Below are 72,089 nucleotides of genomic sequence, written 5' to 3' on the forward strand. Positions count from 1 at the left end.
TTTATAGATTTGATGAACAGAGTATTCAAAGCATATTTGGACAAGTTTGTAATCGTCTTCATAGATGATATCCTTATATACTCCAGAACTCAGGAAGAACATGCTGAACATCTGAGGACAGTATTACAGGTTCTTCAGCAGAGCCAGTTGTATGCAAAGTTCTCCAAGTACGAGTTCTGGCTCGATCAAGTGTCCTTCCTAGGTCACATTATTTCCAAGGATGGGGTTATGGTAGACCCGACAAAAATAGAAGCTGTGAGTAACTAGAATAAACCCAAGAATGACAGTGAAATCAGGAGCCTGCTTTCTTATATAATCCTATTTTTATATATAATCTATATATATATATATATATTATAATTTCCTGTAGTAGCCTGCTTTATATTATATATATATATATATATATATATATATATAATATATATTATTTATATTGATCAAATTTATATATGTATACCATATATATAATATCTAATTCACATACAAAATGTTATCTACATTTTCTTATATAATATGTATTATATATTTTATAATATAATATATGTTGGGATTTTCGAGCCGCAAAAAACCGCTTTTGCGTTGCGGAAACCCCGAAATCCCATGCCACCGGATCTGTGCGAATATTAAAATTTTACATGTACAAGTTTTCTAATCCTAGATCTACTTTAGATCTACATGTTTAGGAGTTTATACCTTTGATGCGAAGCCCTTCGCTTATCCCGCTCGTCCAAGTGTTGCAGGATCTCGAGTGTGTTCAAATGTACACACCTCTAGTAGTATCCACACGAACAAGAAGTGATTCTCAAACCACTCTAGATGAAGAAGAGAGCACCACAAGTGTGCTAGCACTCCCAAGGGCTCTCGGTTGGGATTGGAAGAAGAAAGGAGAGAAAAAGAAGAAGAGGATTCTCATACACTTCTCTAAACTCTCTACTTACCCTTTCTTCTTGGATTAAACTCACTCACCTTCACCCTTCTTGCTTGGAACTCTCGACCAAGAGGAGAATGAGAACAAGAAGATACTAAGGAGGAAGAAGACAACAACCAATAATCACAATTCAATGCCAATGAATCCCATATTCATTTGGCCGGCCACTCATGGAATGCCAAGGGTCTATGGCTCTTGGCATTCCATGCCTCTAGCTCTCCCTTAATGATGTGGAGATGATGTGGAAAGGATGTATTGGTTAGCCATTCCATGTAGGATGAGTCAACCTTCACCAAGTGGAATTTCATCAAGTCAAACTTGATGTTTCAACTTCCAGTTTGGTCAAGTCAAAATTGACCACTTCTCTTCCTTGTTGAGTTAAATCCAACCTTTGATTCAAGTCAATTTCAATTTAATGAATCTCAATTCATTAATATAAATTGACTCAATGAATCAACTCTAAATTAGACTCATTTAACAATTGAATCCAATTGAGTCTAACTCAATAAGTCTAATTTGGATTACTCTTAATCCAATTTTGGTTCATCATATGAGCCTCATCCAGTTGGTTCACCATATGAACCTAATCTCCATCCACTTGTTCTTTGTATGTGACCCAATAGGTTCTTGTAACGTTGGCAATGCTCCTAAACCCATTTAGAAGCATAAGTAATGAGCGGTATCTAGCAACACATCATTACTACCCAAGTTACAAGAATGTTGAGATCCAACATCACCTTGTGACTACTAATTGTGACTCTTCACAATATATGACAAGTGTCCTTCTATCCTTGACATCTAGATTGATCAATTTGAGGCATAGACGGTGTCATCCTCTGATCAATCTAAATCTTAAACTCCAAGTAGACTCACTATAATCAAATGAGCTCAATATCTCATATTGACTCACTTGGGCATGACCATGCACTTAGTGGTCTTACTCTATCAAGAATAATGATGTCACTCCCGTTATATAGGAGGGATAGATCCCATCTACATCACTCACATCCCTCCACATAATTTGTTACATACCCAGTAATCGCCTTAATAGTCCACCCAGTTATGAGTGACGTTTGACGAAGCCAAAGTATGCAACTCCTTATGTAGGGAACCACGGTGACTTCAGGTCCAAGGACTAATAATCATACTAATAGCCACATGAGAAAGTATATGACACTCATATAACGATCCATGATACTTTCTCATGGCGGGTCATTCAGTACACATTCTCCAATGCATACCCATGTGTCAACTTGATATCTCTATATCCATGACTTGTGAGATCAAGTCATCGAGTTGACCTACATGCTAGTCTCGTCGCATTAACATTGTCCCTGAATGTTAATACTTGACTAGGAATGATTAAGAGTAGTGTTCTCTATATCATCTCACTATCGATTCAACCAATCGATTGATATAGATAAGAACCTTCTACTCAAGGACGCTATTATACTTAGTTATTTGGTACCAATACAAGTATAATAACCAAAACAAATGTCTTTATATATACATAGAAATATGATACAATTAGTCCATACAACAATCATCATATGATTGGCTCTAGGGCTCTAACTAACAATATATAATATGTTAATTATATTTTAGATGAATAATCTATATGAAAATTTTATATATTTATATCCTATTATTTTTCTAATATAATTGATTAATCTAAATTCCCTAATTATAGGTTAACTTAATTAATTAAATCTATTTACATAAATAAATTCTTAATTAAATCAAGAGAATCCCCTTTAATTAAACCATTGAGTTTTCGGATACTATACAAGAAGTCAAGCGGAAGATGCAGCTAGCTAGAAGGATGAAATGGGAAGGGAGTTGATGAGCTTGGTGCCTCCAAAGGACGAAATGCTGCAAAAGAGTATACTGGCGGACAATAAGGACATGCGTGGCGGTCCGAGGGATGAGAAGTCAGGGAGGAAGGCTTCTCAAGGAGAAGGTCAGAGTTAGGTTTGGTTGAGCTCAACTCCAGTTAGCCAGAGATTTACCCACGTGAAGAGATCAGCCACTAAGGAGCTGATCTGCCACTTGGAAGGCACCTCCCATGGCTGAAAGGAACCTTTAATGAATAGTGCAAAGGCGCCTTCCAGCTCTTGAAGGCACCTTCTAGTAGCTGCTAGCCACAGATAGAGTTTTTGTTGGTTGCTACTCGGAATACCGTTCTAGTTCCTTTGTACAAAAATTTATACAAGCATAGAACTATCCTAGCTACCCATGTTCTCTACTGAAGTTAAATTTGGACTGCAAATGATGCTTAACATTATTAATCCAAATTACCCTTCAGAAGTTAAACTTGGATTGGAAATGATACTTAACATTTTTACTCCAAATTTAATCGATGTGTTCTTCATAAGTTAAACCATATTACAGAAGCTAATTAAATATCTATTTCAAAGATTGGCTTCCAGGTTAAACATGGAGAGGCACTAGGCCTTCTTGGGTATGGGATCATCCACCACTTCGTAGACAAAGCCTTTCAAAGAAATCAGATATTTAACTTCTTACAGTAAACTAGGTTTAACTATAGAGACCTCAATAGAAGCACAATATCAAAAACATGAAATCGAAAAATAAAATCGATAACAAAACGATAACCTAAAACTGATAACCTCTTGTATTTGGTTTTTCAAGATCTATACAAAAGGATGAGCTAGTCATGATGCGGAAACAAATAACTAGTTATACCTTTTGTAGCTTATAGACCTCTTGATCTTCTGTTGTATTTGTTAGAGTGTATATATACTAAAAGCCTAGCTTTTTGTATAAACATTTATTTAGAAATAAGAATCATATTGGTCAAATGTCTACATTTATATGTTAAGTGTAGTTGTTCAATTAATTTATATTATAGATAACATGGTGTGTGGTGTCACACATAGAAGATCATGTTATCGATTCCTTATAAATTATAAATAGTAGCTCACAACTAAGATGGAAAGGAACAAACCATTGGAATAGACATAGTGTAATTAGGTATTAGTTTATCTTGACTAATAAATTACACTAGTACACTCTGAGTGTATTGATCAGGACCATTTAAGGTAAGTTCTTTTTATACTGACTTAATAAAAGAACAAAACCTTAGTTATTATGGAAGTGTGTGCTCTTAATCCTAATATAATAATAAGCACATATATTTAGTATTTATTTCTTTGACTTATCAAAGGGTGAGATTTAGCTCGATAAATCAAAATACCTGATAAGTTGGGAAGTGATATTATTTATAGTGTGTGTTGTTGATTATAGAAGGAAACTGTGTCCTAGTAATCTAGGTTGATAATGTCCCCAAGAGGAGCTCATAAAGATTTCCATATTAAACCCTGTAGGTGGATTTAGTCTGACATGACGATAAGGTTAAGTGTTAATACTCTTGGACTAAGATATTAATTAAAGAGAGTTGTCAGTAACTCATTTAATTAGTGGGCATTCGACATCTTAAACACAGGGAGACTAACACACTCATAATAAGAAGGAGCCCAAAATGTTATTTGGGATTGGTGCGGTAGTTCAATAATAATTCTTTAGTGGTATGAATTATTATTGATGAAATTAAGTTGGGTGTTTGGGCGCGAACATGGGAAGCTTAATTTCATCGGGAGACCAAAACCAATTCCTCCTCTCGGTCCCTATCGTATCCTCTTGTATATAGAGAATTATACCCACCACATACCCACTTCCTACCCACCCTTAGGTGGCCAGCCAAGCAACCTTGGAGCCCAAGCTTGGGCCGGTCAAAACCAAGGGATTGAGCCAAGATTAGTGGCCGGCCATAGCTTGGAGCCCAAGCTAGGTGTGGCCAGCCACATATAAATAAAAGGAATTTTATATAAAATCTTTCCTTATGTGGAAGTCATGGTTTTAAAAGAGAGTTTAAATTTAAATCTTTCTTTTTATAGTTTTCTACAAAAGATTAAGTGAAAGGTTTGATATCTTTCCTTATTTGTAGTTAAAAGGAAGATTTTAATTTTTGATAAAACTTTCCTTTTATGAAACCATGTTCATCATTTAAAAGAGAGTTTTAAAATTAAATCTTTCTTATTATAGTTTCTACAAAAGATTAAGAAAAGATTTGATATCTTTCCTTATTTGTAGATTGAGAGGAAGATTTTAATTTTAAAGATAACTTTCCTTTTTGAAAATCATCCACATGTTTTAATAGAGAGATTTTAATTTATAAAATTTCCTTTTATAACCAACCATGAAGGGAAAAATTATTAGAGAAATTTTTATTTTAAAATTTCCTGAAACAAATAAGGAAGTTTTAATTTTGTGTTTAAAACTTGCCTTATTTGGAGCTTGTGATGTGGCCGGCCATGATAAGGGTTAAAAGGAAAGTTTAATTAAATTTTCCTTATTAACCAAAGGCAAGGAATATAAGAGAATTTTAATTATAATTAAATTTCCTTATTTGCCAAGACCAAGGAATATAAAAGAGGGGGTAGAGGTGTCTCACCTAAGAACAACTCTCTTCTATTTTTCCTCTCTCTTTTCTTCCTTAGTGGTGGCTGGCCATATCATCTCCTCCTCTTCCTCCTTAGTGGCTGAACCTCATCAATCTCTAGGAGCTTGTTTTGGTGGCCGGATCTAGCTTGGAGAAGAAGAAGAGAAAGGAGGTTTTGTTTCCTAGTTTTCCTTGGAGCTTGGTTGGTGGCCAAGACTTATAATCTCTTGGAGAAGGTTGCTTGGCTGAATCTTGGAAGAAGGAAGAAGGAAGAAGAAGGGCTTGGGTGGTTCTCATCTCGGTAGATCGTCGCCCACACGACGCCCGAGATAAGAAGAGGAATACGGTAGAAGATCAAGAGGTTGTTTCTTACAAAGAAAGGTATAACAAGTAATTGTTTTCCGCATCATACTAGTTTTTCTTTGTATGAATTTCAAACAAAAGAGACATATAATTCTAGGTTTCAATTTGTGATTCGAGTTTGTGTTTTTTTTATTTTTTGAATTTATGATTCGATTGTTCCTTTTGGTTAAACCTAGGGTTATATAAGGAAATTAAATATTATATTTCATTGAAAGGCTTTGTCTAGGAAGTGGTGGATGCTCCCATACCCAAGAAGGCCTAGTGCCTCACCATGTTTAACCTGGAAGCTGATTTTTTAAATTAATATTTAATTGAATTTGTAACATAGGTGGATTTGGATCAATAATGTTAAGCATCGTTTGCGATCCAAGTCTAAACCACTAAGAACAGATAAGTTAAATTTGGAATGAATAATGTTAAGTTCCGTTTGCGATTCCTAATTTAATTTCTAAAGAACACAATAGGTTGCTAGTAAAGGTTCAGGACTTGTACAAAATTTTTGTACAGGGGAACCGATATGATATTCTGCGTAGCAACCAATAGTATTCCTCTCCTTCTCTTGGACGTCGTGTGGGCGATGATCTACCAAGATGAAATCCACCCAAGCTTCTTCCTTTGCTTCCAAGTTTCGGCCACCTTCCACCAAAGGATACTAGGATGCAATACCTCCTTCACTTCTTTCTTCTTCTTCTCCAAGCAACCGGCCACCAATGTCTCTCCAAGGCTTGATGCCGCCGACCACAAAGAAGAGGAAAGGGAGAAGAGGGAGAGCCGACCACAAGGAATAGAGAAGAGAAATAAGAGATGTGTGATATTCCATAAGGCACCACCTCCTCTTCTTTTATACTCCTTAGTGATTGCAAAAAAGGAAAGTTTTATAACAAAAAAGAAAACTTCCTTTTCTATCATGGCATGACCGGCCACAAGCTTGTGCTCCAAGTAAGGAAAGATTTTAAACAAAATTAAAATCTCTCTTCTAAAATCCTTTTTGTGGATAGTTATAAACAAAATGTTTTATAAATTAAAATATCTCTCTTTTAAATCCTTTTATGGATATCTATAAAAGAAAAGATTTAAAAATAAAATTTCTCTTTTAAAACATGGTTACAAAAAAGTAAAGTTTTATCAAAAAAATAAAATCTTTCTTTCACATTATAGATAACTAAAAATAAGGAAAGACTTCAAATCTCTCTTTTTAATCCTTTGTAGAAAAGCTATAAAAGGAAAGATTTTAAAACTTAAAACTCTCTTTTAAAACCATGTGGTTGGCATCATAAAAGGAAAGATTTTATCAACATTTTATTTTTAATAAAACTTCCTTTTCTCTTATGATATGGTCGCCCCCTTGCTTGGGCACCAAGCAAGGCTTGGTTGGCCCTATCTTGAGCTCCAAGCTTGGCTTGGCCAGCCCCTTGCTTGGGCTCAAAGTAAGGATGTGGTTGACCCTTAAGCTTGGTTATGAAGCTGGGCTTTGGGTAGATATAAGGCTTTATAAATAAGAGGCTACAACAGGGACCGAGAGGAGGAATTGATTTTGGTCTCCCGATGAGCTTGAGGTTCCCGTGTTCACCCCGAACACCCAATTCAAGTTCATCAATAATAACTCATACCACTAAAGAGTTATTATTGTACTACCACACCAATCCCAAATTACAATATGGGCTCCTTCTTATCATGAGTGTGTTACTCTCTCTGTGTTTAAGATATCGAATACCCACTAATTAAATGAGTTACTGACAACTCACTTAATTAATATTTAGCTCCAAGAGTAGTACCACTCAACCTTATTGTCATGTCGGATTAAGTCCACCTGCAGGGTTTACATGACAATCCTTATGAGCTCCTCAAGGGGGCATCATCAACCTAGATCACTAGGACACAGTTTCATTCTATAATCAACAACACACCATATAAATAATATCATTTCCCAACTTATCGGACCTATTGATTTAACGAACTAAATCTCACCCTTTGATAAATTAAATAAATAAATATTAAGTATACATGCTTGTTATTATATCATGATTAAGAGTACGCACATCCATAATAATAGAGGTCCTATTCTTTTTTACAGTCAGTATAAAAAGAACAACCTCAAATATGTTAGGACCAAAATGTTGCTAGATGGGGGGTGAATAGCTCATTGCATGCTCGGTGCTCGTCGTTTCTTGTTTCTTCAGGGATGTGCAGCGAAATATACAAGAAACAAATACAACAATGCTAACACAGATGGTTTACTTGGTATCCACCTCACAAGAGGTGACTAGTCCAAGGATCCACACCTACTCACGCACCCTCCACTATGAATAACACTCCTTTATGGTAACTACCAAAGGTAGAGAAGCCCTACAACACTCTCAATACAAGAAGAAGAAAGGGAAATACAAGATAAGCAAAATCTTACAAGATGTACAATAAAAGCCCTAACCCTAACTTCTTCTTCTTGCTTTTGATCTGCCTCTTGACTTGGAAGAGCCTCCAAGAATCTTCAAGAACTGGCGATCTGGAGCTTGGAGAGCACTGTGGAGTTGCTGGTGATGAATCGTATGAAGTCTCGGAAGTTCGGCCGAAGAAGACGCACGCCTGCAGCCTTTATCTGCGCCAACGGTCGGATCCCGATCGATTGGATTGCTCCCAATCGATCGGGGAGGCTTTGGATCGATCCATGGATCGATCCAGAGCGCCTCTGTGCTCTGGGAAATTGCCTGGATCGATCGGCTAATCGATCCAGGGCTTATCGTGACAAATCGCGCCACCCCAATCGATCCACTGATCGATTTGGGTCTCTGGATCGATCCACTGATCGATCCAGAGGCATTCTGTGCGCTCGCGACTACCTCCCAATCGATCCACTGATCGATTGGGATGAAGCTTCTCGCAGGGACTCCCCAATCGATCGGCCGATCGATTGGGCTCCAGCCAATCGATCGGCTGATCGATCCAGCTGCTGATTTTTACCCAAAACCAAGTCCCAATCCCTCAAACCAACATCCGGTCAACCCATGACCTGTTGGTTCATCATGCCTAACATCCGGTCACCCTTTGTAACGCCCGAAAATTCTAAAAATGATTTTTGGAAATAATCTATGATTTTTCTAGAATTTTAGAATATTTTAGGGAATTTTTAGAGTAGCGGAAGTAGCAAAAATAAATGAAGTCGTAAAATAGCCTACGCTGGTTTTGAACTCGAGACGTATTGGGTCCTACGACTGTTATGTGAATGCACTTATTATATATAGTTTTCAAACTCTCACAAGATTGTTATGTGAATGCAGTATAGCCTCAGCATTAGTCTAGCATTAGCTTAGCTCAGCTTTCGGTATCAGATTAGTTTTCCTATTGATACAATGTGATAGTTATGATTAGCTTTATTGCCATGATTAGTTCGATTTCTATGTGTTGTGTGTCATGCCATGCTTAGCATATTCAGTAAACATATATTTCAAATAGCATGTTTTCAAAGCATAAATTGCATCGTATGCATGTTTTGTGAGGTAGATGGTTTCTTACTAAGCATAAAGCTTACAGATACTCTTTCCTTATACTGCAGATAAAAGTAAAGGAAAGATGGACTAGCGGAGGCTGGAGGGCAATGCGATGAAGATGTGTGTGGATTGAACTTGGAATAAAGACCTTGGAGGAACTAGAAATAAATCTGAAACTTTAACATTTTATTAAGTTGTTACTTTCCTTATTTCAATTTTTTTTAATGCTATGAATCATGAAAGACCTGGTTAGATTGTTAGTGTTCCTGCTTAGAATGTCAGTTAGTTTTATAGGGATGTTTTATGGTCATGTTAGAACTTGTGTGTGTGAATTTGGCACGAAACAGTGCTGGAATCAGACTGGTGGTACGAAATCAGAAACCCCAATCGATCGGCCGATCGATTGGAGGCTTCTCAATCGATCAGCCGATCGATTGAGAAGTTCGTACCGCGAACAGTAAGCTCCTGATAAGGCGGGTCGTTACACTGAGATCGAGCACTGGATCGATTGGCCAGTCTAGATCGATCAACCGATCGATCCGGAATATTGCCTGAGCACAGTAGCGCGCTGAATCGATCACTGGATCGATCCAACCTAAGTTCCGCATTCAGTAGCATGCTGGGTCGATCACTGGATCGATTAGACCATTCCAATCGATCCACCGATCGATTGGGAAGCCTGATAGCAGCGGGAAACCCCTCATTCCAGTTCCTTGACCATGGGGAAGGTAATATATGACATGAATAGTTTGATTACACCCCTTAGCACATATAAGATAAAGAAATGATAGTAGTTTAGCCAAGTTTTAATTAGTACAGCTTCCGCACCTAGACTTAGCAATGGTCATGGATATAGCTTAGCATAGCATATTGTGACGGTTCGGCCTTACAGCCTAGCCAGTAGAAGGCGGGTCGTTACAGAGTGGTATCAGAGCAGAAAGTTCCATACTTCCTTCACACACATCAGCATTGAACCTGCAGCTTCCAAGTAAGAATACGTCTCACTTTGTTATGTCTATTGCTTTCATGTTTGTACATAACTAAAGTATGCTTATCTGTGATAGTAACTAACATGATAGTATTAGCTATGTAAACATGATGCTTTAGTTATGTATGTCCTTTGTTCCTTTAGAAATGGCACGAGGACGCCCAACTAGAAGGGCACCAGCTACTGAGCCCCAGCCTGAGGCAGGCAGTTCAGTGCCTCCCCCAGACCTTACAGCATTAGTGGCTCAGTTACAACATCAGCTAGCTGAACAACAATAGGAGATAGCCGCCTTAAAGGCTAATCAGCAGAACACTCCCACCGTCACCCCGGAACCAAACATAGCAACCCCAGTAGTTATAGAGGTTCCACCAGTCCAGCCTACAACGCAAGTAGCCCCAGCAGCAGAGGAAAAGAGAGAAGCCTATCTGATCCAGTGGTAGAGAGTGAAGCCAGAGAACTTCTCAGGCACCAGTGAACCATGGGATACTCAAGCCTGGTTCAAAACACTGGAGAGTACGATGGAGCTTCTGGACTGGCCAGAGCATGAAAAAGTGAAGTGTGCCTCCTTCTGCTTGACAGGAGATACACATATGTGGTGGGAAAGAATTAGAGCGAAGCGGACAGTGAACCAGATGACATGGGCTGACTTCGAGAAGGAATTCTTCGAGGAGTTCTTTCATACGCGGGTCACAAACTGCCACTGCGATGAGTTCACTGAGTTTCGTCAAGGCAACCTATCAATTGAGGAAGCCGTGAAGAAATTCAATAGACTGGCTCGTCTATGCCCTGAACTAGTCAACACAGAAAAAGAACGAGTTCGGTTGATGCTCAAGATGCTGAGGTCGGAAATAGCGATGAACGTGGCTGGCGGCGTTCATAGGCCACAAACCACCGAAGAACTAGTCAGCAGTGCTCTGACTACCGAGCACTACCAGAGTCCTCTCAGAGTCCAAAGGGCAAGAAGGCTCAGGTACTCAAAAACAACAGGGCCACAGCTCTAACTGGAAAGGGAACTCCAGCAATAAGCGCAAACCAGGGAGTTACCTAAAGGGAGGACCAGCCAGCAAACAGCCTAGCTATCCCAAATTTGTTACTTGTCGGAAATTTCACCCAGGAGTTTGTCGCAAGGGCACATGAGGATGCTTTAAATGTGGACAGGAAGGACATATAGCTAAGCAGTGCCCAAACAAGACTAGTCTTCCTCTACCACAGCCGATTTAGTATGGAGGCCAGCCAGCTCAGTTACATCAAATGCAGGCCGCTCTAGATGGTCCCCACATCAGCCAGGGCAGATTAGAAGCCCCTCTAGCTATGACCAATGCGAGGATCTACTCACTCACCAGAGAGGACGTAGCAAATGCCTCGACAGTTGTTACAGGTCAGATTAGTATTTTACAGCAAAGTACAATTGTCTTATTCGATACTGGGGCAACCCATTCTTATATATCCAGGGCATCCGCCGAAAAGTTAGCAGTACCCCCAGAAGTATTAAGTGGTCAGTTTTTGACGATGCTACCTTCGGGAGAATTTATGGCGTCCACGCACTGGCTCCGGGCAGTGCCAGTCATGATAGCAGACAGAGAACTCTTTTGTGATCTGATAGTGCTAGATATGACTGATTATGACGTCATCCTTGGAATGAATTTCCTGATCAGATACGGTGCCTCTATAGAGTGCCGTAAATAGAAAGTCGTATTCCAACCTGAAGCAGAAGTGCAATTCGAGTACATGGGAGAACTAAAGAGAAAGGCCAAGAAATTTCTCTCATCTCTGAAGGCACATAAATTGTTAGATTCAGGATGCACGGGATTTTTAGCGCATGTAGTCAATGCCAGTCAGGACAAGGACCAACAGCTAGCAGAGGTCCGAGTCGTATGTGACTACCCAGCAGTCTTCCCTGAAGAGTTACCAGGCCTAGCACCAGACAGGGAGATTGAATTTGAGATAGAACTCATTCCCGGTACAAATCTTATCTCCAAGGCACCTTATCGCATGACCCCAGCAGAACTGAAGGAACTTCAGGAGCAATTACAGGAGCTGCTTGACAAAGGTTTCATACGCCCTAGTCACTCACCATGGGGAGCGCCTGTATTGTTAGTGAAGAAGAAGGACGGGAGCATGCGCCTGTGCATAGATTACAGAGCACTGAGCCAAGTCACCATCAAGATCAGGTATCCTCTTCCCAGAATAGATGACCTGTTCGATCAGTTAAAGGGAGCAGCAGTGTTCTCTAAGATAGACCTCAGATCAAGTTATCATCAGGTGAAAGTTAAAGAAGGGGATATACCCAAGACAGCATTCAGGACGAGATACGGACACTACGAGTTCGTAGTGATGCCCTTTGGCGTGACAAATGCTCCAGCTACTTTCATGGACCTCATGAACAGAGTATTCAGGGACTACCTAGATAGATTTGTTATCGTCTTTATCGATGACATTCTTATCTATTCAGGAACTCAGGAAGAACACGCAGAGCACCTGAGAATAGTATTGCAGACCCTTCAGCAGAACCAGCTGTACGCCAAGTTCACGAAATGTGAATTTTGGTTAGATCAGGTGTCCTTCTTGGGTCACATCATCTCAAAGGATGGTATCATGGTAGACCCCAGTAAAATAGAAGCTGTGAGTAACTGGAAAAGACCCAAGAATGCCAGTGAGATCAGGAGCTTTTTGGGATTAGCAGGTTATTACAGAAAATTCGTAGAGGACTTCTCCAGAATAGCCTCCCCACTGACAGCTCTCACCAGAAAGAACAAAAAAATTCAGTGGACAGAGGACTGTGAGAACAGCTTCAGCGAGTTAAAGAGGAGATTGACCAGTGCTCCCATTTTGACCCTACCAGAAAGCACAGACAACTTTGATATTTATAGTGATGCCTCTAAGTTGGGACTAGGAGCAGTACTGATGCAAAATGGAAGGTGATTGCCTATGCCTCCAGACAACTCAAGGAATATAAGAAGAATTACCCGACTCATGACCTTGAGTTTGTAGCAGTGGTGTTCACCCTAAAAAATTTGGAGACATTACTTGTATGGAGCTCAGTGTAGAGTGTATACAGATCATTAGAGTCTGAAGTACTTCTTCACTCAGAAGGACTTGAATATGCGACAGCGTAGATGGCTCGAGCTGGTCAAAGATTATGACATAGACATCCTCTACCACCCAGGAAAAGCCAATAAGGTGGCAGACGTACTTAGCAGGAAGTCCGATGCTACCTTACTATCCCTAGCAGCCATGTCACCGCCCCTATAGAAAGAGATCACAGATTTTGGTCTCGAACTTATAGTGGGACAGCTCTCTACTATGACATTAGCATCTAACCTAATTGGTGACATTCAGACAGCTCAGGAACAGGATCCTGAAATTCAGAAAACCAAGCAAGGGTTAGCAGAATTAGAAAGTAGAGAATTCAGAGTGTCCGATAGTGGGGTATTATATTTTGGTGACAGACTCTGTGTTCTAGATCAGGAGGAACTAAAGAGGAAGATTTTAGACGAGGCTCACAGGACTCCTTATGCGATGCATCCAGGTTCCACCAAGATGTACCAAGATCTAAAGAAACGTTTTTGGTGGCCCGGGATGAAAAGAGACATCGCTAGATATGTTAGCACCTGTCTAACTTGTCAGAGGGTCAAGGCAGAACATCAGAGACCAGGAGGAGTTTTGCAGCCCATCCAGATCCTAGAATGGAAGTGGTAAGATATTTCTATGGATTTTATAGTGGGACCACCCAGAACTACGAATGGTTTTGATGCCATCTGGGTAATAGTTGACAGGTTAACTAAATCAGCCCACTTCCTAGCCATCAGGATATCCTATTCCATGGAACAGCTAGCTCAGTTGTATCTCAAGGAGATCGTCAGACTACATGGAGTCCCACGAACCATCATTTCAGACAAAGACAGTAGATTCACATCACACTTCTGGGAGTGTGTACAGTCAGCATTGGGCACGAAGTTAAAATTTAGCACAACTTTCCATCCTCAGACAGATGGTCAAACGGAGCGAGTAAATCAGGTACTCGAAGATATGCTCCGCGCATGTGCCCTAGACTTCAAGGGAAGTTGGTGCAAATATCTGAGTTTAGCAGAATTTGCATACAACAATAGTTATCAGGCCACTATCGGTATGACACCTTATGAGGCTCTCTATGGGCAGAGGTGTAGATCTCCAATCTGCTGGTACAAGAGTGGTGAACAGAAAGAACTAGAACTCCAGACAGATCTAGTAGCAGACACCACAGCAGCTATACAGCAAATCCGCCAGAGGATAGAGACAGCTCAGAGCCGCCAGAAAAGCTATGCTGATACACGGCGCAGACCCTTAGAGTTTTCAGTTGGTGATTCAGTGTTCCTCAGAGTAGCTCCCATGAAGGGAGTAATGCGTTTTGGGAAGAAGGGCAAATTAAGTTCCAGATATGTGGGACCATACCTTATCACTAGAAGAGTTGGCAAGGTAGCATATGAGTTAGAGCTACCCCAGGAAATGTCAACCATTCATAATGTATTTCATGTCTCTATGCTGAAGAAGCATATCCCAGATGCCACCCAGGTGATTGAGCCCCAGTCGGTACCAGTCCGCGAAGACCTCAGCTATGATAGTCGGCCTATTCAGGTAATAGACCGAGCAGTTAAGAAATTACGGAACAAGGAGGTACCATTAGTAAAAGTCGTTTGGCAAAGTCACACAGCAGAAGAGGCAACTTGGGAGACAGAAGCCAGTATGAGACAGAAGTACCCAGAGTTATTCTAAGTTCGAGGACGAACTTTTTATAAGGTATGAGGGATTGTAACGCCCGAAAATTCTCAAAATGATTTTTGGAAATAATTTATGATTTTTTTGGAATTTTAGAATATCTTAGGGAATTTTTAGAGTAGCAGAAGTAGCAAAAATAAATGAAGTCATAAAATAGCCTACGTGGGTTTTGAACTCGAGACCTATTGGGTCCTACGACTTATAGCAGACTCTAGTAACCAAGTGAACCCAGCAGGGTCGTGCTGAAAGGGAAGGGAAACAATTATATTTATATTTGAATTGGGTGAATTTAACCACTTAATATAAATAAGAAATTAAAAGAGGAGTTATTAGATTTTATTCGTGACTTTCCACCTCCTCACCCTAACCTCACGCCGCCCCCTCCCTCCTCTTTCTCTCTCGGTGCACCAAGCAAAGGCTAGGGTTCTGCCCCTAGGCTCTAGGAGTACCTTCCGGCGGTGACCCCGACACGAGGATTCACAGTACAATATTTAGATGTTCGGCATATTCTTCTTGGGTTCTTGAATAGATGAGGATATCGTCAATGAAGACGATCACACATTTATCGACATATGCCACAAATACCTGATTCATCAAGTCCATGAACACAGCAGGGGCATTGGTCACTCCGAAGGGCATAACCACGAACTCATAGTGTCCGTATCTTGTTGGAAAGGCTGTCTTTGGTATATCATCTTGTTTCAGTTTCACTTGATGATAGCCGGACCTTAGATCAATCTTTGAGAAGACAGTTGCTCCCTTCAATTGGTCGAACAGATCGTCGATCCGTGGAAGGGGGTATCTGTTTTTGATCGTCGCATTGTTTAATTCTCGGTATAATGTCATAATCCCGCATGTCAAGTACTATCAGATCGCAGTAGAGTTCTTTGTCTGCGATTCGGATAGGTACAGCCCGTAATATACGATCCGATGGCATAACTTCCCCGGATGGTAGGGTTATTATGAACGTGATATTTAGTGTCTGGGGCGGTATATCTAATCTCTTGGTAAATGATGCTGAGACGAACGAGTGTGTCGCCCCCGTATCAAACAATACTAAAGCATACTGACTGAAAATAGGTAGCTAACCTGTGACGACAGTAGAGGCGCTTGCCACATCCTCCTTAGTAAGCGAGAAAACCCTGGCATTCGTTGTAGTTGGTGGAGCTTCCAATCTCCCTTGGCTGATCGGTGTTCCTTCAATAGTAGTTTGCATCTGATGTAGTTGTGAGGGGGTATTCCTGTTTTGGTTGTTCTGCTGAGGTGGTGCCTGGAACTGGTTGGTGCAGTCTCTGGCAAGATGTCCTTCTCCTCCGCAACTATCGCACCTTCTGGTACCCTTATGACATACTCTGGAATGCATCTTTCCGCAAATTGTGCACTGAGGGTACTTCGGTTGCTTATTCACTGAGCCACCTTTTGCATTGTCCCATTGTTTCCTTTTTCCAGTGGAGTTCCCTTTCCAGCTTGCCTTATTACTTGAAGATTTCTGTCCTTCTGTTCGGACCTGACTCTTATTTCCGTTCATTGCATTCTGATAATGTTCTGTGATGAGGGCACTGCTGACCAATTCCTGTGTAGTCTGGGGTCTATTAACTCCGCCGGCCACGTTCAGTGCTATTTCGGGTCGAAGCATCTTTAACATCAGTCTGACCCTTTCTCTTTCTGTGCGCACCAATTCTGGACATAGGCGTGCCAAACGGTTGAAGCGTTTTACTACTTCGTTTACTGATAGATCACCTTGCCGAAACTCGGTGAACTCATCATAGTGTCGGTTCTTCACTTGCATATGGAAGAACTCTTTGAAGAACTCTGTCTCAAAGTCTGTCCAGTTCATCAGATTAATCTGTCACTTTGCTTTCACTCTTTCCCACCATATTCTCGCGTCTCCGGAAAAACAGAAAGATACGCACTTGATCTTCTCCGATTCGGGCCAGTCTAGTAATTCCACTATGCTTTCTACTGTCTTGAACCAGGCCTGGGCATCCCATGGCTCGCAATTACCCAAGAAGTTTTCTGGTTTCAGATTTAGCCACTATATCAAGTAGGTTTCCTGTCGAGCCACTAGGGCAGGGGCAACCGGTGGTACTGGTGCAACTATTGGCACGACGGGCACCGCATTTTGATTTACTGGCGGGGTAGTAGGAGTTCCTTGTTGGCCCATTAGTGTAATGATTAGCTGTTGTTGCTCCGTGATCTGACGCTGGAGATCAGTGACTACCTGGGTCAGATCTGGTGGAGTCGGTGTCTCGTCTACTCGGGTAGTACGTCTCCTAGTCATGCTTATCTTCATTAAATAACAATAAATTATCGTTATTCCTATTCGGTTGCAAAGAGGTTAGTACTATTCGTATCCTACCATCATGCATACCTAAACTAAATAACGAACATAAATAAACATGCATAATATCAAAGCATCATAAAACAAACAACAACAAATTAAATTAAGCACATAGATTCTTACTTGGAGCGGCAGGATGGAGGCTTGACATGTGTGTAGTGAATTGGCTAAACTTGGCTCTGATACAAAACTGTAACGCCCCGCCCCTCCTGCTAAGGCGACGGGGGTTACTTACACATACATACCTACTTGCTACAGCGGAAGTCTTATTTATAGAAATTAAATTCTTTTCTTTGCTTTAAATCAACATGACTAATTACCTGGATATATAACACCACATAGCATGCTTAACATGACTTTTAAGTCATAATGCTCAACACAAAATTTAAATGTCATGGAGTCATAAAGCAGTAACATATCTAGTCATAGTTCTTATTAAACAAAAGCAGGTCTTTCTCCTTTAGCCAAGGCAATACCACACACATCTTCCTAGCCTCTCCTGCTGCTCCCCTAGTTCATCCATTCCTTGCCTTTATCTATGGTACAAGAAAGTAAGCTGTGAGCACTCATGGCTCAGTAAGTTCCATTCCTACTTACAAAACCGTATAACATATTAAAATCACAAGACATAACACATGGAGGAAATTCATTATATCATGCAGCATATCATGGCATATCATAACGTAAGCATAAGGTATCATGGCATAACATAACATAATCATCAACTGCACCCTGACATATCATAACATCATCATAAATATCATGGCATAATCATAAGGTATATGAAAGGTGAACTCATAAACATGTATCATAAAAACATATGCAATATGTCCTTTGAAAACTTATAATATACATACTTAAACATAATCTTAACATGATTAGGGCCCCGGCTTGTACCACATACGTAAATGTGCGCGTCCTATGTAGGTCCAAGGTAGCAAGTCTTGAACCCTACAAGGCATACATACTAGGCTCATTTCTTAGTCCATCGACCTAGGGGCACTTAGGAGCTCATCCCTAACGAGGCCCGTTTCTTAGTCCATCGACCCCGGGGCGCTTATGGAGCCCACCCTTGGTACAAGACATACATAAAGTAAAATAGCATGTTTTTACATATCATGGTTCTTATCTTTTCTTGTACATCGTGTCACTTATCATATCATACCATATAGACTTTTGGGCACACAGCTCATCATAATGGTATGTAAAGATTTGGCACAAAGTACATCATATATTTTATGCATAAATTGGCTACACAGCACATCATATATTGTATGCTTAAACTGGGCACACAGCAAATCATATATTCCATGCATAAATTTGGCACACAGCACATCATATATTTCATGCATAAATTTGCACATAGCTTCATCATAAATAATACACACCATAGCATAAGGGTTTCAATCATGTATAGATCATAAGTGTGCATAATTAAACTTAGAAGCATAGAAATCTCAAAATCATGGCATATAAGATACATGGAAAACATAATTCGATCTCTAACCCTAATGTCTTTTAGTGGCCGAACCATATAGGTTGGGTTTTTGGTAAAACTTCATCCCAACATGTGAACCCTAAGTAAGCATCACTTCTTATACCATAAGAACTATCATGAGCAAGTTTAGGTAGAGTTCTAGGTTACTTAAACTTACCACTTATCATGGCCGAACCTTATCAAGCATACATTGGGTTAAAAACTATCATTCAAGCTTGTGAACCTTAAACAACTTTCATAGCAAACATTTCAAGGAATAACATGAGCATGGTTGAGTTAGGTTCTAAGTTTCCTAAGTCCTTCATCATGTAATGGCCGAATATTATACGACTTAAAATTTAGGTTCAAGTGTCCTAAAAGCATGAGAACCTTAAACAACCTTCATAGCAAATATATCAAGGAACAACATGAGCATAGTTGAGTTAGGTTCTAAGTTTCCTAAGCCCTAAATCTTGAAGTGGCTGAAACATATAGGGTTTAAAACTAGGGTTCAAGTGCCCTAAAAACATGAGAACCTTAAACAACCTTTATAGCAAATATATCAAGGAATAACATGAGCAAAGTTGAGTTAGGTTCTAAGTTTCCTAAGCCCTAAATCTTGAAGTGGCCGAAACATGTAGGGTTTAAAATTAGGGTTCAAGTGCCCAAAAAACATGAGAACCTTAAACAACCTTCATAGCAAATATATCAAGGAATAACATGAGCATAGTTGAGTTAGGTTCTAAGTTTCCTAAGCCCTAAATCTTGAAGTGGCCGAAACATGTAGGGTTTAAAATTAGGGTTCAAGTGCCCTAAAAACATGAGAACCTTAAACAACCTTCATAGCAAATATATCAAGGAATAACATGAGCATAGTTGAGTTAGGTTCTAAGTTTCCTAAGCCCTAAATCTTGAAGTGGCCGAAACATGTAGGGCTTCATATTAGGGTTCAAGTGCCCTAAAAATATGAGAACCTTAACAACTTTCTTAACAAACATTTCAAGGAATAACATGAGCATGATTGAGTTGGGTTCTAAGTTTCCTAAGTCCTAAATCATGAAGTGGCCGAAGGTTATATAGCATGAATTTAATTTCCATACAACAATTAACATAAGCACATTAGATTAGCTACATAACATTTCATCAAGGAGATCATGAGCATCTTAGATTTGCTTTAAATTCTCCTAGGCGTTTTAGGAACAAAACATCCAAACATAGCCGAACCTTCATGGACATGAAATAGAGTTGAACTTAACATATAATCATTGGCATATCGTAATAGTTTCATATCTTATCTTAAGGAGATCTTGGCATACTTAGTTTTAAATTAAAGCTCTCCTAGGCCCTTAGTTCTACCATGGCCGAATACTCATAAATCTAAGTTCTACCAAACATTTTTAACATAGATAACTCCTTACCATAAAATACATGCTACAAGAGAAATATCAAGCATATAAATTTTTAGATCCTTTCTTTCTCTAGGTCCTTCCTTTGGTCTTATCTTGGTTAGAATTTCTTCATGATGTTCTCTTAGCTTTTTATGTGACCGAATTCTACATAGAAAAATAAGAGCTATTGTACCACAGGTGAGGGGAACTTACATCCTTTCGCTTGTGGTTTTCCTTAGAGAGAAAAGTGTTCTAGTGATAAGGAAGGTGGAAGCTTCTTCTTCTTGTACCTCCTCTTGTTTCCTTTGCTTGTAAGGGCTAGAACTTGAAGTTTCCTTCTCGGAAATTAGCTTTCTTGGAGAAGTTTCTTGGAGAAGAACTTAACTTAGAAATTGGTATGAGGAGAGGAAAGGGGTTTCTTGCTTCGGTGAGAATGAAGAAGGGAGAAGGAGGAAGAAGAAAATGAATTAAATCCTTTGTTTTTCTTCTCTAACCCTATTTATCCCTTTGCCAATGAGACATGTCCCCATTCATTCCCCCAACTCCTCTTTTCCCTCACTCCTTTAATTCCCACGAAAATAGAGAGAGGGAGAGGAGTAGTAAATCCCTCTTTTGCTTGCTCCCTTTTCTTAACCAAGAGGGAAAAGAAAGTAAGCAACTTAGTTTTCTCTTGTTCTTTTTGCTTACTTTTCTTTTCTCCTTTAACTAAATTTTTCATTCCTTTCAATACAATCATTTCTCCTTATCCTAATGTTTATCATCCATAAATTTATCTCCATGTATTGTGGGAGGTTCAAGGTTCAATCCTTGACCTCACCTCCTCTTATCTTATATTTTCTTTTGTTTTTATTTTCCTTTTTCTCCTATTCTATACTTTAAGAAAAATAATATTCCTACACATATAATTTCGTGGGTGTTACAGTACCCCATACCTCTTAAAAAGTTCATCCTCGAACTTAGAATAGCGATATCAGGTTGTACCGGACTTCCGGCTGAGCGCATCGGCCACCTTGTTCGCTTTTCCGGGATGATAAAAGATTTTGCAATCGTAATCTTTGACTAGCTCGAGCCATCTGCGCTGTCTCATATTTAGGTCTTTTTGCGTGAAGAAATATTTCAGACTCTGGTGGTCTGTATAAATCCTGCACGGGGCTCCATACAAATAATGTCTCCATGTTTTCAGAGCGAAGACCACAGCTGCTAGTTCCAGATCGTGAATAGGGTAACTTTTTCGTGCTCTTTGAGTTGTCTGGAGGCATAGGCGATGACTTTGCCGTCTTGCATGAGTACAACTCCCAATCCTAATAAGGAAGCATCACTATACATATCAAAGCCTTTGTTGCTTTCTGGAAGAGTAAGGATCGGGGCACTGGTCAGCCTCCGTTTTAGTTCTGTAAAACTCTTCTCGCATTCCTCCGTCCATTCGTACTTTTTATTTTTCTTGGTGAGATTCGTCATGGGGGCTGCGATTTTGGAGAAATCCTCTACGAACTTCCTGTAGTAGCCTGCCAATCCCAGAAAACTTCTGATTTCGCTGGCATTCTTCGGTCTGTTCCAGTTACTTACGGCTTCAATCTTGCTTGGATCTACCATGACTACATCCTTGGAGATGACATGACCCAAGAATATTACTCGATCTAGCCAGAACTCGCACTTGGAAAACTTTGCATAGAGTTGTTTCTCTCGGAGGATTCGCAGTACAATATTCAGATGTTCCGCATGTTCTTCTTGGGTTCTTGAATAGATGAGGATATCGTCAATGAAGACGATCACACATTTATCGAGATATGCCACAAATACCCGATTCATCAAGTCCATGAACACAGCAAGGGCATTGTTCACTCCGAAGGGCATAACCATGAACTCATAGTGTCCGTATCTTGTTTGAAAGGCTGTCTTTAGTATATCATCTTGTTTCACTTTCACTTGATGATAGTCGGACCTTAGATCAATCTTTGAGAAGACAGTTGCTCCCTTCAATTGGTCGAACAGATTGTCGATCCGTGGAAGGGGGTATCTATTTTTGATCGTCGCGTTGTTTAATGCCCGGTATAATGTCATAATCCCGCATGTCAAGTACTATAAGATCACAGTAGAGTTCTCTGTCTGCGATTCGGAGAGGTACGGCCCGCAGCATATGATCCGATGGCATAACTTCCCCGGATGGTAGGGTTGTTAAGAACGTGATATTTAGTGTCTGGGGCGGTATATCTAATCTCTTGGTAAATAATGCTGAGACGAACGAGTGTGTCGACCCCGTATCAAACAATACTAAAGCATACTGACTGAAAATAGGTAGCTGACCTGTGACGACAGTAGAGGCGCTTGCCACATCCTCCTTAGTAAGCGAGAAAACCCTGGCGTTCGTTGTAGTTGGTGGAGCTTCCAATCTCCCTTGGTTGATCGGTGTTCCTTCAATAGTAGTTTGCATCTGATGTAGTTGTGAGGGGGTATTCCTATTTTGGTTGTTCTACTGAGGTGGTGCCTGGAACTGGTTGGTGCAGTCTCTGGCAAGATGTCCTTCTCCTCCGCAACTATAGCACCATCTGGTACCCTTATGACTTACTCCGGAATGCAGCTTTCCGCAAATTGTGCACTGAGGGTACTTCGGTTGCTTATTCACTGAGCCACCTTTTGCATTGTCCCATTGTTTCCTTTTTCCAGTGGAGGTCCCTTTCCAGCTTGCCTTATTACTTGAAGATTTCTGTCCTTATGTTCGGACCTGACTCTTATTTCCGTTCATTGCATTCTGATAATGTTCTGTGATGAGGGCACTGCTAACCAATTCCTGTGTAGTCTGGGGTCTATTAACTCTGCCGGCCACGTTCAGTGCTATTTCGGGTCAAAGCATCTTTAACATCAGTCTGACCCTTTCTCTTTCTGTGTGCACCAATTCTGGACATAGGCGTGCCAAACGGTTGAAGCGTTTTACTGCTTCGTTTACTGATAGATCACCTTGCCGAAACTCGGTGAACTCCACATAGTGTCGGTTCGTCACTTGCATATAGAAGAACTCTTCGAAGAACTCTGTCTCGAAGTCCATCCAGTTCATCAGATTAATTTGTCTCTTTGCTTTCACTCTTTCCCACCACATTCTCGCATCTCTGGAAAAACAGAAAGATACGCACTTGATCTTCTCCGATTCGGGCCAGTCCAGTAGTTCCACTATGCTTTCTACTGTCTTGAACCAGGCCTGGGTATCCCATGGCTCGCAAGTACCCGAGAAGTTTTCCGGTTTCAGCCTTAACCACTATATCAAGTAGGTTTCCTGTCGAGCCACTGCGGCAGGGGCAACCGGTGGTACTGGTGCAACTATTGGCACGACAGGCACCGCATTTTGATTTACTGGCGGGGTAGTAGGAGTTCCTTGTTGGCCCATTAGTGTAATGATCAGTTGTTGTTGCTCCGTGATATGACGCTGGAGATCAGTGACTACCTGGGTCAGATCTGGTGGAGTCGGTGTCTCGTCTGCTCGGGTAGTACGTCTCCTAGTCATGCTTATCTTCATTAAATAACAATAAATTATCGTTATTCCTATTCGGTTGCAAAGAGGTTAGTACTATTCCTATCCTACCATCATGCATACCTAAACTAAATAACGAACACAAATAAACATGCATAATATCAAAGCATCATAAAACAAACAACAACAAATTAAATTAAGCACATAGATTCTTACTTGGAGCGGCAGGATGGAGGCTTGACATGTGTGTAGTGAATTGGCTAAACTTGGCTCTGATACCAAACTGTAACGCCCCGCCCCTCCTGCTAAGGCGACGGGGGTTACTTACACATACATACCTACTTGCTATAGCGGAAGTCTTATTTATAGAAATTAAATACATTTCTTTGCTTTAAATCAATATGACTATTTACCTAGACATATAACACCACATAGCATGCTTAACATGACTTTTAAGTCATAATGCTCAACACAAAATTTAAATGTCATGGAGTCATAAAGCAGTAACATAACTAGTCATAGTTCTTATTAAACAAAAGCAGGTCTTTCTCCTTTAGCCAAGGCACTACCACACACATCTTCCTAGCCCCTCCTGCTGCTCCCCTAGTTCATCCATTCCTTGCCTTTATCTGTGGTACAAGAAAGTAAGCTGTGAGCACTCATGGCTCAATAAGTTCCATTCCTACTCACAAAACCGTATAACATAGTAAAATCACAAGACATAACACATGGAGGAAATTCATTATATCATGCAGCATATCATGGCATATCATAACGTAAGCATAAGGTATCATGGCATAACATAACATAATCATCAACTACACCCTGACATATCATAACATCATCATAAATATCATGGCATAATCATAAGGTATATGCAAGGTGAACTCATAAACATGTATCATAAAAACATATGCAATATGTCCTTTGAAAACTTATAATATACATACTTAAACATAATCTTAACATGATTAGGGCCCCGGCTTGTACCACATACGTAAATGCGCGCGTCCTATGTAGGTCCAAGGTAGCAAGTCTTGAACCCTACAAGGCATACATACTAGGCCCATTTCTTAGTCCATCGACCTAGGGGCACTTAGGAGCCCATCCCTAACGAGGCCTGTTTCTTAGTCCATCGACCCCGGGGCGCTTATGGAGCCCACCCTTGGTACAAGTCATACATAAAGTAAAACAGCATGTTGTTACATATCATGGTTCTTATCTTTTCTTGTACATCGTGTCACTTATCATATCATACCATATAGACTTTTGGGCACACATCTCATCATAATTGTATTTAAAGATTTGGCACACAGCACATCATATATTTTATGCATAAATTGGGCACACAGCACATCATATATTGTATGCATAAACTGGGCACACAGCACATCATATATTCCATGCATAAATTTGGCACACAGCACATCATATATTTCATGCATAAATTTGCACATAGCTTCATCATAAATAATACACACCATAGCATAAGGGTTTCCATCATGTATAGATCATAAGTGTGCATAATTAAACTTAGAAGCATAGAAATCTCAAAATCATGGCATATAAGAGACATGGAAAATATAATTCAATCTCTAACCCTAATGTCTTTTAGTGGCCGAACCATATAGGTTGGGTTTTTGGTAAAACTTCATCCCAACATGTGAACCCTAAGTAAGCATCACTTCTTATACCATAAGAACTATCATGAGCAAGTTTAGGTAGAGTTCTAGGTTACTTAAACTTACCACTTATCATGGCCGAACCTTATCAAGCATACATTGGGTTAAAAACTATCATTCAAGCTTGTGAACCTTAAACAACTTTCATAGCAAACATTTCAAGGAATAACATGAGCATGGTTTTGTTAGGTTCTAAGTTTCCTAAGTCCTTCATCATGTAATGGCCGAATATTATACGACTTAAAATTTAGGTTCAAGTGTCCTAAAAGCATGAGAACCTTAAACAACCTTCATAGCAAATATATCAAGGAACAATATGAGCATAGTTGAGTTAGGTTCTAAGTTTCCTAAGCCCTAAATCTTGAAGTGGCTGAAACATGTAGGGTTTAAAATTAGGGTTCAAGTGCCCTAAAAACATGAGAACCTTAAACAACCTTTATAGCAAATATATCAAGGAATAACATGAGCAAAGTTGAGTTAGGTTCTAAGTTTCCTAAGCCCTAAATCTTGAAGTGGCCGAAACATGTAGGGTTTAAAATTTGGGTTCAAGTGCCCTAAAAACATGAGAACCTTAAACAACCTTTATAGCAAATATATCAAGGAATAACATGAGCATAGTTGAGTTAGGTTCTAAGTTTCCTAAGCCCTAAATCTTGAAGTGGCCGAAACATGTAGGGTTTAAAATTAGGGTTCAAGTGCCCTAAAAACATGAGAACCTTAAACAACCTTCATAGCAAATATATCAAGGAATAACATGAGCATAGTTGAGTTAGGTTCTAAGTTTCCTAAGCCCTAAATCTTGAAGTGGCCGAAACATGTAGGGCTTCATATTAGGGTTCAAGTGCCCTAAAAACATGAGAACCTTAACAACTTTCTTAACAAACATTTCAAGGAATAACATGAGCATGATTGAGTTGGGTTCTAAGTTTCCTAAGTCCTAAATCATGAAGTGGCTGAAGGTTATATAGCATGAATTTAGTTTCCATACAACAATTAACATAAGCACATTAGATTAGCTACATAACATTTCATCAAGGAGATCATGAGCATCTTAGATTTGCTTTAAATTCTCCTAGGCTTTTTAGGAACAAAACATCCAAACATAGCCGAACCTTCATGGACATGAAATAGAGTTCAACTTAACATATAATCATGGGCATGTCGTAATAGTTTCATATCTTATCTTAAGGAGATCTTGGCATACTTAGTTTTAAATTAAAGCTCTCCTAGGCCCTTAGTTCTACCATGGCCGAATACTCATAAATCTAAGTTCTACCAAACATTTTTAACATAGATAACTCCTTACCATAAAATACATGCTACAAGAGAAATATCAAGCATATAAATTTTTAGATCCTTTCTTTCTCTAGGTCCTTCCTTTGGTCTTATCTTGGTTAGAATTTCTTCATGATGTTTTCTTAGCTTTTTATGTGACCGAATTCTACATAGAAAAACAAGAGCTATTGTACCACAGGTGAGGGGAACTTGTTGGGGTTGCAAGGTTGCAAACATAGTCCCATATTGGAAACACATGGGAAAGATCATAAGTTTATAAGAGAAAAGATATCTCCATTGGAATGAGGCCTTTTGGGGAGAGCCCAAGAGCAAAACCATGAGGGTTTAGGCCCAAAGTGGACAATATCATGCAATTGTGGAGATATCTAAATTCTTTTCGATCCTACAATTGGTATCAGAGCAAGGACTGCCAGAAGGTTTAACCGCCGACTGTGCACAAACAGAACTTACATCCTTTCGCTTGTGGTTTTCCTTAGAGAGAAAAGTGTTCTAGTGATAAGGAAGGTGGAAGCTTCTTCTTCTTGTACCTCCTCTTGTTTCCTTTGCTTGTAAGGTGTAAGATATCGCAAAATAAATAATAAATGTTATTGGACGAAAAATCTTATTGGATTTTTCAGAAATTTTTAGAGATTTTTCGAGATTTAAACGGAGTCTGTTTGGCCCATTTTGAGGGGATGAATTCAGGATATAGTAAAAGCCTGTTTGAAACACCATTTAAGTAGGAGTTGATTTAGGATTTAACTTAAGGTTTAATTAACTTAAACCTAGGTTTTTATTTCCTTTTTATTTCTTCCCAAATTCGCCAAGCCTTCTCCTCCTTCCCAATTCTGCTAAACCCACCTCCCTCTCCCGATCTCCTCCTTCTCCTCACATTACGCTCGAGACCCCCTTCCCTCTCCGGCGATTTTCTCCTCGCCCGATCGGCGGCCACCGCGAGCTCACTGCCGGTAACGACCTTCTCCTCTAGCATGCCTCAGTCGGTTCTCCCTCCGATCTTTCTCCCTCTCAAGGTGTGGACCACACCTCTCCTCTTCCCTGAGTCGATTTCCCCCTCGACGACCTCTATGATCGATCCATTCTTCCCGCGATCCGATTTCGCCGAGGGTACAACTCAATCGCCACCGATCACGTTGGATCTCTTAGTGACATCGCGTCTCCAACGCTGTTATGTCGCTCTGTTGCCAACGCCTGATTGCAGTGGTCGGCTGCTCCTGGTGGATGTCGATTGCTCCTCATCACCGGATCTTGGATCAAGGAGATCCATTGCGGTTCCTCCTCACCATATCTTGGACAGAGAGGTCCTCTACCCTTCTTGAAGCTATGCCCTAGCTTCCGGGTGCTGAGTTCTTCTTCCTCTTCATTGATCTGGATTGAGGTAAGGTCCTGTTGAGGGGAGTTTTGTACTATGGATTAGGGTTTCAGCAAATCTTTTGTTGTATGACTGGAGTTTTGGATTATTTTCTTGGAGGGATAGGTTTGTGTGTGCTCTTGGAGTTTATGGACAGGGAGTCATAAGAGCTGAGGGCTGTTGTACTTCTGCCAGACCTCAAGGTAAGTGGTAGGGATGAATTTGTGTTTAGCTTCACCGGAATTGATTATGAAATGTATGAGATTGTTGGCATGTACTTGAGTTATATATATTGGATTGAAGATTGATTAGGGTTATTTGTTTTGGAGGACAGTATCTTCCACCTTGCTCCAGCTACGGACTCTAGTAGTGGTTGCTTCAGTTTTGGCTCTTTGATGGCTCTTGGCACTGTTGACACCAATCTATGGTAAGTTGTTAATTAAAGATTGTGGATTAAGGATTAAGGTTTTAATTCTAGTGGTAAGTATTGTTTTGGTTAATTAGTTGTTGATAGTGATTGGTTGATATAGATTGTTATGTGATCATTCTTAGGATCATCGGATTGATTGTCGGTTGGATTATCAGATGTGGTGGTTAGAGAGTTATTTGGTGGAAGGATTATGCATGGTGGATTCATGATGTTTAGTAGAGATGATACAGGGGATTGATTAATAGATTATGGATTATGTTTGGATTTAGAAGGGGTTGGGTTAAGGATGGATTTATTATTTAATTGGATCTTTAGGTGGAATTAAACATGGTTACCTAGTTGACGTAGGATTAGGTTCGGGGTTGAGTTTGTTGTTGATTATGTGATTAGCTAAACATTATATATATACCATGTGATTCGCAGGACTTGGATTCGGGACGAGCGTCTCGAAGTGGGACTGATTTATCTGACACGGTCAATAGATAAAGGCGGGTATTTCTTCCTTGGCCTCTATGTAGATTTTCTTGTACTTAGTGCATGGTTATTATTAGATGAATTAGGCTGCTTTATCTTATATCATGATCGGTTGCTATTTTTCCTGTATGATACTTATGCTTGACCCTTGTGATGATCTGTTTAATTCATATACAGTCTACACTCTTGATATCTACTCTGTTGTGATTACACGTGTAGAGTATGTCTTATAGGGATTGTTGGGTTGTTGGTATTACCATGCTGATTGGGTATATGATGTGGACTGTACATAGGTGGGTATGTGTTATAGGAGTCATCTTGTTGACCATGCATTTACATGTGGTGTGTACATACGTATTTGTTATGTACTTTTGGAGGAGTTGTGTTGGTTATAGGTTCTTGTATATACACGTGTCTGATGTGTTTACCAGAGGATACATGTTGATTGTACTTATGTTCTGTGTACATGTGTCTTGTGGGGTTATTGGAGATCTTTGGTCGATTATACATGCGTAGTTGTGCGCATGTGGTTGGTGGTATATATGGAGGTATCATGACGATTATACTCATATTGTGGGGTACTCATGTGGTTGGGGGGTTGCATTGATGATGATAGTGTCGGTATCATGATTATATATGTATATATATCATGTCATCATTCATTGCATACTGACGACTATTGTCTCCCTTGTGGTGAGAGAGTTGTCGGTTGTTTATAGCTGCCCATTCGGCCACTGTTGGAGAGTGGTAGCTAGGAGTGGAGCTAGTCCTGTCGTGCTCATTCAGCCGCTCAGTGTTCTGTCAGCCTCAACCACTCTGGAGCAGTGGGTCTTGAGGGTACAGTAGTCAGAGGGCTTGAGTTGTGAGTGGTCAGGGACCCTTAGCTATGTAGTTATATAACTGCTTAGCTGACCGTCCGCATCGGCCGCCTATAGCGGTGCATGTGCTGGAGGCTAGTACGGTTTGTCACGGACCCAAGCCTCTCGGCCATATAGGGGTCTTGGTGTCTAGAGAGGTGGCGGGGGTGACCATGGAGCATGCATGCACATTTGCATTTGATGCGCGGTGCATCTTTGGAGATATATTTGCATACATGCCTAGTAGTTACTAGTTGCATGTGTTTGTGGTATGTTGCATTTGTTTGCGATATGATTGTTGCATATGGTTGTCATGTTGCATACATGTCATTTATTTTACATGTATATGCAGTCGTACTTATATTGCACAGGTGTCACGGGTATATCTGTTGCAGATCCGGTGAGTTTACTGATCATTGTACCATGTGTCGATTCCAAATTGGGTACGTATCTGTCATTATGTTAGTTGTGGTTTGTACAGTTTATGTCAGGTTATTATGTTAGGTATGTTCAGATGCATTGATTATAATAGTATGATCATGTTCTTATTCCCTACTGAGACTGTATACTTGTGATCTCCATGATTTTATTTATGGACCATGCACTATCTTTTCTATTACCCGTTGAGTTACCTATACTCACCACCGCATGTATACATTTATGTTTTCAGGTAGCTTGTAGATGGTTGGTGTCGCTTGGAGTATCCTGTCTGCCGGGTCCTACGTCACATCCGAAGACCGCGCTTGTTTTCTTTTGTATATCTTCTTATTATTTTTGGCATTGTATTTATGTGTAGCCATGTGGCTATCTTGTGGTTTTGGTGTTGTATTTGTGTTTAAGCCGTGCCAGCATGCATTGTATTTATTTGTGTTGTGTGGGCTTTCCTTCATTTTTTCGCTGTGTTTTAGTACAGCCGTGTGGGCTGTTTTATATATAACTGTGTGGTTGTGATTGTTTCATTCCAGCCGTGTGGGCTATTATTATAACTGCGTGGTTGTGTATATAAATATTCCAGCCGCATGTGGCTGATGTATTTTGCTTGTAGTGATGCTTCAGATTGTCACCGGTACAGGGGAGATGCTGCCGGATTTTTATCTGGCAGAGACTCCTTTGGGGGCGTGACATAAGGGCTAGAACTTGAAGTTTCCTTCTCGGAAATTAGCTTTCTTGGAGAAGAACTTAACTTAGAAATTGGTATGAGGAGAGGAAAGGGGTTTCTTGCTTCGGTGAGAATGAAGAAGGGAGAAGGAGGAAGAAGAAAATGAATTAAATCCTTTGTTTTTCTTCTCTAACCCTATTTATCCCTTTGCCAATGAGACATGTCCCCATTCATTCCCCCAACTCCTCTTTTCCCTCACTCCTTTAATTCCCACGAAAATAGAGAGAGGGAGAGGAGTAGTAAATCCCTCTTTTGTTTGCTCCCTTTTCTTAACCAAGAGGGAAAAGAAAGTAAGCAACTTGGTTTTCTCTTGTTCTTTTTGCTTACTTTTCTTTTCTCCTTTAACTAAATTTTCCATTCCTTTCTATCCAATCATTTCTCCTTATCCTAATGGTTATCATCCATAAATTTATCTTCATGTATTGTGGGAGGTTCAAGGTTCAATCCTTGACCTCACCTCTTCTTATCTTATATTTTCTTTTGTTTTTATTTACCTTTTTCTCCTATTTTATGCTTTAAGAAAAATAATATTCCTACACCTATAATTTCGTAGGTGTTACAAGTTTAATAGTATGTAGACTTTCGGCACAAAGGATGCGAACTAGCGCATACCAAGTGTTCAAATAAATTGTTAACACAGTTAAAATGCAACTTAGGCATTTTCTTAGCTTAGATAAATGCAATGGTAGCATTTTCATAGCTTATTTAGTCTTGCTACAGCTCTTATAGGACTAGATGTCCAATGGGTGGGCTCCCACAGTCGCCTCTAGGTTCAGACAACCTAGCTCTAGGTTCAGATAACCTAGAATGAGCAAGACAAGTAATAATTAGCTATGTTCAGTATTTTACTTTCTCAGTGGCACTGTACTGGATTAGATATCCCTTGGGTTGGGCTCCCATAGTCGTCCCTAGGTTCAGCTAACCTAGTAAACCCTACTAGATTCAGAATTTGCAACCTCGGGTTTAGTTAGGGATGTGCGCACAGCAAGTACAGTTGTCGGGCCCGAACAGCAACATGATTATGTATTTTCACTTATTATATATAGTTTTCAAACTCTCACAATATTGTTATGTGAATGCAGTATAGCCTCAGCATTAGTCTAGCATTAGCTTAGCTCACCTTTCGGTATCAGATTAGTTTTACTATTGATACAATGTGATAGTTATGATTAGCTTTATTGCCATGATTAGTTCGATTTCTATGTGTTGTGTGCCATACCATGCTTAGCATATTCAGTAAACATATATTTCAAATAGCATGTTTTCAAAGTATAAATTGCATCGTATGCATGTTTTGTGAGGTAGATGGTTTCTTACTAAGCATAAAGCTTACAGATACTCTTTCCTTATACTGCAGATAAAGGTAAAGGAAAGATGGACTAGCGGAGGCTGGAGGGAAATGCGATGAAGATGTGTGTGGATGGAACTTGGAATAAAGACCTTGGAGGAACTAGAAATAAATCTGAAACTTTAACATTTTATTAAGTTGTTACTTTCCTTATTTCAGTTTTTTTTAATGCTATGAATCATGAAAGACCTGGTTAGATTGTTAGTGTTCTTGCTTAGAATGTCGGTTAGTGTTATTGGGATGTTTTATGGTCATGTTAGAACTTGTGTGTGTGAATTTGGCACGAAACAGTGCTGGAATCAGACTGGTGGTACGAAATCAGAAACCCCAATCGATCGGCCGATCGATTGGAGGCTTCTCAATCGATCAGCCGATCGATTGAGAAGTTCGTACCGCGAACAGTAAGCTCCTGGATCGATCAGCCGATCGATCCGGATGCCTTCGGTTGCGAACAGAAAGCCCTGAGATCGAGCACTGGATCGATTGGCCAGTCTGGATCGATCAGCCGATCGATCCGGAATATTGCCCGAGTACAGTAGCGCGCTGAATCGATCACTGGATCGATCCAACCTAAGTTCCGCATTCAGTAGCATGCTGGGTCGATCACTGGATCGATTAAACCATTCCAATCGATCCACCAACCGATTGGGAAGCCTGATAGCAGTGGGAAACCCCTCATTCCAGTTCCTTGACCATGGGGAAGGTAATATATGACATGAATAGTTTGATTACACCCCTTAGCACATATAAGATAAAGAAATGATAGTATTTTAGCCAAGTTTTAATTAGTACAGCTTCCGCACCTAGACTTAGCGATGGTCATGGATATAGTTTAGCACAGCATATTGTGACGGTCCGGCCTTACAGCCTAGCCAGTAGAAGGCGGGTCGTTACACCCTTGACTTGCTAGGACTCCCTCACCAAGTGTCCGGTCAATCCCTTTGACCCACTTGGACTTTTCCTCATCGTGCCAAGTATTCGGTCACTCCCTTGGCCTACTTGGACTTTTCCCTTCTTGCCAAGTATCCGGTCAAATCTTTTGACCTACTTGGACTTTCACCAGATGTCTGGTCAACCTTGACCCATCTGGATTTCCCTTGCTTGGCTTCACTCATCAGGACTTTCCATCTGCCTAGCTTCACTCACTAGGACTTTCACCTGGCTTCACTTACCAGGTTTTTCTCTCTGCCTAGCTTCACTCACTAGGTCTTTCACCTGGCTTCACTCACCAGGATTTTCTTCTGCCTAGCTTCACTCACTAGGACTTTCCGACTGCCTAGCTTCACTCACTAGGTCTTTCACCTAGCTTCACTCACCAGGATTTTCTTCTGCCTAACATCCCAGTTAGGACTTCTCAGCCAAGTATCTGGTCAACCTTGACCTACTTGACTCTTCTTCAACAAACCTGATCAAACCCTGATCAGAAGGGAATTGCACCAATAATCTCTCCACATGAACAACTGCACCTGCATTGTTCATGTATTGTCAAACATCGAAACTCAAACCAAGACTCAAGCTTGGTCAACCAGGTCAACCTTGACCTGAGGGATATTGCACCAACAAAATAGTCCTGCTCAATACACTCAGAGTGTACTAGTATAATTTTATAGTCAAGATAAACTAATATCAAATTATACTACAACCATTACAATGGTTTGTCCCATTTCATCTTGGTTGTGAGCAACTATTTATAATTTATAAGGAACTGATAACATGATCTTCTGTGTGACACCACACACTATGTTATCTTCAATATAAATTAAATGAACAACTACATTTAGCATATAAATGTAGACATTTGACCAATGTGATTCTTATTTCAAAATAAATATTTATATAAAAGGTAGACTTTTAGTATACATTCTAACAGTTTTATCGTCAATGGATAAAACTTAGCTTATGGAAGGCACCTTGGACCATCTTGAAGGCACCTTTAAGCTATGGATAGAGATTTTTAGGGGCTATAAAATGATCCCTAGAGATAGAAATATTCAACAACTTGAACAACAAGTATTGTACACTTTTCTAGTCTTTCTTTTGAGCTATCAACTTCTGCAAGCGGCTTCTCCACCTACAACAAAGGAGATTTCTAGTGGAGCTTTCTTCAACGCCTTAGATTAACAACCACCTAGGTTGTAACTAAATAAATAAAATTATCATCTTACTTTCTTTTATTTAGTTTTAAATTAATTCATTATTATTATCGTGCTAATCTAATAAAAGAATCAAGAAAGGGATTTATTTTTTTAAGGCAATTTACCCCCTTTTGTCGGCCTCACTGCACCAATAGAGACCTTATATTGCAACTAGTTTTATGGAGTTTTGAGGCTGCAAGGAGTCTAATGGTGCTATCCATTCCATATTTTTTCATTTCAGAAGTATTTAAATGTTATAAAAAAAATCAGCTAAAGCGTAAACTCATTCATATCAGGTCCATGGGGATTAGGGTTTAGCTTATTCTTCTAATAACATTTTAACACATTCAGAGAAGCTGAAATATTCAATGGATAGTACTGTTGGATTTCTTGCAGCCTCAGAAATCCATAGGACTTGAAATGTATCCAATTAGACCTATCTAGGTCCATAAGTGGGTTTTGGTTAAAATCCACTTATCGACCTAGAGACTTTAGATTATAACCATTTCAAGTCCTGTAAATTTATGAGGCTACAAGGAGTCTAACATTATCATCTATTGCATATTTTGGCTTCTCTAGAGGTGTTAAAATGTTATTAAAAATTTAGTAAAAGTATAAACTCATTCATATCAGGCCCAATATGGGCCTGATATGATTCATATCTAGCCCACGGGACATTGTTAGACTCCTTACAACATTGGATGCCACCATTAGTATCCTTACAGCAATGGTGATATGATTCATCAAAATTTAGTAAAATTTAGCTGATTTATTCAATAACATTTTAACATATCCGAAGAAGCTAAAATATGCATTGGATGACACCGTTAGACTCCTTACAGTCTCAAAAATTCATAAGACCTAAAATGTGTCCAATTGGGCATATCTAGGTCCATTAGTGGGCTTTGGTCAAAATCCACTGATCGACCTAAAACCTTCGATTGCAACTATTTTAGGTCATGTGGATTTCTAAGGTTGTAAGTTGTCAAACGGTACCTTCTATTGCATATTTCAGCTTCTCTAGAGGTGTCAAAATGTTATCAAAAGAATTAGCTAAGCCCTAACCATCATGGGCCTGATATGAATGAATTTATGCTTTATTTAATTTTTTTGTTAATATTTTAACACTTTTGGAGAAGCCAAAATATACAATGGATGACACTATTAGAATCTTAAAAGCCTAGCTTTTTGTAAACATTTATATTTGAAATAAAAGAATCACATTGGTCAAATGTCTTCATTTATTTGTTAAGTGTAGTTGTTCAATTAATTTATATTGTAGATAACATGGTGTGTGGTGTTGCACACAGAAGATCGTGTTATCAGTTCTTTATAAATTATAAATAGTTACTCATGACTAAGATGAAAAGGAACAAACCATTGGAATAGTCGTAGTGTAATTAGCTATTAGTTTATCTTGACTAATAAATTACACTAATACACTCTAAGTGTATTGAGTAGGACCATTTAACGTAAGTTCTTTTTATACTGACTTAATAAAAGAACAAGACCTTAGTTATTATGGAAGTGTGTGCTCTTAATCCTAATATAATAACAAACATATATATTTAGTATTTATTTCATTGACTTATCAAAGGGTGAGATTTAGCTCGATAAATCAATAGGCCCGATAAGTTGGGAAATGATATTACTTATAGTGTGTGTTGTTGATTATAGAAAGAACTGTGTCCTAGTCATCTAGGTTGAGAATGTCCCCAAGAGGAGCTCATAAGGATTGTCATGTTAAACCCTACAGGTGGACTTAGTCCGACATGACAATGAAGTTGAGTGGTACTACTCTTGGACTAAAACATTAATTAAAATGAGTTGTCAGTAACTCAATTAATTAGTGGATATTTGATATCTTAAAAACAGGGAGACTAACACACTCATGATAAAAAGGAGTCCATAATGTAATTTGGGATTGGTGCGGTAGTGCAATAATAACTCTCTAATGGAATGAGTTATTATTGATGAACTTGAGTTGTATGCTCAGGGCAAATACGGGATACTCAAGCTCATTGAAAGGCCAAAACCAATTTCTCCTCTAGGTCTCTGTCGTAGCCTCATTAAAGCCTCAAGTCCATCCAAATAAAAGCCCATCTTGGTGTCCAAGAAGGGGGCCAACCCAAGGCTTGGTGACCAAGCCAAGGGTCGGCCACCATCTCCTCAAGAGGGTCGGCCCTATGCTTGGTGCCCAAGCAAAGGAAGGGTCAGCCACTATATTTCAAATTTGGAGGGGTGTTTTGAATTTTTAAAATCTTCTTTTTGTAGATAACTACAAGTTTAAAATAAGGATTTTAAATTGACAAAACTTTCCTTATTTGAATTAGACCACATGGTTTAAAAGAAAGTTTTAAAACTTTCCTTTTTTAACCATCCTCATGGTTGTTGGTAAAAAGGAAGGGAGTTTTAAATTTGAAACTTTCTATTTTTGTAACCATGTTAAAAAAGGAAATTTTAAAAGAGAAGTTTTAAATTTTAAAACTTTCCTTTTTTAACCATCCTCATGGTTGTTGGTAAAAAGGAAGGGAGTTTTAAATTTGAAACTTTCTATTTTTGTAACCATGTTAAAAAAGGAAATTTTAAAAGAGAAGTTTTAAATTTTAAAACTTTCCTTTTTTAACATCCACATTAAGAAATTAAAAGAGAGCTTGTAAAATTTTATAAGAGCTTTCCTTCTTTGCTTATAAAATTTTTACAAAGTTTTTATTCCTCTTTAATTGGCCGACCACCTTTGCTTGGTGGCCAAGCAAGGGGTCAACCAATCAATTAATCAATCAAAGATTGATGATTGAATCAATCAAGAGGAAAGAAAAGGAAAAATAAAAGGGGAAAAGGAAAAAGAAGAGGAAGATTTTAATTTTTGTAAAAATCTTTCCTTATTTGCCTTGGGCAAGTATTATAAAAGAAGAGGAGGAGGGGCCTCATTAGACATCAATTCTTATTCTCTTGTTGGAGCTCTCTATTGTGGCCGACCCTCTCTCCCTTCCCTTTCCCTTTGCTCTCTTTGGTTCCTTGGTGGTGGTGGTGGCCGGATTTTAGAGAAGGAGGATGAAGGCTTTGGGTGGTGTTCATCTTGGAGGATCGTCGCCCACACGACGTCCAAGGCGAGGCGAGGAATACAACAAAAGATCTTGAGGTTATTAGCATACAAAGAAAAGGTATAACTAGTTATTGTTTTTCGCATCATGCTAGTTATTTTTCTTTGTATGAATTCCAAACATAAGAGACATTAGATTCTAGTTTTTCAAATTTGTTATTCGAGTTTGTGTTTTTTTATTTTTTGAATTTGTGATTCGATTGTTCCTTTTGGTTAAACCTAGAGTTATATAAGGAAATTAAATATTAGCTTTCCTTAAAAGGCTTTGTCTAGGCGGTGGTGGATGCCTCCCATACCCAAGAAGGCCATGTGCCTCGCCATGCAATCCTGGAAGCTAATTTAAGAAATTAATATTTAATTGAATTTATAACATAGGTTGATTTAGATTAATAGTGTTAAGTTTCACTTGCGATCCAAATCTAAACCATTAAGAATAGATAAGTTAAATTTGGAATCAGTAATGTTAAGTTCCGTGTGCGATTCCTAATTAAATTTCTAAAGAACACAATAGGTTGTTTAGGAAAAGTTCGACACTTGTAACACTACAAGAAAAAAGCTTAACAACAACGATTTTTCACCGTTGTCGTAGCCTCTTTCGGACTGTTGTTAAAGGCTGTGTTGTTAAAAGGGGTACCCAAAGACAACAGTTTTTAACCGTTGTCTTTGAAGGCAAAGACAACAGTTTTACAACAGTGAAAAACCGTTGTCTTTTCCTTCAAAGACAACAGTTTTTCACCCTTGTCTTTGAGCGTCTACCGTTAATAACAGGGTCTTCAACAACAGTTTTAAACTATCTACGACAACGGTGAAAAACCGTTATCTTTTTTAGATAAAAAATAAAAAAAATTAATACACAATTTTCCAATATTATAAATCATTCAAAATACTAAATTTCAAAATAAAATTTAATATACAATTTTCTAACATTGAAAAATAATATCTATAACATTCTGAAGAAATTTCATAAGCAACCAACAAAATTTCATAAGCAACCAACAAAATGATAACACTATTAAAACAAAGGTAGAACAATATAACACGAGATTTTCTAATCTGTTTTGACTGTTGAACTTTTGCTCCTAATCTATTTCAAGGACCGCAGCGCTGCTACAGTGCTTTTCATGTATAAGCTCTGCATATATTTAATCTCCTCCAACTCCGGAACCCTCCCACCTGATTGTGCCGGCTTTGGGACTCCATTTTGTCCGTCGCATTCTGCTGAAATTGATAAGTTGTTGCTGGGGAAGAGGTGGTCGAGCATAGCCACACACTCCTTCACGAGTTTGCATAGGAGATCAGTTGTAAAGAATGGCTGCTGCAGCACCTTTTCGATGAAGGGCTGCCTGATAAGTGCTCCTGTTCTCTTGTCATACTTCTTCAGTATTTTCACTAGCCGACAGGTCCGTCCTCTTAGCTTCCCAACAAGATCACCCTACATTAGGACATTCTCAAATTTAAAAGTTGTCTTGACTAGATTCGCAATTGCCATAGCACCAACAAATGATTCCTGCATAACATCAAAAGTTAAGCCATCAACAAAAGAATAGTTTTGTTAAAAAGATTATATGAATTTACACATACAAAGAATTGATGTTCTCTAGTCTCGAACAAGTAATCATGCTTCCAACTTCTATCAATTAATGAGTAAAAAGTAAATAGATTTGACGTTGTCCTGAGGTTTAATATGCTCATCTAGTAATGATAATGCCAAAAAACTTAACATCACACGCTTGGTTGCAGGAGCTATTCGGAAAAGGTTTCCATCCTCATCAACATAGTTCCACTAAAATATGCAGAGTTATTACTACAATAACAATAAACCATGTAATTATTGACTGAGGAAATAAGACAAAAGATGCTAATTTTACTAAATTTAAAATGCAAAAAAATCTAAAATTTGATAGAACCTATAATCAAACTCAATCTGAGATTCCTAAGCATATAGGAAAACATTAAAAAAAACATATCAGAACTGTAGAGTAAGCTCGATCACATAAATTGAGACTAGTGTTAGTTTAACTAATTTTTTTTCTACTAATTAAATCAAATATATAGAATTCTCACACGATCTCCTTTCTCCTCGGTAGCTTCATCTGTAAGTAATCTCGCATTCTGAACAGACAATAATAACCAGAGGATAAGATCAAAAAAAAAAAGAGGGAGATATTATCATAAACAACCGCAACTATTATTACAAAGAATAAAAAAAATAGAAACTCTACTTGCCGCCATTATGCTAGACCAATGAATCTGAGAAATCTAGCCAACCTGTAAATATGGAGGAAAAAAAGCACCAAAATGGGGCAAAATGAAAAAAATGGACTGGCGATTACACACGCTTAGGTTCCTTGGCGACTTCTCAGATAGTGAGATCAAAAACCCTATAGCGACGAGCGGAATTTGTGATTCTTCTAGGCAAGGCAGCTGTAGAGGCCGCGCGACACAATCAAACTGGCAGACAACACCACTGGCAGTCGCAACAGCATACGGGAGGAAGAAAGAGAAGAAGATTAGGGATTTAGAGAAGGGTCACAACAGTATACTAGACGTTACCAGTGGTAGCCGCAGAATCATACGGGAGGTAGTCGCACCAGTGAGAGAGGTCTCCTAAGCGCCGGGCGAAGGAAGCGAAGAGACTGGTCTATCACCTCAGCGTTGGGATCTACTGCTTGACGATCGAAGGTTTTGGTTCGGCGGTAGAAAGATTTCGGTGGACGGAGTTTAGGGATCGAAGAGCATTTTGGTTCGACGGTAGATAGATTTCGGTGAGGGAGTTTAAGTTTGCCAAGGGTTTTGTTGGTTCGGCGAAATGTTTGGGCGGAAAAAATTTGACGAAGGGTTTTGACAAACAGATGTTTTGGCAGACATAATTAGATGCGGCAGTTTAGGGATTTAAAAATTCTTAAATTTTTTAAAATTATTAACAACCCACAAGTACATTGTTGATATTTTATAATATTTATTGACGACATATGTTTTTCACACCATCATTTATATTGTATAATAAGTATTAATAGTGTATTTCACACGCGGTTAATATTAAATTTTAGCAGCGCACTCTGTAAACCGTAGAAAAATTTAATGATAACATATTATTTTTGCACGTTGTCGTTTGTATAAATATTATATTATCCGCAGCGCATATAATTGGGTGCGCCATAAAAACTATTATTAATAGCGTGCTCTAATCGCACGTCGTTGATGATGCGCTGCGAAAAATTATATTTGTTGTAGTGGACATGTCAATCAAAGTCGGCGTTGATCGAAGCAAGGCACGACTCAATGAGGCTTCAACCGACGTTGAGTAACTCTTGGCTGGTGGTTATGTATGCGGGGAGAAGAAGTCGATAGGCGGCGAGGATCAACATCGGGTTGGGAAGGAGGGGAAAGGGGAATCGGCAGTGGTGACCTAGCCTCACGCGAACAAAAAAACTCTTTGTTCGTGAGTTTTTTTTCGTGAAGTTAAAAAAAACTATTAATTTTTTGGGATTCAACTACATTCAATAGACAACAGTTTAATAAAACTGTTGTATATTATCATGTAAGCAACGCTAAAAGACAACAGTTTTTTAAAACCGTTGTCTTTGACATACATTAGACAACAGTTTTTTAAAAATCGTTGTCTTTGACATACATTAGACAACAGTTTTTTAAAAACCGTTGTCATTTAAAAAAAATTATGGTGAACAACAACGGTTTTCAATAAAACCATTGTTAAATGGCAAAAAGACAACAGTTTCTCGAAAAACTGTTGTCTATTAGGTGTGGTTAAATCTAAAATTTCTTGTAGTGTAATAAATTTTTGTACAGTGGAACCGGTACGATCTTCCTAGGACCAACCAACAATTGGTATCAGAGCTAGGGTTTGCCTCTGTGTGTTTTGGTTTTCAAATAGATTATGCACATGTCATATATAATTTAGGTAGGATAATAGTAGGATGTGCTAACTTTGTGGTTGTAGGCTCCAACTATTATGACTTATAGATGTTGTGTGTGATTGGACCCTTGGACATGTCAAGGGCATTATTTTTATGTGTGCATGATTGTTTATAACTAATACAGCAGGATCTGTATTAGCCCTAGGATTTTAGAATTTTATTTTCGATCTAGATTATATGTACATTCCTTCGTGGAATATAGGATCGATATATGTAAAATTCTATTTTTGTCGCGGATCGTATCCTTGCGAGGCGTGGTGCTATTGGAGGACCAGAGGCGTAGCGGAATAAGAAGCAAGATAGATGCGACGATTGAACCTGATGGCAGTGGCTAAAGATGACAGCAGCTAGAGTTAGCACACGGAGGACAGTGATGGAAAAGGCCATAATAGTTGGAAAATTAATTTCCAAATTTATTGCTTTTATTTACTGTGATGTGTGTGTGTGCATGTGATGTATGCTTGCATAGGTTAATATTCCTCATCTTAAATAACTAAGTGGGAGAGGGATTTTTAAATAAATTCCACGGTCTCCATTACTGGTTTGTAAGTGATGCAAACAAACTTGCGCGTTGGCTTTGAGTGCCTTCCTCCATATCGGATGAGTTTGTTTGCGGATCACTAGATCAAACTTTCATTTTGGATGGTTATAGGAAATTAATTAAGAGCGTGTGATCTTCCCCATTGGAAGGGGTATAATCTTATTTAATGGACTAAGTATCAAGTAATGGTATACACTTAGGCACATTTAATAGTATCCTCCCCATCGGAGTTATTGCTATTATTTGTGTGACCGAAGGAAAAACCCAACTATTAATTTGTCACAAAGATTGGTTGTCAAGATAATAAAATTAAAACCCCCTCTTTCAAATGTTGAGATGTTGTATACCTCTACACTATCGTGGCATACAAAATTCAAGGTGTTTGAGGTAATTTTATTTGTTAGGTTGACAAGATAATAAAATTAATAGGTAAAACCCCTCTTACAAATGTTTGAATTTGTATTCGTCCACACTATCGTTGTAACGACCACCCTTCTTACTACTACTACACTCTAAGGATCACCGTTACTTAACTACTAATTCTACTTAACCGGTAAGATCGAAACCACGAGGAGTCTCTACCGAAAAATTTTGACAGCATCTCCCCTGTACCGGTGACCATAAACTGAAATTCATACATAGTATACATCAGTCACAGGCGGCTGGAACATATATTAAACATCCACGCAGTTAAATAAGTGTCAAACACCAAAAATACATACTTACTATACTGAATTCATCTTAGCATACTATCTAAAACAATCTCAAATGACATGGAACTCAAAATACAATCTCAATATTTATTAATCACTAAAATACGGAAAACTCAACAACATCCCAAGTCTTTCCCATAGTCCTGGCATCACACACCATCCGCACCTCCTCCTCGTCTTCCTTTATCTGCAGTAAGAGGAAATGCAATCTATAAGCAAAATGCTTAGTAAGCGCTATCTAACTCACAAAAACTCGATATGCATGTACATATATCTATAACATGAACTAACTGCATGCTTACTGAAGAGTACTCATGTTCACCCAATAGTAAAGGAATCAAACAGGCTGAAATGCTAAACATGTAAGGCTACTCATGCTCTTCTAATAGCAAAAAACAGTAAGCTAATCTAAATAACATGCTAGCATAAAAGAAAACTCAACTTGCTGATTTTAAAACAAAGTGAAACTTAATTCATTTGTTCTAAACTTATTCATTTATCTCACTTGTTTAAAACTTATTCTTTAATACTTTTATACTTATGTGAAACTTATTTTACTTATTCAAAAACTTATACTTATAATACTTCAAAATAATAATCAACTTTCTTCTTGGGTCCGGCAACTGTACTTGCTATGCGCACATCCCTAACTAGACCCGAGATAGCTGGTCCCGAATCTAGTAGGGTTTACTAGGTTATCTAAACCTAGGGACGACTATGGGAGCCTAACCGAAGGACAACTGAGAGTCCAGCATATTAGGTTATCTAAACCTAGGGACGACTATGGGAGCCCAACCCAAGGACAACTGAGAGTCCAACATAGTGCAACTGATAAAAGTAAAATACTTGTTATCTTTTAATACTTCTAATATATATAATGCCTCGACATTTTCTTTAGCACCTTGTGTGCCAAAATCCCTAAAGTCTTGACTTTGAGATCTACTTAAGGCCTTGGCATTTTTTTTTCTTTTCTTTATCTTTCATATACTTTCTTAAACTCAAAATACTGTTAGGGTATTTTTCCATATGCATCTATAAGTGAATTCAACTAAGTAATACACAATCATGCATATTTAAGGGAATTCTAAAGCCTTGTTCTACAATGCTATCCATAAGCTATCTATTAGCAATTCTGCACTGCTAAAGAAACTAAATACTTAAAGCAAATCTACACTACAATGCTTAACAAAATTCTGTACTGCAATTCTTAACAAAATTCTCTACTGTAATGCTTAACAAAATTCTGTACTACAATGTTAAATAAAAATCTGTTCACTAATGCTTAATAAAATCTGCACACTAATACTTAATAAAAATCTGCACTAAAATTCTGCACTACAAGGAGATCTAAACTGCACTAAAATTCTGCACTACAAGGAGATTTCAACTGCATTAAAATTCTGCACTTCAAGGAGATCTAAACTGCACTAAAATTCTCACATGGCAATTATAAACCTAGAATTTCAGATTCGAGTAACCGGCTGAGACCAAATGGAATCCTTGATATTGACACATCCAAGCACTTTAATTCTGAACATCAATTATGCCATTAAACTTATGGTCAGAAAGGAATTCTCAGTATAAAATCTATATTGATCAACATATAAATCTCTTTTCTCATCTTCTAAACTAAACTTCTACTCTGAACTTACTACTTGCATATCTAAATTACTCACATACTTCTCACTTGTTAAATTCATTACATCAATTCAAATCATCTTTAGTCTTAATACATGATACTAACCAAAACAACATATTACATGTGTTCATCTTCACTCTTTCATCCACACTTCTGCACTAAAGAGATTACACTACCTACTTCATCATAAAATAAACCAAAATCACTGCCGGATCAACCTCGAATTAGCCTAATAAACCAATACTTAATCCAAGCCATTCTATGTTCATTGCCTAATAGCAGAACAAAGGGAAACTAAAAGCTTAAAGAAAAATCTAACTATATACTTGGAATAAAAGGCTGTTTGTTGCATAGATATATATATAAACTAAAACTGAAAATCTACATCTGAAATGTTTTCATGAAATCTGAAACCAACATGCTAAACTTAAAACTATAACTGCAAGTTAAAGGATCACTAACAAAGAATCTAGTAGCATGTTAAACAATTGATAACAAAAGGGTCCAATTAAGCCACAGGAAACCAACAGAGCACTCCCAAAGGTATAGCTATTCATGTCTTTTGCATAACACGACTCAAAGCTCAAAACTCCTGTTCAGTGCCACTGTAAGAAAACAAAAAGGAACCGAGAAGGCTACATACTCAAACAACTATACCTTTCCATGTTAAAATCCCAAACCTACTAATCTGGATTAGGTTTTCATGGCAACAAACTCTAAACAAACCGAACCACTACTCTTCTCCTCTTCTTTATCAAACTCACGACAGCAAGGGGAAATTAACCAAGCTAATGCAGAAAAAGGGAAATTAACCAGTTATGTACAGCTTAAGTCCAATGCTACTGTGGAGAGATCAAGTTAAACTTGCTGTAAAATTTAAAACACATCCTGATTAACTCCAAGATAATAATTAAATCCGAATTAAGCAACCACAAGCTAAACAAGCAAATAAACAAACCCTATCTCAACTTCCTGCAAGAACTCACGGTAGGGACTAAAAGAAATGGATGCCATGCTAAACAAAACTTTTCAGCATAAATCCCAATTCTGTAGAAATCTAACCATATACCTAACTAACCAACTAAAATCTGAAGCCAACAGAAGTAAATTCCTCCCGGAACTGTTGCACAGCCAGTGACCAAAAGGAACTAAATGTTCCTCACACTTTTTTTTCCATGTTCATCCTTTCAACCTCACGGTAGAAAACACTAAACTTATCCCTTCTCACGGCAAACCCAAAAAAACAAGGAAAGTAACAAATTAAATTCGGAAACAAGAAGAGGAACAAGGAATAAACCTCGGAGCTATCCCACTGCAGGTGAGTAGCAACTTACCTCAGTTCCTTGGACTCACAGCCGAAGAGGGAAGGTTCTAGGGTTCGGATAACTCGAGCTCTCGATCTCTTCTTGTGCTCACGGACCCTCCTCGACGAGAGGACCTCAACGGTGTGAAGACCTCACAGAAATACTCCTTCACCGGCCGCCGGAGACGGCCCAGCTCCTGCTGTGGATTTCGCCTGAGAGAAGCCGCACCGTCGGGAAAGAGAGGAGAGGTTTCGGGAGAAAGAATTCGGGATAATACCTATGTTTATTTTTTTTTTTATAACTAGGGTTTCAATTATAACTTATATATATCTCGCTCCATATTCGTTCACAAAATGCTTGCAGAATAGTTGGTTAGCTGCGTTTTTACCGAGTCAGAGGTTGCTAGTTCGAACCTCGGCTTGGACATTTTTTTTTTCGAAACTTCTTTCATTTAGTAAAAATACCAAACGACCTCCAAAAATTGCATAAAAATACTCTAAAAATTTCTAAAAATCTCTAGAATTTTTCTAGAGCATTTTAAAATATTTTTGAATTATTTTTGGGGCTCAAAATGAGGAAATTTGGGTTGTTATAATCGTGACATAAAATATTCACGATGTTTGAGGTAATTTTATTTGTCATAAAGATAGGTTGACAAGGCTATTAATGGGTATAACCTTCTTCTTACAAATGTTCAATTTTGTATACGTCTACACTATCGTGGCTTGTAAAATTCATGGTATTTGAGGTGTTGGTGAATTTAAATGATATTGTTTTGAGGAATCAATATTATTTTAAATTCAAAGTTTTGACCAAATATTTGATCAAAGATAGACCAACTATTAATTTTATTTGTTATAAAGTTAGGTTGACAAGATAATAAAATTAATGGATAAAATCTTTGAATTTGTATACGACCATACTATCGTGGCATACAAAATTCACAGGGATTTTAAGGTGTTGGTCATGACCAAATATTTTTGTGATTCTTAGGATTTCAAATGTTTGTCAATCCCCTAGTTGTTATACTATAGAATAGAGTTACTAGTCCCAATTAGGATTGGAAACAAAACTTGGGCTCTAAGGTGGGTTGTCCTCTCAAAAATGAGAACAATAAAAGTGCATTTTATTCATTAGTTGTTGAAACTTGTTTAGTGGTGTTATCTACCGGTACCTAATGTATAGATACGGGAGCCACTGATCATGTCTGCAATTCATTACAGGGGTTCTAGGAAACCTGACAACTATATGAAAGGGAAAATACCGTCTACATGGGTACCGCTATAAAAATAGCAGCTGTTGTAGTGGGAGATATTTATCCTTTGAAAGGAATAAAACATTGATTGTCTGGACGTACTAAGTTTTAGAAAGAACTTGATTTTAGTTTCTAAAACCATTTAAGGATTGATATACTGTCTCTTTTGATAACAAAGTTATTATCAAGAAAAAGAGGGAAGTTATCTGTTCTAGTACGTTGGTTGGCAATTTATAACTTCCACGATGCAACAAATTGGAAATTAATAACACATCTTCTAACTCTAATAAGATAAAGCAACCTTCAGAAATGAACCAATCATATCTTTAGCATCTAGGGCTAGGTTATATTAACTTAAGTAGGATTCAAAGGATAATAGCCGATGAACTTTTGGGTTTATTGGTAGTGCAAAACCTTTCCAACCTACGAGTCTTACTTGGAAAGAAGAATAACCAAGAAGCTTTTAAGTCTAAGGGGTATAGAGCCAAAGATGTGTTAGAATTGGTTCATTCTGATTTGTGTAGATCTATGACTATCCAGGAAAGAGGTGGTTTCGAATATTTCATCTATTTTATAGACAACTATTCAAAAATATTGGTACATTTACTTGATGCGCCGTAAGTCTAAGTGCTTTGATAAGTTCAGAAGGTATTAGGCAGATGTGGAGTAACGTCAAGGTAAAAGTATCAAGACACTACGCTGAGATCATAGTGGCAAGTACCTCTTGGGAGATTTTAGGAGTCACTTATCAGAAGTCGGGATTCAATCCCAACTAACTGCACCTGGTACACTCCAACAGAATGGTGTAATAAGAAGGTATAGGACTCTTATGGAAATGATTAGATCGATGAGTCATTCAGAAAATTATCAAATTCGTTTTAAGGATATATTCTGGAAACGAAGTGAATATAGTAGAACTCTCTACTAACATAAAATTGCATAATATGCTTAAGCCTAATTTGAAGCATATTCAGATTCAGGGTAGTCCAACACATGTGTTGAAGGGAGATACTAATAAGATGGACAGGAGTTCACTTGTTTGAGGGTTATCCTAGAGAAACGAAAGGAGGTTTATAGTCCTAAAAATCAGAAGGTCATGGTTAGCACCAATGCCCGATTTTTCAGAAGAGGACTATGTAATGAACCACAAGCCCATAAGTAAATTTGCTCTTAAAGAAATAATAAAGGACACGTCTAATCTAGTACCAATTGTACAAGATGAAATATCACAAGAAACTGCAACACGTATCACAAATGATACACAATTACAGACAGTGTCTCATCGTAGTGGGAGGGTTGTTAGACAACCTGAAAGATTCATGTTTTGGGAAAGTCTTTGGACTTGATCCCTAGCGAATATGAACCTGATCCCCGGACATATGACGAAGTGCTCCAAGATAAGGATGCAGTATCTTGGCAAAGAGCAATGAATACAGAATTAGAATATATGTATTCTAATAAAGTCTGGGAGCTTGTAGAGCCACCAGATGGTGTAAAAGCCATTGAGTCTACAATAGGAAAAGAGGGATAGACGGGAAGGTGGAAACTTTCAAAGCAAGGCTTGTTGAAAAAGGAAACTTTCTCACCGGTAGCCATGCTCACGTCTATCCAGATTCTTTTATCTATTGGACTATGAGATTTGGTAAGTGGATGTCAAGACAGTTTTCCTTAATGGAAGTCTTGAAGAAAACATCCATATAAAGCAACCAGAAGGGTTCATTGCAAAGGGAAAAGAGCATCTTGTGTGCAAGCTCAATCAATCTATGGACTAAAGCAAAGCTTCAAGGTCTTGGAACATCCGATTTAATGAAGTAATCTAGTCGAATGGATTTATTCAGTAACCCGATGAGTTTTGTATACAAGAAGTGTGATGGAAACGTGGTGGTATTTCTTGTACTATACGTAGATGACATTTTTGGTAGTTGGAAACAATATCAAAGTGTTGTCGGAAGTAAGGGTATGGTTGTCCAAACAATTCGATATGAAAGACTTGGGAGAATGCACACATATTCTCGGGATCAAAGTGATCACAAGAAAAGAATGTTGTGCTTATCCCGAGCTTCATACAATTCTATCTTGTTTTAGCATGCAAAACTCCAAGAAAGGTTTCTTACCTTTTCAGCATGGAGTACCTTTATCTAAAGAGATGTCTCCAAAGACATCAAAGGATATAAAAGGACATGAAGGCAGTTCCTTATGCTTCGGTTGTCGGAAGCCTAATGTATGCTATGTTGTGCACGGGACCGGATATTTGTTTTGCCCAGGGCATAGTTAGCAGATATCGAAGTAACCTAGGACCAGGACACTAAACTGCCGTAAAGCATATATTAAAGTATCTTAGAGGGACTAAAGATTATATGCTAGTTTACAAGGCAGATGATTTGATCCCTGTGAGTTACACAAATTTTGACTTCCAATCAGATAGGGACAATAGTAAGATGACCTCAGGGCTTTATGTTTATTTTAGGAGGTGAAGCCATATCTTTGGAGGAGTGTTAAGCATAGGTGCTTTTCCAGACTCCACCATAGAAGCTGAGTATGTGGCAGCCTCTGAGGCAACCACAGAAGTTATATGGCTCAGAAACTTCATGATGGACTTAGACATGATTTCTGGTTTGTCCAAAATTATTACAATTTTTGTAATAATAGTGGTGCAGTAGCAAACTCAAAGGAACCATAATTCTATAAGGCAAGTAAAACACAATAGAGTGCAAGTACCACCCAATACGAGACATCGTATAACGAGAAGTTGTTGCCACCTAGATTGCATCAGATGATAGCCTGAGAGATCCTCACTAAGGCCCTTAAGGCAAGAGCTTTTGATGGGCATGTTGAAGGGTTGGGAATCAGATGTATGACAGCAGATATGATAGCTTAGCCTTTTAGTATAAGTGGAAGATTATTAGAGTGTATACTAAAAGCCTAGCTTTTTGTAAACATATATATTTGAAATAAAAGAATCACATTGGTCAAATGTCTACATTTATTTGTTAAGTATAGTTGTTCAATTAATTTATATTGTAGATAACATGGTGTGTGGTGTGACAAACAGAAGATCGTGTTATTTGTTCTTTATAAATTATAAATAGTTGCTCACGACTAAGATGGAAAGAACAAACCATTGGAATAGTCGTAGTGTAATTAGCTATTAGTTTATCTTGACTAATAAATTACACTAATACACTCTAAGTGTATTGAGTAGGATCATTTAAGGTAAGTTTTTTTATACTGACTTAATAAAAGAACAAGACCTTAGTTATTATGGAAGTGTGTGCTCTTAATCCTAATATAATATCAAACACATATATTTAGTATTTATTTCTTTGACTTATCAAAGGGTGAGATTTAGCTCGATAAATCAATAGGTCTGATAAGTTGGGAAATGATATTACTTATAGTGTGTGTTGTTGATTATAGAAGGAAACTGTGTCCTAGTCATCTAGGTTGAGAATGTCCCCAAGAGGAGCTCATAAGGATTGTCATGTTAAACCCTACAGGTGGACTTAGTCCGACATGACAATGAAGTTGAGTGGTACTACTTTTGGACTAAGACATTAATTAAAATGAGTTGTCAGTAACTCAATTAATTAGTGGACATTCGATATCTTAAACACAGGGAGACTAACACACTTATGATAAGAAGGAGCCCATAATGTAATTTGGGATTGGTGCGGTAGTGCAATAATAACTCTCTAGTGGAATGAGTTATTATTGATCAACTTGAGTTGTGTGTTCAGGGCGTATACGGGATACTCAAGCTCGTCGGAAGGCCAAAACCAATTTCTCCTCTAGGTCCCTGTCGTAGCCTCATTAAAGCCTCAAGTCCATCCAAATAAAAGCCCATCTTGGTGTCCAAGAAGGGGTCGGCCCAAGGCTTGGCGACCAAGCCAAGGGTAGGCCCAAGGATTGGTGACCAAGCCAAGGGCCGACCACCATCTCCTCAAGAGGGCCGGCCCTATGCTTGGTGCCCAAGAAAAGGAAGGGTCGACCACTATATTTCAAATTAGGAGGGGTGTTTTGAATTTTTAAAATCTTCTCTTTGTAGATAACTACAAGTTTAAAAGAAGGATTTTAAATTTACAAAACTTTCCTTATTTGAATTAGGCCACATGGTTTAAAAGAAAGTTTTGAAACTTACCTTTTTTAACCATCCTCATGGTTGTTGGAAAAAAGGAAGGGAGTTTTAAATTTGAAACTGGCCTCATTAGACATCAATTCTTATTCTCTTGTTGGAGCTCTCTATTGTGGCCGGCCCTTTCTCCCTTCCCTTTCCCCTTACTCTCTTTGGTTCCTTAGTGGTGGTGGTGGCCAGATTTTAGAGAAGGAGGATGAAGGCTTTGGGTGGTGTTCATCTTGGAGGATCGTCGCCCACACGACATCCAAGGCGAGGCAAGGAATACGTCAGAAGATCTCGAGATTATTAGCATACAAAGAAAAAGTATAACTAGTTATTGATTTTCGCATCATGCTAGTTATTTTTCTTTGTATGAATTCCAAACATAAGAGACATTAGATTCTAGTTTTTCGAATTTGTTATTCGAGTTTGTGTTTTTTTTATTTTTTGAATTTGTGATTCGATTGTTCCTTTTGGTTAAACCTAGAGTTATATAAGGAAATTAAATATTAGCTTTCTTTAAAAGGCTTTGTCTAGGCGGTGGTGGATGCTCCCATACCCAAGAAGGCCATGTGCCTCGCCATGCAGTCTTGGAAGCCAATTTTAGAAATTAATATTTAATTGAATTTATAACATAGGTTGATTTGGATCAATAGTGTTAAGTTTCGCTTGCGATCCAAATCTAAACTATTAAGAATAGATAAGTTAAATTTGGAATCATAATGTTAAGTTTCATTTGCGATTCCTAATTTAACTTCTAAAGAACACAATAGGTTGTTTAGGAAAGGTTCGACACTTGTACAAAATTTTTGTACAGTGAAACTGGTATGATCTTCCTAGGACCAACCAACAATGTGGATTTCTAAGGTTGTAAGTAGTCAAACAGTGCCTTCTATTGGATATTTCAGCTTCTCTAGAGGTGTCAAAATGTTATCGAAAGAATTAGCTTAGCCCTAACCATCATGGGCCTGATATGAATGGATTTATGCTTTATTTAATTTTTTTGATAATATTTTAACACTTTTGGAGAAGCCAAAATATACAATGGATGACACTATTAGAATCCTTGCAGCTAAGGGTGTAAATTCGGGTGGGTTGGGTCGGGTTGGGTGGGGTTGAGTTTTTTTTACCCAACCTAAACCTCACCCGAACCCGAATTTAACATGAAACCCTTAAATCCAAACTCCAATGTGACCAACCCGACCAACTCGAACCTAACCCGGATAACCCAAAAACTTGATTCAAAATGACTTTTTTTGGCTATTTTTCCTATAATTCTTCACTTTTATCTCAATACTCCATCATTATCATACTAACATTGATATAATATACATAAAAACATCTTAATTTTCAAAATAAATTTGATTTAATTCTAAAAAAATCCACTAAACCCTATATTTGGTCGACCCAGGTCAAGCTGGGTCAACCCGAACCTGACCCGACCCAACCCAAAAATTTTTAACTCGAAAACCCTCCAACCAAAACTAGGCCTGAACTCGAAAATGCCCAACCCAAACTTGATTTTTTTTTGGGTCGACTCGAGTTGGGTCATCAAGTCGGGTTCATTTTTGACGCCCCTACCTCCAGCCTTGAAAATCCATAGGACCTGAAATAGTTATAATCTGAGATCTCTAGGTTGATCAATGAGTTTTAACTAAAACCCACCATGGACCTAGATAGGTCCAATTGGACCCATTTCAAGTCCTATAGATCTCTAAGGATGCAAGGAATCTAACGATGCCATCCATTATATATTTTGGCTTGTTTAGATATGTTAAAATGTTACTAGAAGAATAAGCTATTAGTCCCACTTAAGCTGGCTAGAGGGAAGGCGGGTGAATAGCCTGCAATTGAAATCGATAATCTTGAGCTAACTTAATTTAGCAGGGACATAATATTAGTTAAGTAAAACAACTATTCAAAAATCTAAAGTAAGAGACTCAGAAATTACTTGGTTATAACCTAGGTGATTGTTAATCCAAAGTAGATTAAAAGCTCTAAAGATCTCCTTACTTGAAGGTGGAGAAACCTCTTACACTCTTCGATAGCTTAGAAAATTAATAGGAATTGATTACAGAAGTTGTGTTTTAATTCCTAGCTCTAGGGGATTTTTATGGTCTCTTAGAAAAAGTTACCGTTGGTTGGAGGCGCCTCCAAAGCACTCCAGGGCGCCTCCAAGTGGATAAAACTTTATCCATAACTCAATAGTTAGCCAATGACTTTCTGCGTTTGAGGGTGCCTTCAACTTCCTTGAGGGAGCCTCCTTCGAACAGGCACAAGGGTATCTTTCATCACCTTGAGGGTGCCTTCAGCTTCATCGAGGGTGCCTCCAAGTAGCTTGGAGGTGCCTCCAGTCCCTCTAGTTAACCTTCAAAAGGTTAACTCTTCCTTGCGCTAACTTGGATGATCATCCGACCGTTCAGAATTGAGCTCACTTGAACTCAACTCTGACCTTCTCCTTAAGCAGGTGTCCTCCCCAACTTCATATCCCTCTAACGTTGTGTATATCCTTTTCTTCTACCAGTGTACGCTTCAATAGCACTTTATCCCTTGGATGGACCAAACTCATTGACTTGCTTCCCGTGCCTTCCATCTCGCTAGCCATGCCTTTCGCTCTATTTCTTGTGTTCATAAGCTTTTGCACACTTAGACACAAGACATCAAACATAACAAGACCTAACCTAACTAGGTTGACCACATCAAAACTAACCTAGAGTACTTACAATCTCCCCCTTTTTGTTGTGCATCAACCAGAGTTAAGTTAGGGTAACAAATAATAAAATAACATATAAAATATTAAGTATAAAAAATTTACATTTATTAAGTACAGAAAAATTGTAATAATGCAAACATAATATGCAAGAAAATATTTTCAAAAGCAATAATGTAAACATAATGTAAAATACCAAAAATGGGTGAATCACTATAAGAGAATTTTTTGAAATTTTTAGAAATTTTTCTGAAATTTTTCGGAGACCGTATGGACGAGTTTATGGGGATAAAAATTGGGCCTCAGGAAAGCCTATTTAGACTACCCCATTTAAGTGAGGAAAATTTTATTTATTTGATTTATTTTTTATTTTCTTTCCCTTCTCCCCCAAACGTCGTTTCTTCTCTTTTCACGCTGAAGGCATTTCTTCTCCCGTGGCACCGTTTCTTCTTCTTCCCAAAACCGCCGCCGTTGTCCATTTCTTCCCCTCCGGTACAAAGGCAGTGGCCAAGGAAAACTTTGAGTTTCCCCTTCCTTCCCGAGCTGCACCGCTTAACCCTTCCTCTTCTTCTCTTCCCGCACGGAGTAGGGCCGACGCCACAAAGCGAAGACAGCCGAGCATCAACTACACGAGTTCCTCTGCCCGATCCTCTTCCTCTTGTGTTGCTGTGTCATGACCTTGAGACATTGACACCCGGCGTTGCCAACCACTGCCGCCACCGCACCTCTACACGGGACGATCTTCAGCCAAGGGGGAAAGGACCATGCCCTAGATATGTTCCTCGCTGCTGCACCTCTGCACAGCGTCGCTGCCGCATGAAACAGAGCCGACCATCTCCACACTGTGCCCTAGCTGATCTCTTTGCCCTAGCCGATCTCTATGCCCTAGTTCTGAGCTTCATCTCCTCTTTAGAGAAAGGGGGGTTCTGGTGATGTGACAGCAAGGTGAGTGGGTTGATGTTTGATCCATGATCTCCGTTGCTTGATCTTCTTCTTATTTCATTTGATTCCAGCAGTAGGGAAGGAATTCAACAAGGTTGTGTTCTATGGATCCGAAATTCTATTTTGTGGGGTTTTCATTTGGTTCTGGCATCACTCCAATCAGCAGCTCCCACTCCAATCAGTAGCTCTCTTTATTCCAGCATCAAGAGGGGTTGTGAATTTAGGTAAGGTTCGGTGTCAGAAGTTTCCCTGCTGTAATTCAGATGTTTGGATTGATTCTAAGAGGAATTAATGTTTTGTTGTTCCTTAGGTAGTTGTCGACAGAAGCTTTAGGGTAGTGAGGTGGATTTCCAGCAGCCCACCTTGTTTACGGCTGTGAGTTTGAGGTAAGGGTAGGAATTTGACACATTTTGTAGTTAGATGTTTATGTGTAAAGGGAATTAGGTTTGGATTTAATCTAATTGATTAATTGGGGATTAAGTAACAAATCTTAATTGACTATTAGATTTAAATAGGTAAATTGAGGTTATGTTGATTAGGGTTGTACCCTAAAATTAGTCTTAGGGATTTTATTTAGAAATTCTTATGATTGTAGCTAAATAAAATATGTATTTATTGGTGACGCAGGACACTGATTCGAGACGAGCATCTCGACGTCAGATTTGACAGGAGTTGGACCTTCTATTTGAGGCGGGTACCTTGACCTTTCTATTTTTATATGTCTTGTTGATATGTTTAGTAGATTTAAGCAAGTAGCAACAATTATGTTTATTTCTGCATCGGCATGTCACTATTTGTTTCCGAGCATGATTTGTTTGTTACTTGTTTAGTGTTCATGCCTTGTTTATTATTTATGTTTTGGAGGTAGTGACATGCCATGCTTTATGATATACCGGACTGGTTAGATACCATACTGACATGTGTACCTAGATCATATTATTTGATCCACGTATATGGTACACGTTTTTATGGAGGTAGATAGGATCAGGATATTTCTATGCTTAATGACATTCACCATCTTGCATGATTGCATGCTGAGCGGTTGGCAGCTCCATTATTGTTGAGCGGATCGCTAGTTACATGGGTATGCACACACAACCACTCATGGGTTAGTGGTTTTTATTTAGGCAGGGTGTGTTGCAGCAGGTTGCTTTGTTTGGCTCCATTGGTCTGCTCATGGGTAGTGTGACGCAGCGCGGTAGCCGGTAGGGATCCCTCCCCATCATCGCGTACCGGGAGATTAGAGCATTGCGCTCCCTCACTATGTTTGAGGTAGGACGATAGATGTACTCTGACAGCATCCCGTCCACTCGGTCACTCATCAGGAGCAGTGACGACAGAGTGCACGGTTGTTACAGCCCTACCCACTCGGTCTCACCATCGTGTGTGAGATGGCTGACTGGCGTCAGGGGTGACCAGGACATGTTATTGGCATCATATGTATTATTTGCATTTATTGCTTGTGGTTATTACACTTTATATGTTGCATATTGGATGGATGCATTGTTTGACATGCATACAGGATTTATGATACTTTGGGTCTAACGACCTTGATATTCATATACCAAGGTTCTGGTTAGTACAGTTATTTCTTATCTTATAGTTTTGCATTTCCTATATGTTATATCAGGAGACTGTACGCATAGTTATTGCTATTTGTTATAGTTTACTATACATGTCAACTAGGTATCCGCTGAGTGTTGGACTCACACCCCATTATTACTATTTTCAGGTTGAGGCTATTTAGGAGGTTCCAGTCGCTAGTCCCCCACCACTGCGCGTTGCGACGAGTTCACACATTTTGGTTTTCTTATTATGTTGAACTATGTTTCAAACTTGTGTCTTCTGGTATTTGGATCTTGTACGTTTCCTTTTTATCGATGGATTTTCGTTTGGATGTATGCTGGTGATTTGTGTTTTATGGGTGTAGTTGAATAGGATATCGGATTTGTGTTTTATGAGTGTAGTTGAGTAGGATATCAGATTTGTGTTTTATGGGTGTAGTTGAGTAGGATTTTTGCTATGATTTCCTTATCTCTGCTTATGTTTAGTTGTTACTATTAAACTGCGTGGATGTTTGCTATATTTGTACTGTTATATATTATTGTTGATTCGGCCATGTTGGCCGAGGTATATGTGGCCCTGAGGGCATTGTAGGAAATTTCATATTGTCACCCGTACAGGGGAGATGTTGCCGAAATTTTCTCTGGCAGGGACTACCTGGGGCGTGACAATTAAGACCTATGGCTTCTAACAAAACATTGATGAACCTTGTGTTTACATGCTCATCAATGCTAAAAGTGTGGTTTTCTTGGTCCTTTACGTAGATGACATTTTACTCCCAGACCCCGATGGCACTTTTATAGGTACATACCTTGGCTGCACCCGCTGTACCCATCCCTATCATATTTACGGTACCACCAGTGGTACCACTAGCATACCCGACATTAACTCCGGACGAGGCCACTGCGTATCAGGCACGACCGCCACCGGTGCCTACAACACATCCGGCACCCACACCAGCGGTACCGGTTGCTCCATTTCCGGCACCACCACCTACCGTACCTCCAGTCGCGGCCACCCATATCGACCCTGCTGTACCATCAGTAGTACATGCTCTAGCTTATGCAATAGCATCGGGAGTACCTCCCCCGGTCTATCCAGCAGTACTACCTGTAGTACCAGCTCCAGGGATTCCGCCGGTTCCCGCGTCGATCCCTATCTCCCTCAATGATATAGTCACGGCATCAGCCCTGATCCCAGCACTGGCAGAGTCGATTCACACTCTTCCGAGGAGAGACTGATCCGATTGTGGCTCAGTCCTGGATAGAGACCATGGAGCGGACCTTCTTCTACATGACTTGCTCCGAGTGGGAGAAAGCAGAGCTGGCTGCTTTCCATTTACGGGATGAGGCCGACACCTGGTGGGTTACACAGGGATCCATCATAGGCGAGTTGAACATCACCTAGGCCAGATTCAGAGAGGCTTTTGAGAGCCGCTACTTCTCACGTGCATATTAGATGGCTCGTCGGTAGGATTTTCTGAGTCTACGGCAGAACAACCGCATGGTGATAGAGTATAATGCTGAGTTTAATCGGTTGACCAGGTTTTGTCCAGAATTAGTTGCTGAGGATAGTTCTCGTATGCATCAGTTTGTCCAGGGACTAGATCGACATCTGCAAGTAAAGCTTGTTGGTTTCGTGAGTTCATCCTATTTAGAGACATTGGATAGAGCCCTAATGATTGAGTCAGCTCAGCAGATAGCGTTTTTGGATAGGAAGAGGAAGCAGGCGGGTCAGACATCAAGACAGATCCAGCATGCACAGGCTTCCAGACAACAACAGAGTGGTCATGGTCGGCCAGGTCAGGGTACTTCTGGAGCTTCTAGTCAGCCTCAGAAGTTAGGGTGATCTTCATTAGGACGTTCTTGATCTTCTTAGCAGAATTGAAAACAACCCGCCAGCGACACTCACTGCACTAGATGTGGGTCCAGAGACCACGTCACCACAACCTGCTCCTTAGGATAGTCGGTTTACTATTATTGCAACTTCCTAGGCACCTGAGCCGAGATTGTTCGCTGAAGGCTCAGCATATTGCTTCTGGAGTTTCTGGTCAAGGAGTTCAGCTCAGTCAGACAGAGACTCAGCGAGGAGGGAACAAAGCCCAATCCTCACATTGTCAGGAGAGGACAGCTCCCCCTGCAGCAGCTGCATTTGGCATGCTCGGACATGAGTACTCTAGTACCCTCATAGTACCACAAAGTTTTGTTCCGAGACCATAGTATCTGACTCAGGGGCAGTATCAGCTATAGCCATAGCCATTGGTCCAGTACCAGTCACAGCCCCAACCGTCGGTCCAATATCAGTCTCAGTCTACCTATCCGTCCCTAGCTCAGTACCCGACACCGTCACAGTGGCAGGCTCAGACACAGGCGTAGCAGCCTTTGGCAGCACTACCTGTTGGGATTTTCGAGCCGCAAAAACCGCTTTTGCGTTGCGAAAACCCCGAAATCCCATGCCACCGGATCCGTGCGAAGATAAATTTTTTTTCGTAATTTTGTGTACAATTTTCTCTAATCCTAGATCTACATGGAAGAAAAATATATCTTTGTAGCGAAGCCCTTCGCTTATCCCGCTCGTCCAAGAAGATGTCGGATCTCAAGGGTGTCAAGTGAACACCCCTCTATGGGTATCCACACGAACGATTAGGTGGAGAAGAAACCTTAGAGTGTGCTAGCACCCTTGAAGGTTTCAGCCAAGGTGGAGGAGAGGGAGAGAAGAAGAAGCAAGGAGGAAGAAGATTACTTGAATGAGTTTACACAATTGTAACTCATGGAATAAAGTGACCGACCACCTTAGAAAGAGGTTATATACCTCCATGGGATATCAAGAGTCACAACTCTTGATCTCCCTGATGAGGAGGCACACACATGTACTAACATTGATGATGTGGAACATCATCATTGGTCCACACTATGCCAACTCACAAATGAGGCGGCATTGGTCAAGTCAAACTTGACCTTTCATCTTCCCTTCTCAAGTCAAGTCAAACTTGACCACTTCTCTCCCATGGTTGATCAAATCTAACCATTGGTTCAAGTCAGTTTTAATTTTATGAATCTCTATTCATTGAATTAAATTGACTCAATGAATCCAAGTCCAAATTAGACTCATTTAACACATGAACTAAATTGAGTCCAACTCAATTAGTTTAATTTGGATTACAATTAATCCAATTTGGTTCATCACATGAACCTAATCCTCTAGGTATATCAAATGAACCTAATCTCCATCTAATTGCCCTTTGTGTGTGACCCTATAGGTTCTTGTAATGTTGGCAATGCTCCTAAACCCATTTAGAAGCATAAGTAATGAACGGTATCTAGCAATACATCATTACTACCCAAGTTACAAGAATGTTGAGATCCAACATCACCTTGTGACTACTAATTGTGACTCTTCACAATATATGACAAGTGTCCTTCTATCCTTGACATCTAGATTGATCAATTTGAGGCATAGACGGTGTCATCCTCTGATCAATCTAAATCTTGAACTCCAAGTAGACTCACTATAATCAAATGAGCTCAATATCTCATATTGACTCATTTGGGCATGACAATGCACTTAGTGGTCTCACTCTTTCAAGAATAACGATGTCACTCCCATTATATAGGAGGGATAGATCTCATCTACATCACCCACATCCCTCCGCATAATTAGTTACATACCTAGTAATCACCTTTATAGTCCACCCAGTTACGGGTGACGTTTGACGAAGCCAAAGTATGCAACTCCTTATGTAGGGAACCATGGTGACTTCAGGTCCAAGGACTAATAGTCATACTAATAGCCACATGAGAAAGTATATGACACGCATATAACGATCCATGATACTTTCTCTTGGCGGGTCATTCAGTATACATTCTCCAATGCATACCCATGTGTCAACTTGATATCTCTATATCCATGACTTGTGAGATCAAGCCATCGAGTTGACCTACATGCTAGTCTCGTCGCATTAATATTGTCCCTAAATGTTAATACTTGACTAGGAATGATTAAGAGTAGTGTTCTCTATATCATCTTACTATCGATTCAACCAATCGATTGATATAGATAAGAACCTACTACTCAAGGATGCTATTATTCTTAGTTATTTTGCACCAATACAAGTAAGTATAATAACCAAAGAAACAAATGTCTTTATATACATAGAAATATGATACAATGAGTACATACAACAATCATCATATGATTGGCTCTAGGGCTCTAACTAACAATCTCCCACTAGCACTAGTGCTAATCAGTGTCGTCTCTAAGGCCCAATGACCTAGTGTTACCATCATGCTTTCTCTGTGTCATAGCCTTGGTCAAGGGATCAGCGATGTTAGCCTCTGTGGGTACTCTACAAATCTTCACATCTCCTCTATCGATGATCTCTCGAATGAGATGGAAGCACCGTAGTATGTGTTTGGTCCGCTGGTGTGAGCGAGGTTCCTTTGCCTGTGCAATTGCTCCATTGTTGTCACAATAGAGCTCTATCGGATCGGCTATGCTAGGAACCACCCCAAGCTCAGTAATGAACTTGCGGATCTAAACTGCCTCCTTTGCTGCTTCTGATGCAGCAATATACTCGGCCTCTACTGTAGAATCAGCAACTATGTCCTTCTTCAAACTCTTCCAGCTCACAGTACCACCATTCAAGCAAAACACGAACCCAGACTGCGATTTATAATCATCCTGGTCAGTTTGGAAGCTGGCATCACTGTAACCCTTTACAGCTAGCTCATCATCGCCTCCATATATCAAGAAATATTCTTTAGTCCTTCTCAAGTATTTAAGAATATTCTTGACTGCTATCCAGTGACTTTCACCTGGATCTGACTTGTATATGCTCGTCATGCTCAAAGCATACGAGACATCAGGACGAGTATATAGCATGACGTACATGATAGATCTTATGGCTGAGGCATAAGGGATCGTATCCATGTGATCTCTCTCCTCTCTAGAAGAGGGACTTTGAGTCTTCGAAAGACTCACACCATGTGACATCGGCAGAAATCCCTTCTTGGAGTTTTGCATGTCAAACCGTAGTAATACCTTGTCAATTTATGTACTCTGACTTAAGCCAAGCAATCTCTTAGATCTATCTCTATAGATCTGTATTCTTAGAATACAGACTGTTTTACCTAAGTCCTTCATTGAGAAACAATTCCCTAGCTAAGTCTTTACAGACTGCAGCAAAGGAATGTCATTCCCAATGAGTAGTATGTCATCCACAAACAATACAAGGAAGACAACTGTGTTCCCTACAACCTTCTTGTAGACACAAGGTTCATCTTCATTCTTGATGAAACCAAATTGTTTGATCGCATCATCAAATCGAAGATTCCAGCTCCAAGAAGCTTGCTTTAGTCCATAAATGGACTTATGCAGCTTACATACTCTGCCAGTATGCTGTGGATCTACAAAACCCTCAGGTTGTGTCATGTACACATCCTCGAGCAGATTTCCATTCAGAAACGTGGTTTTGACGTCTATCTTTCAGATCTCATAATCGTGGTATGTTGCAGTAGCAAGCATGATCTGAATGGACTTAAACATCGCTACTGGAGAAAAGGTTTCATCATAGTCAATACCATGAATTTGTTTGAAAACTTTAGCTACCAGACGACCCTTATATATCAGTCCATCCATGTCAGTCTTTCTCTTAAAGACCCACTTACACCCAATGGGTTTTACCCCTTCAGGTGGATCAACCAAAGTCCATACTTGGTTGGTGTACATGGATTCCATTTGGGATCTCATGACCTCTAGCCATTTCTCAGAATCTGGTCTCATCACAGCTTCCTGATAAGAGGTAGGCTCATTCTCAATGAGCATAGCGTCATCATGGTCAGACAAGAGAAATGAGTATCTCTCAGATTGATGACGTACCCTATCAGACCTGCAAAGAGGTATGCCTACTTGAACTGGTTGTTGTTCCTCAACTCCTTGTGGAACAATCTCATCATCCACAACACTTTGTGGTTCCAGTTCTACTTCCATCAAAGCTTCAGTGCTATGGTCCATATCTTGAACTTCTTCAAGATTGAACGTACTCCTACTAGTTTTTCTAGAAATAAAGTCCCTTTCTAGAAAAACCCTAGTCTTAGCCACAACTACTTTGTGCTGACTGGGAATATAGAAGTAATATCCCTTCGTTTCCTTGGGATATCCTATAAAATAGCATTTATCAGATTTGGGTCCCAGTTTGTCTGAGACTTGACATCGAACGTAAGCCTCACAACCCCAAATCCTCATAAAAGACACCTGGGCATCTCTCCCAGTCCATATCATATATGGTGTCTTTATCACAACCTTGGATGGAACACGGTTGAGTATGAAGGCTGCTGTGTCTAGAGCATAGCCCCAAAGAGATATAGGAAGATCTGTGTGACTCATTATAGACCATACCATATCTAATAGGGTACGATTCCTCCTTTCGGATACACCATTCCACTGTGGTGTTCTTGGAGGAGTGAGCTGGGATAGAATCCCACACTCAGCTAGATAGTTACGAAACTCATGGCTAAGGTATTCTCCACCTCGATCTGATCGAAGTATCTTAATACTCTTGTCAAGCTGGTTTTGTACTTCATTCTTGAATTCTCTGAACTTTTCAAAGGATTCTGACTTATGTGTCATCAAATACACATAACCATATCTACTGAAGTCATCAGTAAATGTAATGAAGTACCTATAACTACCCCTGGCAGCGACATTAAAAGGGCCACATACATCACTATGTATAAGTCCTAACAAGTCAGTCGCTCTTTCACTGTGTCCACTAAAGGGAGTCTTGGTCATCTTGCCTAGTAGGCATGACTCGCATGTCTCATATGATTCAAAATCAAATGAGTCCAGCAAACCATCTTTATAGAGCTGGGATAGACGTTTGTCATTTATATGACCTAAGCGACAATGCCAGAGATAGATTTGGTTCATTTCATTTGATTTGAACCTTTTGGTATTTATGTTATAGATGGGGTTCTCTATGTCTAGAATATAGAGTCCATTAATTGGAGGTGCACTACAATAGAACATATCATTTAAATAAACTGAACAACATTTGCTCTTTATTATAAATAAAAAACCTTTCTTGTCCAAATAAGAAACTGAAATTATGTTCTTAGTAAGAGCAGGCACATAACAACATTCATCTAGTTCAAGTACAAGCCCAGAGGGCAGAGATAGATAGTAAGCCCCTACAGTAACAGCAGCAACCCGTGCTCCATTGTCTACTTGTAGGTCCACCTCGCCCTTCATCAATGCCCTGCTATTTCTCAACGCTTGCACATTAGTACAAATGTGAGAAGAACATCCGGTATCTAATACCCATGATGAAGAAATAGAGAGATTACCTTCTATAACATATATACCTGAAGTAGAAGTCTCACTTCTCTTCTTCTTAAGATCTTCCAGGTAGACTTTGCAGTTCCTCTTCCAGTGCCCGGTCTGACCGCAGTGGAAGCAAGTAGCATCCTTGGCGACCCCTCCTATGGGTTTCAGTGCCTTGCCTTTGCCCTTGGCTTGGGACTTTCCCTTACCTTTAGGCTTGCCCTTGCCTTTGTGCCTTTGCACCATCAAAATGGAGTTGGGCTTAACCTTCTTAAGGTTGATCTCAGCAGTTCTCAACATACTCAGAAGCTCAGGCAGTGGCTTGTCAATTTCATTCATGACGAATTGACTGTATCTCTCTGGCAAGGATTACAAGACCAAATCAGTGGCCAACTCTTGTCCAAGGGGGAATCCCAACCTCTGTAGGTTTTCTATGTACCCAATCATCTTGAGTACATATGGACCTACGGGAGTCCCGTCTTGCATCTTGCACTGAAACAGTGCCTTAGAGATCTCAAATGTCTCGTGCCTAGCTTGCCCTTGATATAGTTGACGAAGATGTTCAACCATATCATAAGCACCCATCAACTCATGTTGCTTCTGAAGCTCAGAGTTCATGGTCGCGAGCATGAGACAGGACACATCTAATGCATCATCTTGATGCTTCTTATAAGCATCACGGTCAGCTCGCGTGGCAGTGGCAGGAGGTTTCTCAGGAATGGACTGCTCCAAGACGTACAGTTTTCGTTCCTGTGTGAGAACAATTCTCAGGTTCCTTTACCAGTCCAGGAAGTTAGCTCCATTGAGCTTGTCCTTATCAAGGATAGAACGCAGGGAGAAGGTGTTCGTGTTTGACGACATGGCAATCTACAACAGAAAATGCAGAAAATAAATAATCATATTCTACTAATCATTTAATTAGACCTTTAACTAAATGATGCTCCCACTGAATTATAGAACTTTTGTAGAATCAAGTCATGGATGTGGTCAAACCACACCTACTAGATTCTAACCAACTAGCTATAATTCTTACGGGACAAGATCCACATCATACTACGCCTTGAGTTAGCTTTGGCTAAATCGCCCAAGAGTTAATATAAATGTGATTTTGACCTATCTACCAACTATTGGAAAATGCCTATAGTTAAACCGGATCTAATTGAGTTTAACTAATTTTACTCAATCTAATTGAGTTTGTAATCACCCATGCGTTGATAGGTGGGACTAAGATTGTCCCTCCACACCCTACCAAGATAATATGCGTTGCTCTGCTTTGGCAGATTCAACAACAACATGTGATTGAGGTAGTGATGGGTATCACGGCATGGTAGGCATTTTAAGTTGTCGCGATTAAGATCTAATCTAGTCGTTGATGTGTATCATATACGCGATTTAGATCTAATCTAATCGTGGTGCATCATATACGCGATTTAGATCTAATCTAATCGTTAAAGCAAATTAATTACTCTACACTAGCATGCATCACATACACACACAAGCAATTAATTAAATTTTGTTAGGTCATGACCCTACTATGATCTTCTCAAGCCAATGAGAAGATCGGACGATCAACCTAGGGTCAACAGCTTCTCCAAGCTCCTCCCTTTGACCGCCATGTGTTGCTCGCACCCTTCTCGTAACTCCTCCTCGAGTGGACCTTCCACCGCTTCAATTTTTTGTACATTACAAATTTGAAACTCGAGTTACATTCGAGTCTAAACTATTTACAACAGGAATATAAAATAAAGGAAGGCACGACGCGCAGGTCGCGATCATATACAACACGCACAAACACACAAAATGACACGTAGGCCATATTATGAATTACAACATAATTTTTCCAATCTAATTGGGGTTTTTGGGCCATGTGTTGGTTGCTACTCGGAAAACCTATAGGTTCCACTGTACAAAAATTTTGTACAAAGGTCTGAACCTTTTCCTAGCTACCATGTGTTCTTTTAAATTAAATTTTGGATCGCCTGCGGAACTTAACACGTTTGATCCAAAACTTAATCTATTTGTTCTTTTAGGTTTTGACTTGGATCTCCTGCGGAACTTAACACGTTCGACCCAAGTCTCCTTAAGTTATTAATTCCATTAAATATTAATTTCCATAAAAGGTTCCCAGTACTGACGTGGCGAGGCACATGGCCTTCTTGGATATGGGAGCAACCACCACCTACTAGACAAAACCTTTAATAGAAAGCTAATATTTAATTTCCTAAAATAACTTTAGGTTAACTAAAGAGAACAATCAAATCACAAGGAAAAGAAAGAAACAAAAGAACACAACTTCGAAAAAACATATTCGAAATTCTAGAACGTAAGCCTCTTATATTTGGTATTATTTCCATAAATAACTAGCATGATGCGGAAATAAAATTTACTAGTTATACCTTGTAGAAAAACCTCTTGATCTTCTACGTATTCCTCTTCTAACCTCGGACGTTGTGTGGGCAGCGATCTTCCGAGATGAGAAACCACCAATCACCTTCTTCTCCTCCTAGCTAGGTTCGGCCAACAAAGAGGAAGCTTCACCAAGGAAGAAAACAAAATACTAACCAAGCTCCAAGAGATGCTAGCTTTCTCTCTTCTTCTTCTTCTTCTCAGTAGTATCCGCCACCACAAGAGCTCCAATAGAAGGGTAGGGTTCGCCACCACAAGAGGAAGAGAGGAGAGGTTGGCCGCCACACCAAGGAACAAAAGAGGAGAGGAATAATAGATGTTGTATCTCATGAAGGCACCCTACCCTTCTTTTATATTCCTTGGCCTAGGCAAATTAGGAAATTTATTTACAATAAAATTTCCTTAATTTCTTGACATGATTTATTTGAGAAAATAAAATAAAATTTCCCAAATAAACTCTAATGGTCGGCCACATCAAGAGGAAGCAAATTGGACAAGTTTCAATCAACAATTAAAACTTTCCTTATTTGTTTCGGAAATTTTAAAAATAAAATTTCTCTTTAAAAATCTCTTCATGGTTAATAAAAGGAAATATCTATAATTTTAATTTTATTAACATGTGAATAATTTTAAAGAGAAAATAAAAAATCTCTCCAATCTACAAATAAGGAAAGAGATCTAATCTCTTTCTTTAATCTTTTGTAAATCTTTTACAAGAGAGATATTTTAATTTTAATTCTCTTTAAATTATATCTACCACATAATAAAAATTAAAATTAAATTTCTTTTTAATTTATTTTGGCCGGCCCTACTAGCTTGGGTTCAAGCTAGGGCCGACCACCCAATTTTATACCTAGGCCGGCCCTAGCTTGTTCCCAAGCTAGCTTGGCCGGCCCCTATTGGGTGGGTTTAGAAGGTGGGTATAGGTGGGTATAGAACTCTATAAATAAGAGGCTACGATAGGGACCGAGAGGAGGAATTGGTTTTGGTCTCCCGATAAAATTAAGCATCCCGTGTTCGCCCCGAACACACAACTTAATTTTATCAATGATAATTCATTCCACTAGAGAACTATCATTGAACTACCGCACCAATCCCAAATTACATTTTTGGGCTCCTTCTTATTATGAGTGTGTTAGTCTCCCTGTGTTTAAGATATCGAATGTCCACTAATTAAGTGAGTTACTGACGACTCATTTAATTAATGTCTAAGTCCAAGAGTAGTACCACTCAACCTTATCGTCATGTCGGACTAAGTCCACCTGCAGGGTTTAACATGACAATCCTTATGAGCTCCTCTTGGGGACATTATCAGCCTAGTATCTCTAGGATACAGTTTCCTTCTATAATCAACAACACACACTATAAGTGATATCATTTCCCAATTTATCAGGCTTATTGATTCATCGAACTAAATCTCACCCATTGATAAATTAAAGAAATAAATATCAAATATATGTGCTTGTTATTATATTAGGATTAAGAGCACACACTTCCATAATAACCGAGGTCTTTGTTCCTTTATAAAGTCAGTATAAAAGAAACGACCTCAAATGGTCCTACTCAATACACTCTGAGTGTACTAGTGTAATTATATAATCAAGATAAACTAATACCTAATTACACTACGACCTTCTAATGGTTTGTTCCTTTCCATTCTGGTCGTGAGTTACTGTTTATAATTTATAAGGTACTGATAACATCATCTTCTGTATGTGACACCACATACTATGTTATCTACAATATAAATTAAATGAACAACTACAAACAAATGTAGATAATTAGACCAAATGTGATTCTTTATTCATAATGAATGTTTACAAAGCTTAGGCTTTCAGTATACACTCCAACACCATGACCATCAAAAAAATTATACATAATACTAAATTATGTATTTTCCATAAATTTCTGTAATTTTTACTACTATTTTTACAATTTTATGAGTCAAAATTTTCCGGCGGTCCCGTTTAGCGATTTTCGGGCGCGATCGCGGGACAATACCCCTTGCGGGGTTAGGGGCAGCACCCCTTCTCGTGAAATGAATATCACGAGTGTCCTACAATGATCTAACAGTGCCTTAAGCCGCTATCCCAAAATGATTTGGGCAAAACCTTGCCGTTTTGGAAAGGTTTTCTCGGTAGTCGAAGCCTACAAATGTCCAAACACTTGTTGCTTTGCCTATACGAGAAAATTACCCATAAAATCTATAAAATTGTAAATATATAGAAACTTACAGATCTGAATGTTTTTCATAAAAAAAAAATGAAACTCGTACATGCTTCGCACGTGGCTCTGATACCACTGTTGGGATTTTCGAGCCGCAAAACCGCTTTTGCGTTGCGGAAACCCCGAAATCCCATGCCACTGGATCCGTGCGAAGATAAATTTTTTTTCATAATTTCATGTACAAGTTTCTCTAATCCTAGATCTACCTTAGATCTACATGGAAGAAAGATATACCTTTGTAACGAAGCCCTTCGCTTATTCCACTCGTCCAAGAAGATGCCGAATCTCAAGGGTGTCAAGTGAACACCCCTCTATGTGTATCCACACAAACAATTAGGTGGAGAAGAAACCTTAGAGTGTGCTAGCACCCTTAAAGGTTTCGGCCAAGGTGGAGGAGAGGGAGAGAAGAAGATGACTTGAATGAGTTTACACAATTGTAACTCATGGAACAAAGTGGCCGGCCACCTTAGAAGGAGGTTTATACCTCCATGGGATATCAAGAGTCACAACTCTTGATCTCCCTGATGAGGTGGCACACACATGTGCTAACCTTGATGATGTGGAACATCATCATTGGTCCACACTATGCCAATGTAACACCCACTAAGCTTTTAAGATAAATAAGAGAATGATGAATTTGCCTTAGAAAAATATTAGTAGAATGTTGAACCAAAAAGAAATAAAAAGAAATAAAAGATAGGGAGTAGTCAAGGATTGAACCTTGAACCTCTTATATTATAATTTATAGAATTAATTAGTAGAAACCAATTGGGATAGAGAGAAGATATTGATAGCAAGGAAAGGGAATGCATGATAAAGATAGGAGTAAAGATCTAAAAAGAGAAAGCAAGAAAAGAGCAAGAGAAAGGCAACTTGCCTTCCTCCCTTTCTCTCTCTTTTCCCTCTCTTGCCGTGACATTAAATGGAGAATGAAGGGGATTCATTCCCCCTTGTTCTCATCATAAATGATGAGAATAAATTAGAAAATAAAATAAATAAAAGAAAATAGAAAATGGGTTAAAGGAGAAGGAAAGCAAAAACCAATTTTGCTACCTCTTCCCCCTTAATATATATATAAAAAAAGATGATGTAAAGGGAAAATTCTATTTTTCTCTCATTTTCCCTCATCGTCCCTCTCCCTCACCGAACCCTCAGTCCCCTCTCCTCCATCTTCGGCCCCAAGCCAAGGTTTTCTCCTAAAAAAGTCTAAGATACAAGGAGGACTTAGCAAGGGAATCAAGGGAAGGGAACTAGAAGAAGAGGCTACTTCTTCCATCACCACACCTTAGATCCACAAGCGAAAAGGAGGTAAGCTTCCCCTCACCTATGGTACAAGGCGTTTTATGTACTTTTCAGATTTTATGAGGATTAGAAAACCTAGAATAGAATTTAAGAAAAATTCGGCCAAAGAAGAGTTTTCAAATCTAGGAAGGTTTAAACAAGTCCTCATTTCATGATATTTTTATATGCTATGTAGGAAGGTTTTCCTTCATGTTTTTATACCTATATGATGCTTGGTCAGAGGAGTACCTAACCCTAGAATTTCAGCCAAAAATATTTTAAAGAGGTTAGGGAAATCATTGTTTAACCAAACTAGTACAAGATTCCCTCCATGAATTACTAAGGGTCTTTTATTGGTTTTTCTTGCTTGAAAGTTACTTGGAACCAAAAGAAATCCACTCATATGTTTCGGCCAAGAAAAGAGCTTAGGGTTAGGAAGACCTTTAAATTTAGGTAACCATGTTTATATGATAGAATATAGAGTTCTCTTAAAGAATTGCATGTCGAATATTGCTAGAAATTCATGAACTCTTCATTAAGATTTTCAGTCATTATAAGATGGATAGCTTAGAAAAGATTAAACAAAATTTTAACATGCTCAAGACCTCTGTGATATTAAGATATGAAAGTTGTTTAATGCTCTCATGCTTAATTAGGGTATAGACATGATATATGACATGTAAGATCACAAGGGTGCTAGCTTGTTTATGAACCAAATTTGTATATGATGTTCTTAGTAATTTTTGCCATGAAACTTACTTAGGTTTTCCATGCTTTAGGCCACTTAAAACCTAGTTTAGAGATTGGTAGGTTTCGGCCATGAGGAAAAATAAAAGAAAAAGGAAAAAAAACCTAGGAAGCCTAAGACACAATTCACATGTATGTTTATTATGCTTGTCTTTATACATGCTATGAAACTTGTATGACTTCCTATGCTTTTAGGCTATTTGAAGCAAATTTAAACACTGATGAGTCTCGGCCAAGTAGGGTTTAAACGACCTAGAGGCCTTAGAATTGAAACCAAATGTGTTAAAAATGCTTCTTATGGAAATATGATAATATGTTGATTGTGTCACATGCTTGTATAATTTTTCCATGACCTAAATGGACCATTGTATGTTTCGGCCATGAAGGGATATATGCCCTAGAAACCCTAGAACAAAAATTAAATATGCTCATGTCACTCTACATGAAATATGATAAGTAGAAAGCCAAAGTTCTCATGCTATATGTTGTTTAATGACCTAAAATGAGGCTAGGATAAGTTTCGGCCATACCCATTGTATGATGCCTTATTATGAATTTATACATGATGTTAGTTCAAGTTCACATGCTTGTATGCTTGCTTTTAGCCCTAATGAATACTTGTGAAATTTCGGCCATGACATATGTTAAGGGCTTGAAGAACTTAAGAACTAGCTCAAATATACTTACTATGTTACTTGGAAAAAAATGCTATAAATATGGTTTAAGGTTTCCATGCTTTCATGACATTTGGGACCTTGTTTCACACCTGATAGGGTTCGGCCACATGAAGTTTAGGGACTTGGAGAACTTAGAAACCAAGTTAATCATGCTTATAATGCTTCCTATGAAATTGATGTGATGATAATTTAGGTTCCACATGCTTGGAGGTTGTTTTTACCTAAATTGAGATCTAAGGGGGGTTCGGCCATGATAAGAACCCAAGGGATTAGGAAGCTTAGAACCCAAGCTAACTATGTTACCATGTTTCTTATGATAGTATAATCACATGATACACCCTTATGCTTAAACATGTATGCTTGTGATTTATACTTTCCATGATATGATATGTGCTTAGAAATATGCATGCTTTGATGATATGCTATGTGCTTAAAATATGCATGCTTTCATGATATGCTATGTGGATAGAAATATGCATGCTTTGATGATATGCTATGTGCTTAAAATATGCATGCTTTCATGATATGCTATGTGGATAGAAATATGCATGCTTTGATGATATGCTATGTGCTTAAAATATGCATGCTTTTATGATATGCTATGTCGATAGAAATATGCATGCTTTGATGATATGCTATGTGCCTAAAATATGCATGCTCTCATGATATGCTATGTGGTGAAAATATGCATGCTTTTATGACATGATGTATGCCTAAGTGATGCATACTTTTTATGACATGATGTATGCCTAAGTGATGCATACTATTTATGATATGATGTATGCCTAAGTGATGCATACTTTTATGACATAATGTATGCCTAAGTGATGCATACTTCTATGATATGCTATGTGACTAAATGATGCATTTTTATACATGCTACTTTACTTTGTAAGGCTTGTACCAAGGGTGGGCTCCTAATCAGCCCCTAGGCCTTTGGCTGTGTGATCCAGGCTAGTAAAAACAAAGGGATGGGCTCCTTAGTACGCCCCTAGGTCTATGGCTGTGTGATCCGGACCTAGTTCCTAGTATGATTCAAGACTTGCTACCTTGGATATACTTAGGAAGCGCGCATATCTACGTGATTTATCTATGTGTGGTACAAGCCGGGGCCCTGATTATGTTGATATTATGTTCAAGTATATATGTAAGAAAAATGATTTTAAAGATCATGAGACATACACATGTTTTTCGGATACATGTTTTCAAAATCATATTGCATATACCTTAT

At 39.0% G+C, this 72,089-nt stretch overlaps 1 protein-coding gene across 1 annotated transcript; it reads right to left on the reverse strand.

Moving 5' to 3' along the window:
* Positions 1-38,566: 38,566 nt before the first annotated feature.
* On the reverse strand, positions 38,567-39,714 carry LOC122026693 (SPX domain-containing protein 1-like). Its single transcript, XM_042585423.1, has 4 exons — positions 39,709-39,714; positions 39,547-39,594; positions 38,969-38,989; positions 38,567-38,914 (listed from the first exon to the last, which is right to left on the reverse strand). The coding sequence occupies exons 1-4, from the start codon at positions 39,712-39,714 to the stop codon at positions 38,567-38,569; spliced, it is 423 nt and encodes a 140-aa protein (XP_042441357.1).
* Positions 39,715-72,089: the final 32,375 nt, after the last annotated feature.

This window comes from Zingiber officinale, chromosome 10A (genome assembly GCF_018446385.1).
Source record: "Zingiber officinale cultivar Zhangliang chromosome 10A, Zo_v1.1, whole genome shotgun sequence".
NCBI classification, from domain to species: domain Eukaryota; kingdom Viridiplantae; phylum Streptophyta; class Magnoliopsida; order Zingiberales; family Zingiberaceae; genus Zingiber; species Zingiber officinale.

Excerpts from the sequence above, each read along its gene's own strand:
- LOC122026693 (XM_042585423.1), bottom strand. Across the intron at positions 38,990-39,546 it reads CCGAGGAGAAAGGAGATCGT|GAATCATTTGTTGGTGCTAT; the intron begins GTGAGAATTCTA and ends GATGTTATGCAG. Across the intron at positions 38,915-38,968 it reads AATCATTTGTTGGTGCTATG|GGTGATCTTGTTGGGAAGCT; the intron begins GCAATTGCGAAT and ends GTCCTAATGTAG.